Source organism: Lupinus angustifolius, chromosome LG08 (assembly GCF_001865875.1).
Source record: "Lupinus angustifolius cultivar Tanjil chromosome LG08, LupAngTanjil_v1.0, whole genome shotgun sequence".
Taxonomy (NCBI): domain Eukaryota; kingdom Viridiplantae; phylum Streptophyta; class Magnoliopsida; order Fabales; family Fabaceae; genus Lupinus; species Lupinus angustifolius.
This window is the reverse complement of record NC_032016.1, coordinates 22,532,571-22,593,444: the sequence shown is the minus strand read 5'-3', so window position 1 is coordinate 22,593,444 and position 60,874 is coordinate 22,532,571. Positions and strand designations below refer to the sequence as shown.

At 31.2% G+C, this 60,874-nt stretch overlaps 7 protein-coding genes, 1 long non-coding RNA gene and 1 other non-coding gene across 10 annotated transcripts; 3 read left to right on the top strand and 6 right to left on the bottom strand.

The window, feature by feature from the left end:
* LOC109353399 (mitogen-activated protein kinase kinase kinase A-like) lies at positions 1,450 to 2,778 on the top strand. The gene has a single exon (XM_019595653.1). The coding sequence runs from the start codon at positions 1,516 to 1,518 to the stop codon at positions 2,749 to 2,751; it is 1,236 nt and encodes a 411-aa protein (XP_019451198.1). The 5' UTR covers positions 1,450 to 1,515; the 3' UTR covers positions 2,752 to 2,778.
* LOC109353754 (dirigent protein 2-like) lies at positions 7,709 to 8,442 on the bottom strand. Its single transcript, XM_019596123.1, has one exon. The coding sequence runs from the start codon at positions 8,383 to 8,385 to the stop codon at positions 7,837 to 7,839; it is 549 nt and encodes a 182-aa protein (XP_019451668.1). The 5' UTR covers positions 8,386 to 8,442; the 3' UTR covers positions 7,709 to 7,836.
* Positions 10,741 to 13,589, bottom strand: LOC109355223 (B-cell receptor-associated protein 31-like). Its single transcript, XM_019598249.1, has 2 exons — positions 13,176 to 13,589; positions 10,741 to 11,339 (listed from the first exon to the last, which is right to left on the bottom strand). Exons 1-2 carry the CDS (start codon positions 13,456 to 13,458, stop codon positions 11,005 to 11,007), a joined length of 618 nt encoding a protein of 205 aa, XP_019453794.1. The 5' UTR covers positions 13,459 to 13,589; the 3' UTR covers positions 10,741 to 11,004.
* LOC109355224 lies at positions 21,499 to 24,219 on the bottom strand. The gene is made up of 2 exons (XR_002108638.1): positions 23,894 to 24,219; positions 21,499 to 22,014 (listed from the first exon to the last, which is right to left on the bottom strand). It is a non-coding gene; the product is annotated as an uncharacterized LOC109355224 (long non-coding RNA).
* On the top strand, positions 33,184 to 34,939 carry LOC109355222 (membrane metalloprotease ARASP, chloroplastic). Its single transcript, XM_019598248.1, has 2 exons — positions 33,184 to 34,707; positions 34,746 to 34,939. Exon 1 carries the CDS (start codon positions 33,291 to 33,293, stop codon positions 34,653 to 34,655), a length of 1,365 nt encoding a protein of 454 aa, XP_019453793.1. The 5' UTR covers positions 33,184 to 33,290; the 3' UTR covers positions 34,656 to 34,707; positions 34,746 to 34,939.
* TRNAN-GUU lies at positions 38,085 to 38,158 on the bottom strand. The gene has a single exon. It is a non-coding gene; the product is annotated as a tRNA-Asn (tRNA).
* Positions 39,423 to 40,459, top strand: LOC109354076. The gene is made up of 2 exons (XM_019596433.1): positions 39,423 to 39,477; positions 39,939 to 40,459. Exon 2 carries the CDS (start codon positions 39,952 to 39,954, stop codon positions 40,246 to 40,248), a length of 297 nt encoding a protein of 98 aa, XP_019451978.1. The 5' UTR covers positions 39,423 to 39,477; positions 39,939 to 39,951; the 3' UTR covers positions 40,249 to 40,459.
* Positions 41,662 to 44,094, bottom strand: LOC109353410 (autophagy-related protein 8C-like). 2 transcript variants are annotated; one of them, XM_019595672.1, is made up of 6 exons: positions 44,008 to 44,094; positions 43,813 to 43,859; positions 43,142 to 43,197; positions 43,009 to 43,061; positions 42,019 to 42,137; positions 41,662 to 41,928 (listed from the first exon to the last, which is right to left on the bottom strand). In XM_019595672.1, exons 2-6 carry the CDS (start codon positions 43,847 to 43,849, stop codon positions 41,831 to 41,833), a joined length of 363 nt encoding a protein of 120 aa, XP_019451217.1. In that variant the 5' UTR covers positions 43,850 to 43,859; positions 44,008 to 44,094; the 3' UTR covers positions 41,662 to 41,830. The 2 variants fall into 2 exon arrangements, with proteins under 2 accessions (XP_019451217.1, XP_019451216.1); XM_019595671.1 differs by lacking the exon at positions 44,008 to 44,094 and having other exon boundaries at positions 43,813 to 43,997.
* On the bottom strand, positions 53,601 to 57,564 carry LOC109355220 (probable beta-1,3-galactosyltransferase 2). Its single transcript, XM_019598244.1, has 11 exons — positions 57,244 to 57,564; positions 56,458 to 56,554; positions 56,025 to 56,098; positions 55,731 to 55,942; positions 55,554 to 55,617; positions 55,203 to 55,275; positions 54,965 to 55,085; positions 54,699 to 54,786; positions 54,475 to 54,600; positions 54,242 to 54,351; positions 53,601 to 54,150 (listed from the first exon to the last, which is right to left on the bottom strand). Exons 1-11 carry the CDS (start codon positions 57,351 to 57,353, stop codon positions 54,002 to 54,004), a joined length of 1,224 nt encoding a protein of 407 aa, XP_019453789.1. The 5' UTR covers positions 57,354 to 57,564; the 3' UTR covers positions 53,601 to 54,001.

Sequence of the window (60,874 nt, the reverse complement as noted above, 5' to 3'; positions counted from 1 at the left end):
TATATATATATCATAGTTGGAAACTCTTATTAAAAACTAATAATTGCATAACTTTAATGTATATTAATAGTCGATCTCTTCTATTAAGATTAATGTTTGTTAATACAAAGTGACAACAAATTTAGTCCCTATAAATACCGTTCATTTTAAAAGTTAAATATTCACGTGAGTAAAATATCTTCCCCTGGCGCAAGTTGCTAACCCAACATCTGAAAGCCAACAAATAAGTTATTAATAATATATTTAAAATTTAGTCTGGAATGAAAATACAAGAATTGAGAAAAACTCATATAGAAATATATACAAAATGTTATAATGTTATAGAGTGTTAAATCTACACATTGACAGTATAAAAATGTATATACAATTAACACATCTTTTACAGTTTATTTGGATTATTTTTTTCAAAAAGTCAATGAGGATTGAAAATGAATTGTGGATGATACAATAACAGTGGAAAAATATTTTATACTGTTAGTATATACATTTTTTCTCTATGTTATATTTGAAGACAATTATACTTATATATTTTTTTGTACTATCATTTATAAATGAATGTTGATTAGAGTTAACAAAATTAATATGTTATCATGATTTTCTTGGTTCATAAACTCTATCTCTGCACTCCAAATATGATGTGATTTTGGGTAAGTCTCCACACCCCTTTTCTGGTTTGTGAACCTTCATTAATTACTATTAATTAAGACCATTAAATTTTTTGGGTGGAAATTAGTGGAAGGATGACATATGGTACCGGTCATCACAATAGCATAAATAAATAACACAACGGGGCAAAATAATGTTTTTTTTTCTCATTTCAGTTTTTGACTCCTAACTAAACAGTAAACACCTGTATCAGCTGACTTATACTATTTCCCCACCCTATAAGACTAGTAATTTCATTTGTCAAGGTCTTATTATGTTCACACTACAATTACATAAAATTCAGCCTTCTACCATAATTTCTTGAAAAAATTATACAAAAGTTCAACCATTTTGGTGGTTCGACACTTCCAACCCACCAATTTATCTTCATCTAGCATTCTTTTTCTTAAACCACCTCACTCAAATTTTCAAAGTTTAGCTTACTATGATACAAAACAAAGAATCTACTCTTAAATTGCGATCTCATCTACCCCATCCAATTCCAACCTCAACCCCATACATTTATCTAGATCAAAATCCAAATTTATTTCACTTATCACACGCTTCAATAAATAAATAAAATATGTTCCACGTGTCGCCCACCAATTCATTACCGACGGAGATTTAAAGCCATTCATATTTGGACACGTTTGTAGACCAGAGTTGAAGGTATTGTCAACTCAAGAGAGAGAAGGGATAGAGAGATAGCACCAACCAAATAAGTAGCCAACCAATAAAATAAAAGAACCTTTTTCCAAAAAACTATGTCTTAAAGACTTGAAGTATTCACATTCAACTTCATATATAAAAGGCCACAATAATCAACTTAGTGTACAAATTTAACACCATAGTCTTAACTTTCTTCCAAACATGAAGTGGACTAGAGGTCACACCATAGGCCGTGGCTCAACGGCCACCGTCTCCACCGCCGCCACCTCTATCGACATCTTTGCTGTCAAGTCAACAAAACTATTTAGTTCGGAGCCTTTGCAGAGAGAACAAAAAATTCTATCTTCTCTATGCTCACCGTATATAGTTACTTTTAAAGGGTGTGATATTACAATGGAGAACAACATGCTTATGTACAATCTATTCATGGAGTACATGCCATTTGGCACGCTTATTAAGGCAACTCAACGGCACGGTGGCCGGCTCAATGAGCCATTGCTTGCTTGCTACACAAGGCAAGTTCTACAAGGGATAGAGTATTTGCATTCAAAAGGGTTGGTGCATTGTGACATCAAGGGTGCCAATATCTTGATTAGTGAAGATGGGGTGGCCAAAGTTGGTGACTTTGGATGCGCTAAAAGTGTCAATGATGATGCCAAAGCCATGTCAATCAGTGGTACGCCGATGTTTATGGCACCGGAGGTGGCGCGTGGCGAAGAACAAGGCTATCCTAGTGATATTTGGTCACTTGGGTGTACTATGATTGAAATGGCTATTGGTGATTCACCATGGCCTAATGTGGCAGACCCTTTTTCAGTGCTTTACCATATTGCATATTCCAATGAGGTGCCTGAGATTCCAAGTTTTCTATCTGAGGAAGCAAAGCATTTCATAGGGAAGTGTCTTAGAAGGAATCCACAAGAGAGGTGGACAGCTAGTCAACTCTTGAAACACCCATTTCTTGTTGAATTCAATTCCAATGCAAAGCAAATTGAGGAACATAATTCAAGTTCCCCAACAAGTGTTCTTGAGCAAGGCTTTTGGAATTGTGTGGAGGAACCAGGATGTGTTGGCAATTTGATTCACATGACATGTTTTGAGAATTCCCCTGCTGCTAGGGTCAGAAGTTTAGCTATGTGTTCAGGGGAGCCCTGTTTGGCATGGCATGATGATGAAAATTGGATAACAACCAGAGGGAATGAGACTATGGATGAAGTTCAAGCATTTGAAAATTGTGGGTCAGAGACAGCATCATCATCTAGTGATGTTTTGGCTCTTGATGAGTTGGTAAAAAGCAATGTCAGTGGTAGAATTAGTGGTCAATTTTGTAAGGGTCACAAATGTAGGGATGGTAGTAGTGTTGTTGTTAGTAATCTCAATTTTGAGAGAGGCGTTGATAAGATGCTACCACTCACTTCAACATTGGATATTTTATAATTCAATTACTTATTCAGAACATTATTTTTTCCCATTGTGTTAAAACGTCATCAACACATCAACCTTATAGAAAAGTTTCTTGTAAATGCAAGAAGAAGAATTAACCATTTATGAATTTTCACGACATTTTATACTCCCACCAACCATATTCTTTAGTTAAAAAGTTTTGACAGTTCATGTCTAGTTGCCTTATACAACCACAGACAAAACCCCAGTAATGTTTGTTGGGTATGTTTGGTGCCCTTTGGTGAATTGACTTTTTTCCTTCGGCTAAGAAAGAAAACAAAGAAAGCAGGTCCCAATGAGTCACCTCAATTTAAACCTTCAACCTCTTCTATTATTTGCATTAGTTGATTCCAATGGACATTAAGCATAGTGGACCAACTTTAGAGCAATATCTTTCGCTGTCCTCTCTTTGTGGCTTTGCTTTGTACTTCCCCACTTTTCAAGGACGCCCTTTATGGATAAATGGTAGGTATAATAGTAAAGCTAAAAGAGTTCCAAATTTATTTTATAACCATTCATATATATTGACAAACTATTCCACTAAATATGTTATTTTCTCCAAGTAAAATTCCAAAACCCACCAAGATGGTTATAAAGTTGTAAAATTATGGACTTATGAAATTCCATATTCTGAATCAAACCTGTATGGCATAATAGGCCCCATGTTTTAAAAGCAAAGCGAATATTCAGCAAATATTATGCTAGCTGGTTTTTTTGACAATTCATAGCATTAGACATTTGGTGAAATAGTTATTAGACATCTATTTTGTTTCCTCACACCTCTCACCTAGATAATAGAATCTAAATGTCATTGTGCATAAAACTAAATGAGTCATTGGTTAGTAAAAAGTATATTGTATACAAATATAAAATGATATATTTATAGTGTTATATGTAAAATTGATCCCAAGCTAAATAGTTTTCAAAGAACAGGACAAGTTGAAAGACATTGGAGTTTGGTCAACCTCCACTATGTTGGGTTATCTTATATGAAAATTCAGAGGCCAGAACAAAGTCAACCTAAAAACAAATTAAACTTAATCTTCTATGGCCGTAGATTAGTTGGTCCACTACAAACTTTCAAAGAAACTTTGGTTAACAAGACATGGCTTCTTCAAACATTCCAAATCCTAAATCCTTAGTTTATTGCCAAGTAGCACTCCCTCTATTGATGCCTATCCACAATATCCCCATAAAGCTTCTATAACATTATTTTGGTGCCTTCTAAGCTCATGCACACATCATCTCAAGTCTAGTTTTTTTTAATCTAAGTTTGATTATTTTATAAAGTCGGTTAAGTGTTATTTCTCACATATTCTAAGGTTTTCGATTATTTGACGTGTACCAGAAAGGTTATGAAATAGAAAATGGGAGAACAAGTGAACAACTAGATTCTGGAAGTATAATTGACCGTTGTTGCCATAAAAAGAACGTACTCAGTCAAATAATAATATTTTTTTGGTGCAGAGTCAAATATGTATTTGTTAAAAGCAAAACAGGTTTAACTTTTTAAAAAACAATCTAATCTTTAATGGTGTAAACTGTACCGTTTGAATTCTTGTGTAGGAAATCCATCACTCTATTGATTGAGAAAGTCCATGCCTATACCCGAAAATAACAACCGGTTTAAAAGAAAAAATGGCTTAAGAAAAAGTGTAAAAGTAACTTCCAAGTCATATCCGATTATTCGTATAAAATTGAATACTTTAAACTTCTTTTACATTATATTCTTTTCTTTCGATTTTTTATAAGAGTTTAATAAGTATACAATTTAAAAATATATAGATTAATATGAAATTAATATATTATTTATCAATCATTTGTAGAAGACTAAATGTTTCCATCTGTATATTACAATTATATGATTCTTTAAAAGACAAATTTATTATCTAATTATAAAGTTGTGTTTTGATTATTACTATAAGAAATATATTGCTTTGTTGGATGGGGTTATCTCTTCCTCTAATTTTCTGTTGTTTTCTCTCATTGATTTTCTTATATATTTGTTTTCTCTGTATGATTTTATTTCTATTTTAATAAAACTTTCACTTATAAAAAAACAACAATGAAACATAAGGTATTTTTGTTTACTCATTAAAAACCGTTTGCAATACAATTTTAATATAAATTTGGAATTAAAATTCTGAAAAAAATGTGTTCAAAAACCCATTTAAATTTTGTAAAGAGTTGTTTGCCTTTACCAAAAAATTAAAACAGGAAAACGTGTTTGAATATAAGAATAAAAATCAATATCTCCTCCTGCTAACTAAAATACACCTTTAACTGTATAGGAATTAAATTCCCCTATATTTATTTTTGTTGGGCTTGAAACAAAAAAAAAAACCCATCTCACTTGTAATTATACTTTAAGATGATAATTTCCTATAAGAATATTTTATCACGAAAGGCTACAAATATAGGGAATCAACATGCACTCGAGACCCATTCGGCCATTCTTAAGTAATTTTATTGGCTGAGATTTGAGGGTTATAGTTACCCGTGAATATGTCAAAATCTAAACGTTGAATTGCAAAAAATATAGGGAATAAGACTCAAACACTTTGCTGAAAATTTCCACATATACTAGTACTAGGATAGTTGGGAAAACAAAAATATTAGAAACCTATTTTGATCTCTCAAAATTTATATATATACAAATTGATTCAAAGAAATTTAAAAATTCTAAAATGTCCCAAAAAATATCAAATATTTTTCAAATTAGTTAATAACTGTTTTGATTCACACTCACAATGTTCCTATGTGAAATGTTTTTTTAGAGTATTGGTGCCCATCAAAAATTTTAAAGACCAAAGTATATATCCATTCAAACAAAAAAAACAAAACATGAAAGAGGCTACTTCTATACCTTTATTTGCGAATGATACAAGCATGACGTCTTGTTGTTACTGTCGATGACGTTGTTCATGTCTTTGTCTCTCTTTTTTGGGCTTTTGGTTCAACTATGGGCTTATCAAAACCATATAAAGAGGGGGAATTAGAATTAGACTTCCATTAAAGTGAACTGTCCATTTTGCATGATAATCAAAAAGTACCAGTAGCAGTAACATCTAGAGAGACAATAAACTAAATCAACTTGATATTTCTTTGAAAGTTGATTCATTATTTAGCTTAAGAAACTTGTTTTATGAACTAAATGAGTTAAATTTGAACTGAAAATTGAGCTCGTTAAATAAACGAGTCGAACTTAAGTTGGATACAGTTCAACTCGCTAGGTTCATGAGTTGGCTCGATATATATATTTATATAAACTATTTTTTATGTTTATTATGATTTATGCATTATTTTTATATTTATTGGTTTATATATATATATATAAAGAAAGTTATATTTATATGTATAAACAATATTTCTTTAAAAATAATTAATGATTTAAGTTAATAAGCCAATTCGAACTGAGCAAACAGTTTGCAAACTTTAATCGAGTTGAACCTGAGCTAAAAAACTCATATCAAGCTCGAATCAAGTTTCGAGCTGAACCAATCCTACCAAACTGAACTGAGTTGAACTCTGATTCAACTTAGTTCAGCTCATTTCCAACCCTAATAACATTTATTAGTTATTAGATATAACGTGGTTAAGGAATGGCTACAAATCTAATATCAGCTTATAGCTTAGTTAGGCAAGAAAGCAATTTAATATTTTTTTTGTAAACTGAGCATACCAAAGTTGGGCATAGAGCCAATATATGTACTTATGTAGCATGAGTCCTCCAAAATTGGAAATGTATATGTGACGGTCAATTACAACAAACCTAGAAAAGTTGGGTACTCAACCCAGTTAAGATATAAATACTTCAAAAAACAAAGGGAAATATAATTTTTAATGACACATTTATCCTTTTAATTACAATAAAATTACATTTTGTTATTAAAAACAAATGGATAAACCAACAAAACATTGATCTAGTGGTGTAAGACTCCACTGAATCTCCAAGGTCGATGATTCAATTTCTAGGAGGACACTTGTTGGAAGGGACAACTACAAACCCCCAAAGAGATTAACTTTTTACCTAAAAATATAAAAAAATACCCTTAGTAGTACCAAACAAATGAAGAGGATCATTGTTCAAAAACTTCATCATTTTAGATTGGGAATTGAGAAATCAAAATCATCAACTATTATATATTTTTAATTTAAAGGTATGCACCAATATTATAAGTATAAGATAGTTTATCCATATTCTTTTACTTGTATAATATGTTATTGAAAATAATTTTACAACCATCTTTATATGCTAAATGTTTATCAAATTTGTAAATGTTAATAACTTTCAAATTAAGATTGATTTTATGTTTTATATTCTAAAATGCTAGTAACTTATTTCTTCCGAAAATAATATTTATGTCAATATTTTGACAAATATAAGAGTTGGAAAAAAATTCGACGCTATGCGTGCCATCAGCATCGAGCGAGCATGCAACAAACACTCATGCTATTTAGCTTTAGGCCACCAAATAGGTTAGGTCGCCCCATTAAAATTTGTATATTGTCAGTACGTCATTCATCATTAATTTATATTTATTTGTATTAAAGTATAAAAAACACCAACATTATCAATGCATATATATTAAATCTTTTGAATTTTGTGGGTCATAAAATAAGATAGCAATATGAACTCCTTATCTCACACTTCATGTACTACTTACTTTTTCAATATATTTTATCATTCATAGCACCAATGAGCTTCCAAAGTGCCATAACAACATTGGCAATAAGCAACATCACAAACTTAGCCTTAACATGATCTCTGATATAGTCTATATGCGTTTAAAAAAGTAGCCTATTTTAATCAATTAATCGACTTTTTAACTCACACTAGTCCCACTCTATTACTCTCCAGTCTCCATCCATTACAAATATTCAATCAGCTTTTCACTTCATAATCTTGTAATTGAGCTTTGTCTAAAACACTTCTAGAATGAAGAGAGCATAGTAATGTAATATATGTTCATTAGTTCATGATTTGTATATATTGAACTTCATATAGCTGCTTAATTAACATTATCCATAAACAACCATGACTTAGATTATTATTTAACCATTAAGGTAAGGACATTATTACAGAATGACATTAAGAGTCAAGCGAATAACAGAGCGAGAAGTTGAAGCATCATAGAAAGATGTCTCCAATGAAGCAAAACCCCTTGCAAAGCGAAATTTGCCAGTGCCAGAAACAATAGAAAGTTCTCTATAATTCTCACGTTGACGGCTAATACCTTGAATCTCAATGGTGCTGCCACTGTATTCCAAATTGTTGAATACAACTGAGAGAATAACATTCACATTAGACCCATCTAATGCAGAAGCTGTAAGAATACCTTGTGCCCTTCCAACTTGGGTAGAGGATACACTAGGACTTAAGTGGACAGGGTCATCAACTACAAATATTGTACCAAATGTGATGTAGGACCATACTTTTCCTTTTAATCCAATCACTGTTGCAACTGTTGCATTAGGCCCTGTTGTCACATCATGTAGATAGAACACCAAAGTTGTTTCACTTTGATTAGGCCTAGGCAATGGATCATTACCATTTGATTCAGATACCAAGATGGTTATGATCAAGAGAAATGTTGTGAAGGACGTGAATTTGGTTGATGGTGCCATTTTTTGTGTTATATTAGAGAGAGATCAGAAAGACAAGAAATATTAGATGAATTTGGTTTGTTAAAGTATATGGTTGCAATTTATAGTAGTTATTGGGGCAGGAATTACGGTTTAAAGCAATTAGTTTAATAATTTCTTAAACGTTATTGACCATTTTTGGGTTACAAGATTTTGTGTGATGTATCATGTGAGTACTAATAACGTAACAGAAGTTAAAATTTTACGAAGTTCTACTTAAAATATATTATATATATAAAAAAAAAGAGGTAAAGGTAAGAGAAAATTGTGAGTCTAAAAGGGAGTTACTAAAATGGGCGCAAAAAAAACATTGAAAAAAAGTTGGCATTTTCTTCTTGCTTTGTGCTGCCGCCATTTACTACTTAGCTGTTTATGAATTTGTAATGATGAATACTTTGTTTTATTCAACAATCCGAGGAAAATCTTGTTTGGTTAAGGTTGTAGACGTGAGATGGACTAGATCATACTTTATACTCAACATCTACCACATGAAATGTGCTAGAGCCTTGAGCTTTCATGTAGCGTTACATATAATTAGGGATATGTGTTAGAGTGGGTACACGTTATAAGTCGTTTAGGAAAGAAAATTAAAATAGGCTAAATTCAATTAACTAGTAAGTACCACCTTAAAAAAAAAAAATATTTCTTAAATTAAGAACGAGGGGAGTAAATGTTAAAGGGAAAGAATTTAATTAACAATTATATTAGAATATATAAAAAAAATGTGGTTATCTAAAATATATTGAGCCCAAGCTCAAACATGAGTCAGCTGGCCGGAAGTGGAGGTGGTGCACCTGCGTGAAAACTTTGTTTCTATGAGTCCTCACTCACTACAAAACATTTTTGTACTTCTTTTCACATAATTTGTTTTATAATAACCATTCATGGTTACTTTTGTTTTTAATGATATATATCTACTCTTCTCATGAGAAATAATATCTCACTTGATATTTGATTATCAGTTAACCTAATTATACTTTTATCGAAATAATTGTTCCTTGAACTTAAAATATGTCTAAATCACACATTACGCCAATTATTATTTTTACTAATTAAAAAACTGTGCATGTAATTTACTGGTACTGTTAAAATATTTGTAAAGTATAAATATAGAATATATAAAAACATATGAAAATCCCATTATTTTCCCATTTTCATGGCCAACTCACCACCTCCAATCAGCTGAGGCCAGTGGTGGAGGATGGAAGGGACAGGTGGAGGCAGCTGTCCCCCTGAATTTTTTATTATAACAAATTATTTATCTTTTATTCTCTTACGGAAATATATATGTTATTTCACAAAATGTGTCGCTTCATGTGTCAGTTACTTTAGCCATAAAAATATTTAATTATTAAACTTTTAAATTATAAAATGTGACACATAGAGTGACATACTTTTTGGAGCATATGTATTCCCTTTACCTACACCTAAATGATGTCTTTATGGAGATACAAGTTGAAACTCACATATTTCTTTAATTTGTAGCTTCATAAATAAATATAATACAACTTGTGAGGTCCTTCTAAAATTATATATAATAGATCAAATTCTCTTACACGTTGATATTGTTTATAATAATATGACTTTGTTTGAGTTCATAATAATTTTCTGTTTTATGAAAGAGATTATGTATGTATTGATAATATATACCCTAATAATACTTATAAGTAATTTAATATTGATAATATATATATATATATATTTTTTGTCCAAAAATTCTATTCTATGAGTTTTAATGAAAATGAATATTAATTTGAGATGTCAATGTCAACTTTTTATTCTTGGTGTTAGCCATTAATATTTAAAAATATTTTCTATCATAAGTTATATATTATATTATCAAAATTATTCGTATTATTTTATTTATTATGATTCAACCACTACATAAATATCACTTTGGGTATGACCAACTAAACAAAATTACATAATAAGATATAAGATGAATTTCTTACTGACAACATAGTAATTTATATTGAAAAAATAGTTGAAAATTTTATTGATCCATGATATATGTTTATTTATATTTTTGTTGAAGATTCGCCATTGGCTGACGCCATAACTAGGAACAACGCCACCTGAAGTGGTTGTCACTTGCCACCATCTCAAAATCTTAGAAGTTAATCGCCAAATTTTTTCACACCGGCTCAACGGGTCTTTTTTTTCTCCTTATGTATGTTGGTGAAGAAAAATAATAATTAGAAAGGGATGAATCCTTTTGCTTGTCTAGGCATAGGTAAATCTGTTATGTATGAAAACTGAGTGTAATGTCTCAAAATTAACCTAAGGTAATAATCATCCATTTCAGTATAAAATCTACTTGCCATTATCAATGACAGATTAAAATCCAACCAAATTACCTATTCAATAATAATAACTGTAAGCTGCTTTAAGTATAGGAATTTATACTCAATCCACAGAATCTCTCAGCTCTTAATAGAATAACTGTGCCTCATTCTCTAAATAAACATGTGAGCACTCCAACGGAAGCAGCAAGAACAAAGGAAAAAATTATACTAGATTTTGCTATAGAAGCTTTTGTAAATGTTTTAGACTTCAAATATTCTTTCTATTATTAAGATGCAGAGAGCTCTGCTCAATGGCTTACAATTGGCTCTGAAGATTCTGATTATCGGCAAGAAGACGATCATATTCCATAAGCAACCCTTCTGACTGCTTTCTAAGAGCCTCTACTTCAGTTTCCAAGGCCATAGCCTTACTTCCTTTCGTCTCGCATGCAGATTCCAGTTCCTTAACTTTGGCCTTCAATGTGGCAATTTCTTCAGTCAATGCTTTATGCTCTTCTGAATTGCCATTTTTACCATCCTCAAAACTTCGGCTTTGTTTCTTAACAGCTTCCATGGTCTTCCTCAGTAAACGAAGCTCTCTTATGTAATGGTGCAATCTATCTATCATCAGAGCGAGGAACAGCACAAATCCTGCACATAGTTATATGAGAAGAATCCAACTGTGCATAAGGACGAATAAAAATGAAAAACGCCAACATAGACTAACAATCTTGACATATCTAATGCCTAAATTACCCACCACCCCACGAGAGAAGAGAAACAGAAAAACAGACCTGCATATATCTGGGAATTTCGCAAATAGAAACCTTAAAGAAGAAAAATATACAAAAATAGCGACAAAAAAAAATATGCAATGTAAAAAAAGAATACACAAACCAGAAATAAATAAGTATATTACAGAATTCTACCCTCTAAAGCAACCAGTGGGATTTCACCATAAACTAACCTGTAAAAGCAACAACTATAAGAACAAACTTCAAATCAATTAGCAAGGTCAGTGCGAGGTTACTAGCATATTAGATCTTACTGAAAAGAGTATGTTGCAAATAATTTTAAAAGTGGGGGTGCAAATAAAAATAACCGATCAAGTATTACTGGCAAGGAAACAAAAAATGCAAATAGAACTCATGGATATCATGAGGTGATCTTGCGAGAGATGCCAACACCATATCTTCCACCAAAACATTTGGTACTCACTCTTATCATTGCAAACAAAAGTGCTTGTATCACAGCTCCAGAGTATCATAGTTGTCAGCAAATCATCAACCAGATATATACTTTAAAAGCATTATTGAATAATGAAAAGGCTAAAAATACTCTTTTGGTCCTTTATCTTACTTTTATGATTCAATTTGGCCCTCTAACAAAAAGGTGTCAATTTGGTCCTCTATCTTTTTATTTTTTTAATGTTTATCAATTCTACAATTCCATCATAACAGGGTTAAATTTTCATCGGAATATACGAAATGGTTGTTGGAGATTCCTTCCTAGTCACCAAAATATTGGTTTTCCATTGGAACTTAGAGACATTTTGTGATTAGGATGATAAAGATGGAGAAATTATGAAAATCATAAAGATGGAGATAAGAGGGAAAAGAAGCGACAGAAAGAGAGGTTGCACAAAATATTCAATTTTTGGTGTAAAACCTAGTTTTTGGTGTACGGAAGGGAATCTCCGACGAGAATCTGGTATATTCCATTGTGTGATCATTTAACCCACAAAGGTTTACAATGGAAGAGGCCTATTACCAAGGAGACAAATATTTTTCAACTCAACAACTCTTAAAATTTCAAAACAATCAATTATGTGTTCGAACTGATTGCCCTAGACCATTTCAGTGGCACCAGCTGCATTTCATATGTCCAAAACCCCAGGATCAAATCCAACTCATAAGACATTCTCAACCATTCCCACCCAAAACAAAAACTTAATTTTACAAAGCTCTCAAACAAGATGCCCAATACTGAATCAGTCGACGTTATTGGTTAAACCAGATACCAAGTGAGTAAAGCCTGCTTGAAGCATTCATCATGTGATGTAAACCAGGCCATATTAGAGACCAAAAAGCATAGAAAATAAAGCTTCTATATATCAGTGAAAACCATAATTGGCAAGCTATGAAGAAGAAAATAAAAACACTTTTGTCAACTCATACATATAACAGGTTTCACTTTCATTATGTATCACATCAATGCAGACGCAGTGAAACTCTGAAAGTTGGCACAACGCTCACAATTACTTGATCCACAAATCAATCAATAACTAAGATTATCATTGTTTCCTAATACCTAGTCCTTCCAAAAAAACTTCCTTTCCCTACAATTAACAAAAACAATAAAAAATCAAATAATTCAATGACTGAATCAATCTAAACAGAAACCCTAGAAAAGGAAAAAAGGTAATTCAAAATAAAAGCAACAATTTTGAACGACGAATGATGATGAAGGAGGAAAAATAAAAGATACCCATAAGAGAAGCTTCAAGGATGTGATTGGATATAAGAACTTGATCGGTGGGGTTAAGTGTTCCGGCCTCAACGGTGCGTTGCTGGATCTTGGCGATGCTGTAGAGGCTGGATGAAAGGACCACCACCAAGGTGGCACCCACGGTGGTTACAACGATGGGGCCTCGACCTCGCTTCAACCGATCCAATGAAATGATAACTAGCTTCCTGAGTGGGGTTTTGAAAAGAAGGGTCAGAATTAGAAGCATTTCGCCGAAAATTGCAGAGTAGAGTAGCTGCAACATCTTCGAAATCCTCAATCTATAATGTCTCCGAAAGGTGAGTAGAGAAGAGAAGAAGAGTGTCGGTTTTACTGTATGTGTTGCTTCGGTAAAGGCGTGCTTCTTTGCTTTAGTGACAAGTGTTTCGATTCTCTATTTCTATTTTCCGAACCTCATTGTTTTATCTTAGTATTTTGTTGATTCAGAAAGAAGAAGAAAAACCAGTTATTTAGTTATTTAATTACATTGTAAAAAAAGAATTTAGGAGGTTTGGAGTTTTCAAATCTTCCCGGGCCTAACTAAAAAATAAAATATAATATAAGAAAAGTTTTTCTCATCACTTATTAAGAAAGTTATATGTTGGGTCAAACTCAAAATTTAACGTAATGAAAAACTAATTCTTAACATTCATGTTATAAAAAGCAGATCTAATGTATTTGAATTCAATAATCATGGTGTCTTAACGATTTTCCTATCATAGTCATTCTAATATTCATGCATCGATTTAGCTAAAGCATTATAATCATTTATTTATATTGTTTTTTTAAGGATAATGATAATTAAAATTAATAGTACATGATGGACTAACAAAGTATTTGTTTTGTTTTTGCCATCTGTAATATTTAATATATGTAGTTTTCATATGAATAATAAAATCATATGACATAAATCAATAGAAAATTGTACTCGACGCTAGTTACATTTCCCATCGTGATATGTACCCGCTCTAATTAAAAGTAAAATACATTATTCTCCCCATTATACATTATGAGTCACATTTACATTGTATCTTTCAGCACTAAGATCCATAAATTTGAGTCAAATAGAGTGTAATGTCTATAAAATGATAGTATAAAAATTTATATAAAGTAAGTGTGTTATTTACCATTTATTTGTATTAACTTTTTTAATAGTCAATGATTATTGAAAATGAATAATAGATGATATAGTAACAGTGTAAAAAACTCATACACAGTATATTTTTTCTCTTTAAAATATGCTTAAAATAATTCTGATATGCGAACAATATTGATACATAGATTATTAATTAGTAACTGATAAAAAAATATTTCCTTATATTATGAGATAATTTATCTTTTTGAAAGTCTTTCTTTTTCTTTTATAATATATTTTAAAATAAAAAATTCTCGAATGAAGGAAAATAAGATACGTGTCGGACACTAAGGGGATCTAAGGAGATAAATATGCTATTCTCTTAGTAATTACTAATAAAATATGAACTCAAATACAAAAAATAATAGTTAAATTAAACAAAAAAAATGAGAGAACTGGGATGGGGCAGAATTAATAAACTCGGCCCTTTGATTTCTAACACAATCAACTTGATTGAAAGGGCCTTAGGTGGTGCTAACTTCAACCCTTCAACCATCTTTACCTTCTACGGATGGGTATTAACTGTCCCTAATGATATCTTATTTCATGTCCCAAACCAATCATATATTAACAAATGGATAAAGTAAAAAATTTAAAAGCAAAATATAATAAAATACAGCACTCTGATTGGTTTGGGATGTGAAGTGAGACACCGTTTGTGACAGGTGATCTCCATCCTACATTCTACACTACACTGCAATCTAACACCTCATTCAACTCGAATGGAGATCCTTTGTTCTTAGTTGTATCCTCACTAATTACAATATGTCATTTAATTAAATAAAGAATCATAAAAGCATAATTATGTTAGTTAGTGTGATTTGATTAGATAAAGACAGAAAGAGACATGGTTTCTTGGGACAGGTGATCTCTCTTCCATTCAACCCTAACATCAATGGTTATTCGAGCTCTTGATGCCAAAGCTCTTCTACTAGTCATGTCAGCTCCATACAAACAAATGCTGAAGTGTCTTTTTTTGAAGAATGAATTGCACACAGGAGTTATAACTGAAGGGGTGTTGAATTTTACTCATAACTTAGTTATCCTCATTGTTCTTCTAAAGGGTACTAAGAACCCACTGTTGAAGGGGTATTTCCTTGTTGTGGCAACTTTGGCTTTGGTTATTCAAGGTTCTGGTTGCACAAGACCTTCAACAGCCCTAGATTTAAAAGAAAGGAAGATCAGAACTATAGGGAAGGAATTGTTTCAAGAAGGATCCCACAATCTATCAGGTTTCATTCTAAAGTAATTGCAAAGGATGGGAATCAATTATCCTAGAAATAAGTTATTCTTAAAGATAATACAATTCCAAATTCAACAACAACAATAAGGGATAAAATACTACATTACAATGTACCATATGAAGTATTAACTTCTCTAATGACCAGTTGGTAGGAGAACTAGTAAGGTGAGAAGATGTTCATAACTTACAACAAATTTTGAATAGAGAAGGTGTATTCTCCGTGAAGACCATCCAATATGGGAGGAAAATTGTTCCTTCTTAAATCGGAAGGAAATGAGGATGTTCGTCAGTTCTTTAGTCATGAAGATAAGTGGTGGAAATCGATTTTCAAGGAAATCAACAAATGGAATACCTCGATTCGTTCCTTGGAAAGGCTGGTCAAGATTAAATGTCTGGGGGTTCCGGTTCATGCTTGGTCGGAGGATTTCTTTAGAACTGTTATGAAGAATATGGGTGAACTCATTAGGATTGACGATGATACTAAAAACGTGGAAAGATTGGATTTTGCTAGATGTCTCCTGGCTACTTCTTTTATGAACCACATCGACTTCACCCAAAGAATTCTTATTGAAGATTTGGAATGGGAGATAAGAATGCTTGAAGATGCTTCCCCTAACACGAGTCAGTCTCGACATAAGGTAAGGATGACCATAGAAGACATCATGTCTTCAACTTCTGCTGATTCGGAAGATGGGGAATGGTGGCCGGATTGTGTAAACGGTGGTTTGGAGACATCTTCGTCAGTTGGTGATGATGATGACGTGGCCTTAGGTCTAGGTCCTCCGTACAAGGGACAAAATGTCTCTTTTGGGGGAAGTAAAAAAGAGTCTATGGGGGTAGGATGAAAACCACCAGCCGTCAACTCTTGTGCGGTGGGTTCAGTGGAAGAAGAAGAAACTATCACGAAAAAGGCAACTTGGCTCTCTGGTGATGGGAAAGTGCCTGACTTTTTGAAATTACAGGAGATTGAAAGTGGTAAAAGTGGAGAAAAAGAGGCGATCGTGTGGTAGAGAGAAAGGTGTAGGAAGGGAAAAGGCTCTTTTCACATTGACCTAATAAACATTGGGCCTAAAATGCCTTCTAGGTCCACTAAGGGGTTAAATAAAAATTCTTTTAATTCTTTGAAGCCCCTTTGCCCAACTCGGTTTTGTAGTAAAGATGATGAGCATGTGACCATTTGTGACAATGCTACTTCCCACTTAGTGCATCACGTGGATAAAAGTGATTTAGGCCCTCAATCAAGTTTTTTTTATGGAAAAAATATTGGAGAGAAATCTGGATTGGGCCTCCCTATTATTTATCCTATTGTTAGTGATCTTATTTCCATAACTTATATTGAATTAAATGAAGCTGGAGTATGACAAGTTGTTGCACCATTGTCCACGTTGGCCTTAAATGACAAAGGAAGGAATAAAAAAATAAATGTTCAAAGGCTCTTTTAAATATGCATAATCATTTTTTTGCATCTATAAGGCCAAGAGGTGGTAGGAAGTCTAAGAGGAAGCTTTCAAAAAGGAAGGAAAAAACGTGTGTGGTCTTAGTGTGTCCATTGAGACAAAAACTTCCTCAAAAATTTTGCATTCTCCTCTTGGAGATATTGATATTGTTCCAAATTCTCTATCGGGTGAAGATGAAGAGCTCAAAAGTGGTGGCAAAAATGCTTTGAAAATGTGGGAATTAAGCAAACGCTTGGGAGTTTCGTTTGAATGGGAGGACAAGGTGATTATCAAGAGAATTGAGGACTTGGAGGAAAAGGAAAGGATTGGTTTTATTAATTCTAACTAGGGGGATCGTGAAGGTAATCAATGCATTGTCTCTCTTTAAATGTGAGGGGGTTGGGGAGTAGTTTAAAGAAAAGAGGTGTTAAGTAGTTAATTAGAAAAATGATGTGGATTTTATTGGTATTAAATAAACAAAGTTTGAAGATTGCAATTTGAATCTTCTAGTGATTGTGACTGGGATTTCATCCCATCAGTTGGGAGATCTGGCGGTATTCTAAGCATTTGGGACGAAAATAAGTTTCAAAAAATTGATTCTTATTCTAGTTCTGGTTTTTTGGCTACTTTGTGAACTTGGCTGGATAGTCAGGTAATTTGTTGTTTGGTTAATGTTTATTCACCTTGTCTTTTGAATCAAAAAATTCATCTCTGGGAGGATCTCTTGCATTTGAAACTTAGTTTGGGATATATAATTTGATGTTGCTTTGATGATTTCAATTATATTAGAGGTGAGTCTGAAAGGAGGGGAATTGTTGGTGGAAGATGTAATAGGGATATCCGTTTGTTTAATAAGTGGATTAGGGGGATGGAGTTGGTGGATATGTCTCTAATTGGGATAAATTTTACTTGGTACCAATCGGGTAGTGGAGTTATGAGCATGCTTAATAGATTTCTCATATCGACGAGGTGGTTTGTGAAGTGGCCAGACACAACTCAATGGACTATGAATAGAGAATTTTATGATCATTGCCTGATCGTCCTTAGGCAAAGAAAGGTGGAGAAATGATTGATTCCTTTCCGGTTCAACAATTGTTGGCTTAGGCATCCTAGCTTTGCAAATGTGGTCTCTAATTCTTGGAGTGAAGTCACTTGCTGTGGGTGGAAAGCTTTTATTGTGAAGGAGAAATTAAAAGTTTTGAAGGAAAGAATTAAGGTATGGAATAAGGAATCTTTTGGGTGCTTAGATTCCAAGTTGGGGCAATATTTTATTGCTATTCAGGAGCTGGATATAATTGGAGAAAATTCAATTTTGTCTTCTGATCAACTTTCTTCACTTAAAAAGCTAACAGCTGATTGGTGGGAAACTACAAATATGAAGGATAACTTGTTGAGGCAAAAATCTAGATGTAAATGGCTGAAGGAGGGGGACGTCAACACTAGTTACATCCATGCTTATATCAATAATAGGAGGCGAAGGAACCAAATTAGAGGTATTTGGATTAATGATGTGTGGTATGAGAATGATTTGGCCATGAGAAGGGAGATTACAAATTACTTCAAAAAAAAAATCTATGGGATCCATGGTGAAGTCGAAATTGGATGGTGTTCAATTTCCGACTCTGAATGATAATCAACGATCTTCTTTAGATGTTGCTTTCTCGGATGAGGAAATTAGATTGGCAGTTTGGAGTTGTTCTGGTGATAAGAGTCCGAGGTTAGATGGTTTTAATTTCATATTCTTCCAAGAATTTTGGGAAGTTGTTAAAACGGACATTATTCTCTTTATCCAAGAATTCCATGTTAATGGTAAACTCCCAAAATGTTTGAATTCTTCTTTCATTGCTTTGATTCCAAAAATAAAATGTCCAAACAAAATCTAGGACTATATGCCGATTTCTCTAGTTGGGTCTTTGTACAAAATCATTGCAAAGATTTTGGCAGCTAGACTTACATGTGTTATGAGCTCTTTAATTTTTCCTTCTCAGTCGACTTTTATTCACGGTAGATATATTCTGGATGCTCCTATGATTATTAATGAAGTTATCCATTCTGCTAATAAGGATATGGATGGTGGTTTTTTGTTCAAAGTTGATTTTGAGAAAGCTTATGACTCAGTGGATTGGACTTTTATAGACTTCATGGTTAACTGCTTTTGTTTTTCGGTAAAGTGGAGGTTAATGGTAGTCCAACGGGCTATTTCTCGACCTCTATATCTGTTTTGGTTAATTGTAGTCCATCGAGCTATTTTTCTGTCTCCAGAGGTCTTCAACAGGGAGACCCAATGGCACCATTCTTGTTTCTTATGGTGGAAGAGGGTTTTGTAGGGTTGGTTAGACATGCTAGGTCTATTGGTGCTTTGGAGGGTTACAAGATTGGTAGAGATGGTGTAGAAGTTTGTGATCTTGAATTTGTTGATGATACTATTATTGTGTGCAAACCTTCTCATAAAAATCTTCTTTGCTTGAAGACAATTCTTAGACGCTTTGAGTTAGCTTCAGGTTTGAAGGTTAATTCCAATAAGAGCTCTCTTTATGGTATAAATGTGTCAGAAACCATTATGTCAGGTGCATCGAACTTCTTATTTTGTAAGATTGGCTCATTTCCCTTCACTTATTTGGGTGTTCTTGTTGGGGCAAATCCGAGGAGGATTGCTACTTGGCAACGCATGACTGAGATTATTTCAAAGCAGCTAGTCCCTTGGAAATGCAAACATGTCTCATTTGGAGGTGGTAAATGTATTGCTTAGGTGGCTTGGGATGTGGTTTGTAAATCTAAGGAGTTAGGTGGTCTAGGGGTTAAGGATCTTCTCCATTTCAATCATGCTTTGTTGGGGAAATGGAGATGGTGTAGGCTTCAAGATAATGATGTTTTTTGGGTGAAGGTTATTAACTCAAAATATGGTTTTGATTGGTCTATGCCAAGGATTGCTTTTGCTTCGAGGTGGTGGAAGGACTTACCAAAAGTGGGCTCTCTAACGGGGTCACAGGTGGGTGGTTTGATGAAAATGTTTGGAAGGAAATCGCTATCGGTCTTCATACTCTTTTCTGACATGATATTTGAGTGGGTAATCAGAATCTTAAGATGGTCTACGCTAGATTATTTTGTCTTGCTTCAAACCAACATGCTTGGGTGGGGGATAACGACTATGGGAGGATAATGTTTGGTGCTGGGAAATTCCTTGGAGGAGAAGTCTATTTGGAAGAGAGGAATCCATGGCTCAAAATCTGTATGACTTGATTCATCATCATTCTTGTAAAAAAGATGTCCTTGATAGTTGGATATGGGGACTAGATAGCTCGGGTGACTATGTGGTTAAAACTACATATCTAGCTCAATTGAATCATCAACAATCACTTACAAGTAAAGAGCTTAAGAATTGTTGGATTAATTGTGTTCCTTCAAATATTTCTTGTTTTGTTTGGAAACTCATAAGAAGAAGGCTCCCAACAAATGATGAATTATTTAATAGGAATGTTATTGTGAGAGTGGATGACATGGTTTGCAAGTTATGTAATAATCATGTTGAATCTATTGATCACTTATTCATATCATTTGAATTTGCTTGAAGTGTTTGTAAGGGCTTTTATTCTTGGTTACAAATAAATGTTGTAACTACCTCTTCAATTTTGGAGTCCTTTAAGCATTATGAATCCTTGAGAAGTGGTAAATGTGCAAAATTGTTGTCGTGGTTTGATCTGTGTGGCTGATGAGAAATGAAGTGATTTTCTTGAAGAAGACGTTGAGTTATGTGGACCTTATTGATCTAATTCAAACTAGATCATGGATTTGGTTCACTTCTTTTGTATCTCAAAATTCTTTATCTTTTGCAAGTTGGTGAATGGATCCCAAAACTTGTATAGTATTTTGTACTACAAAGTTGACGTCTTGATCTCATTTATATTGGGTGGGCACCCTTTATACTCGTTTTAATACAAATTTAAATTATCGGAAAAAAAGAACCTGGCTAATGCATTTGGATGGGCCTATATGAACAACAAGTATAATACTTGGGAGCAATTTTATGTCTATTGGGTATGTCCTTCTTAGGAGCAACCTTAGCTGCTTTGGTCTACTAGTCTCTATTTGTTTCTTCAGCCAAGTAGAAGAAAGCTTGAGAGAGCACAATTTTATTAGTCAAGTTACTATATGTTACTTAATGTCACAGATTATTGCCTTTCTTACACCTTCTTCTGCCCCCTTTTCCCTTGTTAACCTTTTAGGAGTGTGTATGATGCATGATAAATGTGTGGTTAGTAAGAGTGAGATAAATGGATAAAATGGATGGGGGAATGAAATTAATATTTTTTTTGGACTTGATTTTCTTTAAGATGAACCTAAGTGCTTGAAGCATCTGTATTTAGTAAGAGAAGCAAGTGAAGATTATCTTATTTTATAAGAAACTAATGAAGATTAAATCACAAGGGAAAATGGGAAAGGAAAAATATCACGTTGAAGTGAAAACATGCTTATTACTCAGGAAATTCAAAGTTCAGCAAACTCTCTCATTATTCCCTAATAATCTCATAACCACAAACCTTAATTCATTACAATGTAGTGATATACTGCAATAATTCAAAGAGCAATGGGGAGGTAAAATCCACCAGTGCTATTGCATAGATAGAATACAAAATCTGAGATTTGATGTATTCAGTAAATGATAAATAAAAAAGTGACAAGTTTTGAAGTTGTTAAGGGGAACTTTCTTCAGCAGGTACAGGAACATAAGATCTCAAAACTAAGCACATTTGTAGAAGCTGCACTGGAGTACAGAGAAAACAGTGATGGTTTGAGATCCTAGTCCAGTACAAGTGGGTGCAATAGTGTGATCATGATACATGACCATGGTCACTGATGAGCTTCAATGAAAGCTCATCAATAAAATTTCCTTTCTCACTGTAACATATATCCAATGGTAGTTATGCATGAGGAAGCTCCTAAAATCTGCATGGTTAGCTCCTTATCCACCAAATTAACAGCTTGTTTAGTATAAGATACTGCTGCATCCTGTTTATATAGCACAAAAATGCCAAATCAAATTAGGTCCACACAACTAATTTATATCACTAATAAAGTAACAAGTTATATAAGTAATAGCAGCACCAAAATAGATGCAGTGGCAAAGGATATTATTATACAACATTCACTCTCAGATAAATTAAGCACCGGTAGATAACTGCACTACATGAAGCTCCATATTTATGGACACGGACAATAGGCATCACAATCTGCAGCTTAAAGCCCACCATGGTTTCTAATTAGAGAAACTTCAAATTTGCACCCTTAATTTTTTTAATATCATATGTCATTGTGTCCTCACTAATTGGAGTCTTCAGTACTAAAGAATATTAGTTTCTCAAAGTTACATGCTTAGGGCTAAATCATTTTGATTAGTCTCACGTGCAAAAAGGTGAGAAAACATATTGATGTCTTAAAAGTATTAAATACTAATCCAACCTAATTCTAGTTTAAGGAGCAAAACACCCCTTTGAATATAAAGTATAAAGATTTCATTTTAAAATAGGTCTCAATTTCTAAACTGGTTATCATCCTATCTCATAATTTATATTACTCTATCTACTAACTTAGGATTGATCAAGAAAATCAAATTTCCTAATTGTTTTTTGACACATGCAGTAACAAAAAATTGTGACACAGGTGATGTTATTATCAATTGACAATTAAGTACACCTTTAGCTATTAAGTTATATTATATGAATGGGCCAATAATCAGTAGCAAATGTGTCATAGTCAATAAAGGTACCAGCATCAGAAGATGCCCTGATAATATTATATACAGCTGGCATCATGTAATTAGAGAGAATCACTTTCCAATTTCCCATAGAGTGATGTTGAGGGTTTGTTTTCTTCTGCTATATATTCCATATTCTAACTACTAATATTCGCTGCAGGTCTAGAGCATGTTATTCTATTTGCTAATTTGATTGTTAATCAATTGGTCTTTAAGAATTCAAATCTTCAAAACAACATTAGTCAATGACCTTTAGGTATGTAGTTGGAAATGGGGTTACGATCCTCTCCATTAATAAAAAGAAAAGTACATCAAAAGTGACGGAAAAAAGTAATAACATTTCTCTCATTGAAACTAAGTACAAATCAACAATTTCTCTCTCCATTAATATAGATAAGCCTCATTCTTCGAATTCATCTCTAGATTTGTTTACTTTATGTCTGTAGCAAATAAATTCACTGAATTTTTAAAAGATACTTTATTTTATATATAAATCATCTTTGATCTGAACACTGCAAAGACCTCGACCAAAATTGATTTGAATCGTGATTATCATATGAATTTATTAAAATAAAAATGAAACTTTTTACCAATTTTATAAGATGGAAAGAGATCGGTGCAAGCCAAACTAATATAACCCATAACCTAACTTTTGGATTTGGCATATGAAGAAGAATATTCATGTGTTGATCATATGAAAAAAAAAAGTATAAAAACACCAAAAGAAATAGCTATTTGATTCCATAATCTCTAATGGGCTTGTACCAAAATCTTATTCGAGAATTAAACTTTGATCCTATATATAAATCCAGAAAAACAGGTAATTAATGTTATCGTTAAAGACACTAATTTGATGCGGCTTCTGATTGATACAATGGATAACAAAACCTTACCAGAAAATTGTAACAAGTAATAACTAACAACAGATCGATTAATTAGGAGCTGATCTTCATAAAGTCTTTATATTATTCAAAGGTGGAGCCTTAAGATATTCTTTAATTATTCATTATAGTTCCAACATTGCACTATGACATATCCAAGTACTGATATATAAAGAAACATTGCAAGATACATGTAAGGATGAAGCATATAAGATAGCAATATATAAAGAAATGAATGAATAAGCGTACGTACCATTGATCTCAGATTTTGAAGTGGATGAAAGAGGAGCAGCCAGGTTTATTACTACATCCATAAAGGGTTTGGTCACAATAGTCTCTGGCTGCTCCTCTTCGAAGTGAAGTAGGGATTAAAGCTTAAATAATCATAGTCAGAAATATAAAAGGAAAAAAGAAAAAGAAGAACCTACAATGTTCGTTGAACCTGGACGCAAAAGACTGAGGTATAAGTACGTAGGAACATTGTGGTTCTAGGTACATATCATGGTTCTAGGAGCATTTGTAAAAAAAGATTTTGCATATGCAGACCACACAGCATCTGCTTAACGTTTTCTTTTTATGGAAAATAATAAAATAAATATAAAGTAATAAAGTATGGAACATCATCATCGCTAACAATGCATTATTTCCTTAATATATGCAAAAAAACTGTATAAATAAATACCTCACATATATATTTTATTTTCCTTAAATGAGTTTTAGGGTTTCAGTGTTGTGGATGAATAAAATTTCATCTAGGAGATAGTTTTATCATATTATGGATGTTCCCTTGTAAAACAAAATTAGCTCTCATGTATTATCTTTTATGTAAGTGAAACAGAAATCTTCTATACACATTATATTTATGTCAATATCTTTGCCATTAATAAAGAGTAGTCACATTATTCTGTTCTCTGATTAATTGCCACTAGTATCAAACAGTTTAAGCAGGCTTATGGACAAAACTGGTGAACCTAACCAATGTATTTGTACGTTGTTAATAATTTTTAATGAATTTCTAGATATTTTAATTATTCTTGTAAGGTTCAACAACCAATATCTAGTATATGTGGGAGCCTCTCGAGTCTCGTGAACCCATTCTTCTATATACATATATATAGTTACAGGAATTAAGAGAATAAATTTCATTAATAAACTAATTACATGTACCTGTACTTGGAATCAGTGTTGTTAAAACTATTTCATACCGGACAGTTTAATCGGTAAATCAGTCACAATATTGTTACAGACAATAATTATATCAATTATGTAATCATACTAGTTAAAACTGGTTATACTGACAATTTTTTATTTAAAATTAATTTTTTAATGAAAATAAAAAAATTAGTTTTTCATTGATTTGTCAACATTAATATCAATATTATATATATATATATATATATATAATTTTATCGGCGTACAATTTAATTAATGAACCACCGGTTGAACCACTATAACCAATTTAATACCGAATACTGAATTAATAGTAGAGTTTCGAGAATAAATTCCATTGATAAAGTAAATTCTTATAAAACATTTTTAACTAAGGTAACGACTGGCCTAGGAAAGACATGAAAATGCAGAATCTAAAATCAATTACAAGCTACTTGCATAGCTTATGGCACTCTGGGTCTATTCAAGCTTTTATGATCACTTTTAGAACTTGAACTGTGTTGCCCCAGGTAACCTACTTTAATATTACCCCAATCTCCACTAATATATAAAGGCAAAACATTATGTAATTTTCACTATGGTGTAATTTTTATTTCCTATTTTGCCCTTCACATTATTTAATTTTTACAAAAAACCATATAATCCTAATTAACCACCACCAACACATTAATTAACCAAATCTCTCACCTTAAACTAAATATTATCAAATTATAATATAAAGTACACCGAAGACAATAAATATATTCTAATTATAAAATATGAAATGTATAAAAATTAAATATGTAGTATCATATAATACTGACTGGCAGGTACGAAGTGTCTGTACATACTAATTATTATAATTGACAAAAAAAATTAAGTGACTCAGGTATTATGCTTATAAATTACATAAATTACTCATAAATGTTTGGATCAAGAAACTGACATTAAGATCTTTTGGAACTTTTGAAGGCCCAGTTGTCAAATGGTAGATCAAAACAGAGCATAAGTACTATTAGCCCAGATCAATAAGCCGATGGCAGCCCAAACATTAATGCTCTACGCCTTTACTTTGATCCATCCATCTAAACTTTTATGAAATAAAAATACATAAATTACGAACCAATTAATGGAATCCTAAGTTGAAAAGTATCTGCTTGGACGGTATGGAATTAACCATTAATTATTTAACAATTTGGCAATCACAAAATTTGTCAACCGTGACGAAAGATTGTTACTTACCTTTCCTAAACTTGTTTTTTGGTGGAACGAACCTAATTGTTCCATGTGGATACAGTATATAGGCATGTCTCTTCACATATCCTCAACTATAAACAGATAACTTGAGGAATTAGGTGAGTCGGTGCCACCCAGAATATCTGTAAGCTATGTCTAATTGTAAAATGAAAACATTTTTTTATAAAGCATATTTCTTCTAAATTAAGTGACAAACTAAAAATATGCTTCTTTTAAATATATATATATAAGGTCATACTATATGTAACAACTTAAATCAAATTCACTTTAAAACATAAGTATAATATCTATGAATTATCAGTGTAAATAATTATAAATAATTAATATATTTTTTTCATCTATCATTCATTTATATTGTCTTTTTAAATATATCAGTATATAAATTTGTTACATTATTAATGCATATATTTTTACTCTTAAAACTTTCACTCATATAGAGGATTTAGCCGTCTCTGCATTTATATTTTGTACCTGAAAAGATAACTCCCATTTATGTTTCGTCATGATAAATATTTTGGCTTCATAATTATTTTTAATAAAATTTTCATATTCATAACAATGTTTTTTCTAATAACAGTAATTAATTTACACCGATTTCTTTAAAATACAATTAGTATTTAAAATTACAATGCCAAATTATAAAAACATAACTTGATGAACAATTATATAATAATTCCAAGTTGGTATAATGTGATGTTTATTTTTATGAGCGGTCTCAAATTAAGACTTGAGTAAGTAAGATACCCTAGAACCAAGTTCTAGTGTTAGGAAGGATTGGGTCTACTCTAGCTACAACATCAAACGGTATATGCGGTGTAAAAATCATAATTTCACAGACCTCAATTTATATTCTCAACTGTTAAAAGCATTGTCCTATTTTCAGTGGCCCAGAGTGGTTGGTGAACTCCATAAAACTTTAATTAATATCTGCATGGTACATTTTTATTCTTAAATAAGCAAGAGAATTTATATTCTTTTTATCCTTATTTATAAGTCACTTTTAAACATTTCACCTTTTTCGGTACTATTTAATATATTTTCCCACCATTTTTAGGGTAAAAAACTAATTTATTTGGAGTTCGTAGTTATCTCTCTCAACAAAGATCATTATCATAAATTGAAATCTTGACTTTTTAGTCATCTTGAGAATTTAGCAAAGTCTTACACTAATAGACCAATACCTTATTGATTCACACATTTTTGGGTAAAGAACTAATTCATTTGGAGTTCGTGACTGTCATTCTCAACAAATATCACTATCATAAACCGAACTTTTGACCTTTTAGTCATCTTGAACATTTAGCAAAGCCTTACACTAATATACTAATACCTTATTGATTCACATGTTTAATAAAAATAATTATTACTTTTAAAATTATCAAAATTAATGGCATTCCAAATTCATCATTTCATTAATTTCTCCCCACTTAATCACCATTATTTAATATTTTACCTATGAAGTATAATGTAAGTTGGACATTGAAATAATTTTAATTTGGAATAGCTTCTTTTCAAGTTAAATTATTATTATAAATGCTTATGAATTATTTTGTTTTTATATGGATGAGCTCATTATAAAAATACCTTAAAAAACATTTATAAGATATCAAAAAATTAATATGTATTTTTGGACAAATGATATCCTCCGCAAGACAAAATCTTTTGAGGTGTAGAGATTACTGAAAAAAATTGTATCTTTAGAGATCAAATATTTAATATTATATTTTAAAAAACTCAAATATCTTATCAACTATGTAGGGCTTTTTGATTATCAGGCATTTATTTTAATATAAGTACATGTAAAGTTTCTATCTCATGTCAAATGATGTTCCTTTCAGGCCATATATATATATTTAATGATTAAACTTTTTAAGAAGCTTTTCCGGTTAAAAATTAATTAAACTATTTACTAAAAAAATATCACCTAATACCTCCATTCATCTTTGAAAACTTTTATACATGTTTATCCAGTGGAAAAACTAGCTAGCTAAAATAAAATTTAAATGATTAAATTAAAAACTCATCAATAAAATTAGCTTATCAACTTTAGTGTTTTTTTATCAAATATTTTGTTAAAAAAGGAAGAAGAAATTTTAGTGTTGATATATGTAAAATGTCATGTTTATGTATGTCTGTATAAACTCATTAGATAATAATAATGATATATATATATAGTCGATCATGTGAACACAATGTGCTATAGTGAGAAATGAGAACACTTAGTATGAATCATGATTGAATGGTTAAAATTAAAGATATATGCACATGACTATCATGTAACTAATAACTATCTTTTAATCATAATCATTCATAATTGTTTGTAAGACTTAGATCTATTGTTCTCACAATTTTTATATGAGAACTGTTCTTACTTGAGTAGCTTTACTTATATACATTATCATAGTATTTTATTAGTATTTTCCAAATAAAAAGTGGAAAGTTAGGTATATACAAATTGTATTCAGTATTAGTTTTTTAAGAAAACTAGTTAGGGGAGGTAAAAAATTGTCATATTTTGGAAATTAACAACAACAAAAACCGGCAAAGTCATGCAATTACCTGTTTCGTATAATATACAATAACTTACAACTACTTTCTTGTCAAATAAGAGTTTATTTTCCAATAAAAAATTCTCAATAAACATTGCTACTAGACTTTCTTATCAGAAAAAAAAGATTAGTTGATTAACTTGCACTTTTTGATGTCTTGCCAAATCAACATCTATATCTAACTTGAAAAAACATGACACACGTTTTCAAATCTATCCCTTCCTTCTATTTTCGTCTAAGTAGGTAAGATTAGAGATTAGGCGTAGAAAATAATAGTGAAAACAACAAAGCTCTTATTTATAGAGAAACAGTTGCCGATTTTTTATATCTAAAATTATGGAGTAACGTAACATTAATCATTTGTATGGTAGATAGAAAATTAATAATTCAGTATGTGTATGTTTAGTGCAAAATCTTAATACAATTAATTTTTTAAGATTCACCAAACTCAAAACTTAAAACCGCATATTAAAAAAGTAGTAGAAGAAAGAAAATATTAAATGCAAATTGAGTAATATATAGGGGTCCCTATGTGGTGGCTTCGTGGAAAATGGAAAATGGGTTAGTCAAACAGTGTATCGTACATAAGCACAAACCAGTACTCAGTTTTAATCATTTATCCACTTTTCTTCTCTTCTCCCACACTCAGAAATTCATGTTTTCTCTTCCAAATATATAAAGCAGATCTTGTATATATCATGGAAAATTTACCAAGCTCATTATAGATGAAGAGAAATGCATAAATGATGGTTATCGAAAGGAGCATATATATAATTAACCTCTACAAGGGTGAGAGGTGGTGATAGAGAAGTGCTATATGAAGGCACAAATCAAGGTATTGGCACGCCTCAATTTGAAGACATGGCTAACATGAAAACCAGCCTTGTAGTTTAATTGAGCCGCGTCAATATCTTATTTTACACTTCTTAATTTCCATCTCCACCCCCTCAAATCTCAAATACCCGGTAAGTATATATAATTACTTGTTCATTTGTTTCATATTATATTCCATATTTTTGTATATCCCCATGATGAATTGATATTCATTTAGGTATTTGTACAGATTGAAAACAGAATAAGTTTTTTTATCTCTCTAGATATAGATGATGAAATATATATCTATGTAAGATCATATTCAAATCATATGCTATGCAATCATGTATGACATATATATATAAGTATAGTGGGTACTATAATCAGTTATACCAATACTTATCTCATTCAAGTAGAGGTGAAATATATATCTATATAAGGTCATAAATCTAGTCAAAGACCTATGAACTTTCTTGGAGAAACTGGAATTAGGGCGAGAGGTGAGTGAATTAATTAAGCAGAAAGCATAATGTAATTAATGGAGAAATTATTATAAGAAAAATGAAATATAATATATGTGCCAATGTTGTAAAATTAATGTCTCTATTCTGGTTTCACTTGCTATATACCAAAACTTTTCTTCTTGACCAAAATGTATAGGATTATAGGTATTTATTGTTCTTTTATCTCTTTATAAACCTTCTTTTAATAAATATATCTCTTTAAAAACCTGAAACCACAACATCTACCGACATGGGTATTCAAACTTATGCTTCCTCTTTCAGAGAGTTATTGATATATTATTAGATAATATTGGTAGAGCTAGTTCAACAAAAAATATATGATTAAAAAATGCATATACAGCAGTGCATATTAATGTCACAAGGAGTAGGTAAAATTGCCGTATCAGGTCGGCCATTAGAGTTTGCACTAAACCATCATTCATTATTCTACTTAATTATCTGTTATGAGAGAAAATGATGGTCCACCCTTAATTAAGCTATATCATTTAAATAGTTTATACATATTACATAGCATTCTGTATATAAAGATATTAAGCAAACGCATATTATTATATATTATATCTTACATATAATAAAGCGTTTGAGATTAATTGAGGTCATGTTACAATCATCTTCACTCTAATTCCATAATTAACTAGTATATAATCTTAAATGCTTAATCCCCCTACAAACCTATTTATATGCAGTTTTACTAAGTAGTCATAAATATATGAACATGGAACTATAATTGAGGGTGTACAACTACTGAGAGAAACGCATGATATACAAACATGAGAGGAATAATGAGAATGATGATAAGAGGTGTTGGTCATATGGAGGGGACACTAACAGAATTAAATGAGAGGAATCTTTCATGGCTGAGCTATTCAGAAAACTAGTTAAAATCTTGAAGGTGTAAACTCAAGTGGGACCTTATACCCTTTGCTTTATATGATGTGTTTACATTAATTTCTATTCCAACAAATATGTCCTCATATACATAGCTAGCGGCAGAGCATGCAGGCCTTGTGAATTCTGATGATTCTTCAACTGTCATGTCCTTTAAAGCATCTTGTAATGTTTTTTTGCCAACGTTAAAATGGTAGTGTGAATGGTTCTCATCATTTGAAAGAGTGAAATGGTTTTGACCACTATTTAATTCGAACATCATTTACTTTATACATTTCATGAATACTTAATTGGAGTACAACCTGTTTTTTTCTTTCTTTTTCCACATGTATCCTCGCACTAGAGGTAATCCTGTCCGAGCCGGAAACATTCATAGGTATGTGAAGCTAACTCTCCTAACAAGTATTTTTTTCATCCACAAGAGTCGAATCCAAGGACTACAACCTGCTTGACACTGAATTAACAAATTCAATTTCATACTTAGTGAGTGGTTGAATTATACTAATTATAATATTCATAATTACCATAAATAGAAAAGATAACAATGCTTATGAGCAGTTCTTATGTGTACAACTAGTTTTTAATAAAAGTTTCTGATACATACATCCAAATATACTATTGCCATAGAAACCACCTTCAAAATCTGTAATAATATGTAAATATGGATTGTATACAATTGTCCCACATTGCATCTATTAAACGTATAAGTTGTCCTATTCCATGTCCCAAATTAATTAAATATTTCTGTATGAATAAATAACTTTTTTTAAGACATAAACTAATATTTTTATATTACATTTACTTATTAAAATTCGATTAATCTTAAATATAGAATGAGACACTCGTGGGACAAGTGTTCTTTGTCCCATATATATACTTGCTACGTGTGTTGGAAGAAAACCCTTTGTTGAGTTTCTCAAACTGATCATTGTTCATTTCTGCTGTAGAATTGGCCTTTTCTGAAGGATTATAGTACAACTGCTCGTGAACTTTCGTGGTACGACAAGTTGATTATTTGATTATAATCCCTATCTCCTCTGACCTTTTGTGAAATCCTAATATAATAAAATATCAGGTGCCCCACTAAGCAGATACGTCTTGGACTTTTGGGCATAAAAATCAGTGCTATCTTTATTTTGCTTTCCCATTTAAAGGTCATACATTGAAACTTAACTTCCTTTTTCTTGTTATGGAAAAAATTATTGTATCCCCTTTAATTAATTTTATGGTTTCGTCCTAAATAATATTGCAAAACTATGTCTCCTCTAATGTTAATCATCACTCCTTTTTTTGTAACATTAGTTTTATTTGAATATCAGTAAATATCAAAATATCATATGATTTAGGTAGAATAAAGAAATATGTACAAAGGAGAATTGTTATAGCAAATATTGATAAATTTTGTTTTACAAATAACATAGTTATTTTAGCTGGATAAACAAATTGTATCATGTGTGAGGCATAAATTATGTAAGCACTACATCACGTTCTCTGATTATCATATTAAGTTTTAAAAAAAGTTATAGTGTTGTTAACAAAATTGCGAAGGACAATACTATAGAAGCCACTCAATAAGAATATCCCAATGAGCCAACATAAAGAAATAAACTGAAAGTGATAATTAAATGAAACAAAATCATCCTTGAAAGCTAATTTCCAGAGGAATCACATGAAACCATATATATATATAAGTAAAATTAAACTTTTTTATATGCATATCAAAGAGAAGTTATATAATTATCTAAGTTTGAATCTTTTATGTCCAACAGCTCTATCACCTGAACTACCTTTTGAAAACAATGTAAAATTAAGATTCTTTGTTATCCATACATTATAAACTCATATTTCCACAGACTTGAGAAACTCAAAATGGGCCAGTTTTATACAATTTTGTTTTATGGGTCTGTAGCGGATACATCTGGCCCATTGGTCTGAACCGGTTGAAAAGCATAAAATGTTTGGTTTATAAATGCGGATGGATAATTTTGATCAGAGAATTAAGACAGTGTCAAGTGAAAACAACTTGTGGAAGATAAGAGGAAGACATGTCTCTCACTTGTCCACCACACTAGGAGCTGAATACAGACTACGACGCTTGTTAGATATTTATTACATCTCAGACTTCCTAATTCATATTTAGCTTACATTAAGTATCTATTACATATATTTACGAGTATGATTAAATATATTTATGGGGTCCGCATATATATTTTGAGTGTAATATTTATGCATTATATAAATATAAAGATTTATAAACAATTAATATATTATCCATTATTTATTTATATTATTTTTTTCAAAAAATAAAAAATAAATAATGATATAACAATGTATAAAAGTATACATTTTTTCTCAAAATAAAAAGGGAAAACAGAAAACATAACTAGATATCCAAATCCCACATTCTATGTAGTCCACCCTTCTTAAATCAGCACCAAGCTTTATTACCACTTCAAATTATCCGAAAGACATGGTCACATATCTCTCTCCCTCTCCACCTTCACATTCCAGTTCCATCTTCAAATTGGCAAATCCAAAGTCACCCATTTCAGCATCTTCTTTGAAGCTCAAAACCCACTTCTCAAAACCACTTTTTTCTCCTTCATTTGCTTCCCCAAACTTGAACTGCACCACCAAGAAGCAGTTCTTACATGGCAACAACAATAGTAGATTCAAAAATGCAAAAAGATTTGATTTTAGGACATGGGCTATTGCTGGATTTGATTATGGGAGCTTTGAGGGTCCTCAGTCCGTGATTGAAGCTGTTGCAGTTTTAACAGCAATCATTGTTGTTCATGAGAGTGGTCACTTCTTCGCTGCTTATCTCCAAGGAATCCATGTGAGTAAATTTTCAATTGGGTTTGGTCCAATTTTAGTTAAGCTCAATGCAAACAATGTAGAATATTCTATTAGAGCTTTTCCTCTTGGTGGCTTTGTTGGGTTTCCTGATAATGATCCAGAGAGTGATATTCCTATTGATGATAAAAATTTGCTTAAGAACAGACCAATATTGGATAGAGTCATTGTGGTTTCAGCTGGTGTTATTGCTAATATCATTTTTGCAATTGTAATTGTCTTTGTTCAAGTCATTGCTGTTGGTTTACCTGTGCCAGAGGTTTTTCCTGGTGTGGTTGTTCCTGAAGTTAAACCCTTCTCAGCTGCTTCTAGAGATGGTTTGCTTCCTGGTGATGTGATCCTTGAGGTCAATGGAAATGAGTTTCCTAAACCAGGTCCTAGTGCTGTTTCTGAAGTTGTTGATGTCATCAAGAAAAACCCCAAGAGATATGTTTTGCTTAAGGTTAAGAGGGGGGAGCAGAATTTTGAAATCGGGGTTACTCCGGATGAGAATTATGATAGAACTGGTAAGATTGGAGTTCAGCTAACACCAAATGTTAAGATAGCTAAGGTTAGGCCAAAGAATCTGATGGAAGCTATAAACTTTACTGGAAAAGAATTTTGGGGTCTTTCATCAAATGTTTTAGATGGCCTAAAGCAGACATTTTTTAACTTCTCCCAGACAGCTAGTAAGGTTTCGGGTCCTGTAGCGATTATTGCTGTTGGTGCGGAAGTTGCACGGTCAAACATTGATGGTCTCTACCAATTTGCCGCCTTACTCAATATTAACCTTGCGGTTATAAACCTTCTTCCTCTACCTGCATTGGATGGGGGTACGTTGGCACTGATCCTCGTTGAGGCTGCCAGGGGTGGGAGAAAGCTGCCTCTTGAAACGGAGCAACGAATCATGTCATCGGGAATTATGCTTGTTGTACTTCTGGGGTTATTCCTTATTGTTCGTGACACCTTAAACCTTGATTTTATCAAAGAGATATTGTAATTACTTGTGAATTCTGGTTGATAGTGGGCTTCAAGAAATATTTCATGATCTTCATCAGCATATGCTGTTGGATCAGTTTCATAGCCAGTGAATCAATGATGAATCTTTAGAGGAGACAGAGATCATTGTAAATGATTGAGGTAAGTTTCTTCCTCCAGGGATCTTATGTGAGGGGCATATCTATGTTACTAATTCATCCATATCATCAGGGTTGTATTTGTGATCCTAGAATATAAACTTACAAGATACACATACTAGTTTTGTTTATGAATTTACTAATATCTTTCTCTCTCTGCACTTTTTTGGAATTTCTATGTTATCAAGTATGAATTCCCTACCTCTAGACATATCATTTGACTTGGTCATGCTTCAATAAACCATATAAGTACAGAGCAGGATCCTTTCTTAATTTCTCGACATCGAGTCTTTTTGACTTTTATGCTTTCTTATCTCCCTACTCCGGCTGCTATTATTTTTTAGCGTGATGCTGATGAAAAAAGAGTCTAATATTTGTCCAAAGTTTAATGTTTGACATAATTGCAGTGACATCCTTATTACAATACATGTCTTGCTAGTTTTATGAACTTCGATTCGAATGCAATGTAGTGTGAGTAAATGACCTTTGGAACAAACATCAAGCTAAGTTTCCTCCATCTGTGAATGCTTACTGGTTAGCTAGCCAATTAGGTGACATTCTTAAGAAAAATGAATGTGAGGAAACGTAGAAGATGGAAGATAAACTAGAGAGTGGAAAATATGCTATGAGGAATGAGTGCAAAACTGAAAAGGGGAAATGATCCTAGGAGATTATATCACCCAGGTTGTTAAAGAATTCTTCAAAAATAAGTCACTTTTTGAAACAAATAAATGCCTTTGATTGCACTGATACCAAGGCTGAATAACCAAGAGATGCATGCATGTGAGTTTAGACCAATTTCATGTTGTAATGCTATCTATAAGTGTGGTTCAAAGTCCACAGTGGGTAGGAATTAAGTAAAATGAGTTTTTTTATAAGATTAACTTTAACTTGTCTTACACTAAATTATTTGCCTTACAGTTTCATCTTTTTAACTTCTTTTGGAGCTTCCTTCATTTTGTTTTCTTTATCTTTTTTTCTTCATTATCAATGTGTGCATTTTTTCATTTAGATTTGGTAAACTCTTGTTATATTTTCCTTTTTATTAAATTAAATTTACCTACTGAAATTCAATAAATACTCCATTGAAGAAAGATGCCTCGAAGTATATTAAAGTATATTCAATACCTATTCAGGTAAATACAATATTTATTAAACGTTTATCTCGCGGGAACATTATATTAAAAACATGAGAATCATAACTAAAAAAATTAGTCACTCGTATATCTTGAGGGAACTTCTGGAGAAACAAAATATTTTGGCGGTCCTATGACTCCTATCTCTAATATTTGACAAAACTTATATGCCTAATCGCGTAAAAGTAATTATTTGTAATGTCATTTACTAATTTGTATAGCTGATATTAATTGAAATAAAAATTGTTAATAGGGAAGTTAGGGTAATTTTTATCGATGAAAAAACGGTTAATAGTGTAGCCCAATTTATAGAGGAGACCAAAAACATACGCGAAATAATTGGGATAATGTAAAAAATTCTAAAACGGTGTAGTTATCGGTTATCATGTTTATAATTGTTTGATTCAAAATGATAGATTAACAGGTACTTGGTTTTTGATTTGTTAGGCTGCTTTTGATGATCTGCTTTTGTTTGGTTTCAATGTTGATACATAAAATAAAGCCCATAAATTATATGGATACATATGAATGCATGATTCATCCATATCATCAGGGTTGTATTTGTGATCCTAGAATATAAACTTACAAGATACACATACTAGTTTTGTTTATGAATTTACTAATATCTTTCTCTCTCTGCACTTTTTTGGAATTTCTATGTTATCAAGTATGAATTCCCTACCTCTAGACATATCATTTGACTTGGTCATGCTTCAATAAACCATATAAGTACAGAGCAGGATCCTTTCTTAATTTCTCGACATCGAGTCTTTTTGACTTTTATGCTTTCTTATCTCCCTACTCCGGCTGCTATTATTTTTTAGCGTGATGCTGATGAAAAAAGAGTCTAATATTTGTCCAAAGTTTAATGTTTGACATAATTGCAGTGACATCCTTATTACAATACATGTCTTGCTAGTTTTATGAACTTCGATTCGAATGCAATGTAGTGTGAGTAAATGACCTTTGGAACAAACATCAAGCTAAGTTTCCTCCATCTGTGAATGCTTACTGGTTAGCTAGCCAATTAGGTGACATTCTTAAGAAAAATGAATGTGAGGAAACGTAGAAGATGGAAGATAAACTAGAGAGTGGAAAATATGCTATGAGGAATGAGTGCAAAACTGAAAAGGGGAAATGATCCTAGGAGATTATATCACCCAGGTTGTTAAAGAATTCTTCAAAAATAAGTCACTTTTTGAAACAAATAAATGCCTTTGATTGCACTGATACCAAGGCTGAATAACCAAGAGATGCATGCATGTGAGTTTAGACCAATTTCATGTTGTAATGCTATCTATAAGTGTGGTTCAAAGTCCACAGTGGGTAGGAATTAAGTAAAATGAGTTTTTTTATAAGATTAACTTTAACTTGTCTTACACTAAATTATTTGCCTTACAGTTTCATCTTTTTAACTTCTTTTGGAGCTTCCTTCATTTTGTTTTCTTTATCTTTTTTTCTTCATTATCAATGTGTGCATTTTTTCATTTAGATTTGGTAAACTCTTGTTATATTTTCCTTTTTATTAAATTAAATTTACCTACTGAAATTCAATAAATACTCCATTGAAGAAAGATGCCTCGAAGTATATTAAAGTATATTCAATACCTATTCAGGTAAATACAATATTTATTAAACGTTTATCTCGCGGGAACATTATATTAAAAACATGAGAATCATAACTAAAAAAATTAGTCACTCGTATATCTTGAGGGAACTTCTGGAGAAACAAAATATTTTGGCGGTCCTATGACTCCTATCTCTAATATTTGACAAAACTTATATGCCTAATCGCGTAAAAGTAATTATTTGTAATGTCATTTACTAATTTGTATAGCTGATATTAATTGAAATAAAAATTGTTAATAGGGAAGTTAGGGTAATTTTTATCGATGAAAAAACGGTTAATAGTGTAGCCCAATTTATAGAGGAGACCAAAAACATACGCGAAATAATTGGGATAATGTAAAAAATTCTAAAACGGTGTAGTTATCGGTTATCATGTTTATAATTGTTTGATTCAAAATGATAGATTAACAGGTACTTGGTTTTTGATTTGTTAGGCTGCTTTTGATGATCTGCTTTTGTTTGGTTTCAATGTTGATACATAAAATAAAGCCCATAAATTATATGGATACATATGAATGCATGAAAAATCGCTAGAAGGAGGGCTTGAACCTCCGACCTTGTGGTTAACAGCCACACGCTCTAACCAACTGAGCTATTCCAGCTTATGAATTATTCTTATTATGTAAAACCATAGCACTTCACAAAATTTCTACATTGCATCAACCCTACAACAAACTGACAGACATCAAATCTACATGAAAGCTTCTTTCCCATGTCATGATTTAGGTCATATAACAAAATCTGTTGTTTAATAGATTTATCTATTCCATTATATTATACAATTTTAATGTAACAGAAATGGTGATATGTAAAATTTAATATCAAAATAAATACAATATTTGATTAATTTGTTGGTGTTAGACAAATTTATTTAAAAAAAGTTGTGGGAAAACAAGCTTCTAAATAAACTTTTAAAGATATCCTTCTTATTTTAAAATAATAATTTGTATAACTAATGATAATGATTCTCCCCTAATTTTATGATCAAAAGTTGAAATTAAAATCATTAAAATACGCAACAAAATTGAATACAGATTATATTTAGATATTTTCATATTCAATCGAGCCAATATCTATTTTTATCCTTAATTTTTTTTATGGGTGCTATTTTGATCCTAAACTGTAAAAATTTAGACTAGTACCAAATATTATGAATGTGACTCAATATATTTCATTTTAGGGTTATGAAAACGCTAAAAAGGCTAATTTGTCTTACTTTTAATAATTTTGGGATACTTGAGTTTTCAACTTTCTATAGACCAAATTTATAGATGCAAAAATTTCAAAGGAATTAATGATGACTAATACCAAATCTTCTTTCTTATTCTTATCCTTTAATTTTTATTTTTAGATAAAGCCAAAAATACTTAGTAGTTATTAAAGTTTAGTTTCCGCTTCCTTTAATAGTTTATTATTTTTACATTTTTTTGATATATAATACAAAGACAACCAACGAGTTTAGATTTTGAATAATAGCTATATAAAATTATAAATGTGGATCGCTAGCAATGAATATCCAAATAAGATATGTTTATGATACATTAGAAGAGAAAAATATATGCATATTTCATACTCTTAAATGCAAGTAATATATATGAATAATAAATGATATATATTTGGGTAAACACTAATACATCAATATTGTACCCATATAACTCAACATTAAACCAAAAAAACCAACCAATCTGCCAATAGGCACATATGCTGTCAACATGTAAATATAATAAGAAAAACGTTTAAAAAGGTATTATTGGAAAAAATAATATATTTTGTTGAAAAAAAAAAGAATATGAATAAAAATGAAAAAAAAAAAAGGAAATATAAAATGATAAGAAAGTGGGCTTAATCGTGATGATAACAAAAGAAAGAACGCAGGAAACGTGATAAACCCTTACAAAGTAAATCATTTTCTTCATCTAAGGTACTCTTTTCTTCTATCTCTCTCTCTATATATAACAACAAAAAATATTCACCTCTTATAAAAATGCATAATACATATATTATTCATCCACAATTATGTTTAATTCATTCCATTTAACTCTATTCTTATCTTGTTCTATAATTCTATCTTTTAATTTAATTTACCAGTTGCGAGGTAAATAATTTGAATTTTGTTAATGAAAGAATTGATTATGGGATATGGTAAATAAAACAATTCCAATCAACTTCTCAAATCTCATGGGATTCAAAAATGCCAATTTTTTTTAATTATGATTTTCTTCTTTGAATGGTGATATTGATTAACCGTCACAATCTACGCCAAAAAGTGTGGACTTTTTTGTGTTCTGATTGCGTGCTATTTGTCACGCAATTAAATTAATTAAAGTTAGATATTATATAGTGTTTTTGAATTTTGATATCTGAATAGTTGTTAAATATTAGAGAAGTGAAATTCATGGGGAGTAACAAGGCAACAAGTTGGTCTGATCAATGGGGAAGTGATGACAATTATGGTAATGGTTATGGATATGATGAAAGTGACAAGTTGAAGAGTGGGAGTAGTAACAAAATGTCAAGTGCAAAATCTGCAGCATCAGTTGGAATGGACAAGGCCAAATCTGTTGCTTTGGTTGGTGCTGATAAAGCTAAATCTGCTGCTGCTGTGGGTGCCCAGAAAGTTAAGAGTGGTACCTCTGCTGGTCTCAAATGGGTCAAGAATCAATACCAGAAAAGGTCTTCTTCCTTCAAGTGAAAATTTTAAATACCAGATTTCATCATTATTACTTTCTTGGACAGTTTTATTTCTTAGTATCCATAAACAATTGCATAAGTGGTCTGTTTATTTTGTAGTTCTTATGTTTTGATTTCTGATTTGGAGTAGAACAATTGAGAATATTGGAATGTTGATAACTCTTCATTTTTCTGGTAATGGAACAAATATTATAGTTTTACATCATTTGTGGGGAAATTATTGATTATTTATTGTGACAATCACCCTCACCAGTTGTTAGATCAATAATCCTAAACTAGATGGCAATCAGTAAATATGAAGTTGCACCGTGATACTACAATTATAGAACAATAGCATAGGACACAAGCATGAAAGTGTCAAAGCAGAGAAGTTGCACCATTTTCACCAGATCAGTGACAGATGCTCTACAACACTTGGGTCCCAGTTCATTTAGATATTCTAGCCTAAATTCGAGTTTGACTTTGCTTATTTCTTGATGGGATTTTTAATGAGTCAAACTTGAAGAGTTATGAATATCTCTGTACATTGTTGCTTATGAAAAATAGCGAAAACATTATTTACAAAACATGATATCTGAACTATAAATCAATTTTATTATTAAAGATATCAATATTATTATTTTTCCTGCCAATGCATATTGCTTTGTTAGGAGGATCATTACTCTTGTTAAGTAATTAACTCGATTACCATCTAAAAAAACTGAGACTTTATGAAATCTTTGATGGAGTCACAATATATCTCCAACGATTAATACTCTCCATAAACAATGACCAAACTTTAGATTCATTTTCTATTAGGATTGGAAATCGGGTAATTTACATAGCCATATAATTGAATCCTTAGGTTTCCTAATTAGTATAAAGGTCTTCAAATCATTCCTATTTGACTCATGATTGCGTGCAAATTGTGGGGTGTTAAAGGACAAATAAATATTGGAACATAGCCTTAGTGAGATGCAGTGGAGTGCTGCATCGAAAGGCCTAATTGATGAAAATTCAGTAGCCTAAATCATCACTAGCTTACGCTTTGACCAAAGTGACATGGGGCATGTGGAATCTCGTGCAAATCAGGACCAATCCCTCATTCTCAACGTCTGTGTTTCAAGATGATGAGAGCAAGGACCCACACTATATAGAGAAGGAACCTCACCCCATTTCACTGGTGAGAGTTCTGATAAAACAATTCGATAATAAAATGTATAAACCAAACATGTTTACAATATAGATAAAAATAGTTGTTTTATTATTTAAAAACAGTATAAACCAAACATGTTTGACAAGAAATTCAAAGTATAGTGCCAAACATATTTTCAACGTTTTGATTTTGTGAAAACACTTCTCAACTTTGTAAAACAAACACGTTTTTTTTAAAACTAATAATAAAATGGGTATAATATTTTTTTGAAAATAAAAATGAAGGGAGAAAATTTTGGATAGCAAAAGACCCTTGCGCTTTGTAGAATGATTGGAACAGAAACAGTTCAAATTTCAAACCAGAGAATTTACAATTAAGCCAAAGTCTGCACTTTGAGTTCAAGAAGTTCTATTCACATGATTGCTTCTCAAGGCTCTCATTAACTATTTCAGATCATCATCCCAAATGTGTTCTCCCCACTGTAGGTCATGTACAGGAATCCATCTTCATCCTTATTTTCCTCATAGATTGCCGACATCATAGCCGCTGCATCAACAGAAAATTACAGCTCAGATCACAAGATTAACTATAAAATAACAAACATTACCATATATATTACTCCGCTTGCAAAATTACCAGTTGGTGGTAAAATGTTCTTGACGAAAATGAAGATGGCCTTTTCAGCACTCAGTTTGATTCTCTTCCGTACCACATACACAAACTGGCCAACAGTCAGATCAGCAGGAACCAGATACCTACATTCAACCAGAAAGGGAACAATGATACCAAAAATAAAAGGGACATAAGAAGGTGAAAGCAGAGGATCAGTATCCACAAAATAAAATAGAACATTCAGATGGTTGTTGACTTATAAACAGACTACGTATTTAATGCACCTAAAATTACAGGTGACATAGGGAAATGGAAATATAGAAGATAGCAAACATGCTCTTCTCTATACTAGAGATCAGTGTCCAATCCAATTCACTTATTCCCCCAATGTTTTAAGGGATTTCACCCAACAATTTTTTCTTTCGTTTTGGAGGGTGATATGAGGGTACGTAACAATCATCCAACCTCCTAACTGCCATTTTTGTGTCATGAGATTCAACATTCTTAACCTTCAATTGTTAACGCCGAACTGAAACCTAAACCAAAACTCTCTTGTTCCTGTTTGTCCAGAGCATCTACTGATATAATCATAATTCAGCATAGCACTATAGCAATGAATCGTCGATCCTTATTTTCTTTGATGCAGATCATAATACTGTTTTTGACATTCTTTACTGTTTTCCCATCTTATGCTACCATACCATTATTAAGTGTATAGAACAAAACATGACTGGGCTCTGGACCATATCAAAAACTAACTCATAAGGTTTGCTAGTTCGGAATCATTTTAATTTGATGCCACATGCACAGAAGGGAAATACTCAAACTCTGAAAGGTTCTAGGATCCAGCCAAACCACAGAGAAAATATAACCATAATATCTCAACTCCAAGTAAAAGTAAAGTACAGTTAAGTGTCTATTTTTTAAATTTCAATGTAAAAAAAAGCACATTAAAAATTTTAACCATGTAATCAAGAAACAAGTAATAATACTTCAAAAGTAAAAGAAACTAACTTTTTCTTATCAATTTCAGGAACATCAGTCTTCTCTGCCCTTTCAACAATTACCTACAACAAAATAGCAATCAAATTAATAAGCAAAAAATGAGATTGTAATGATATGGACACGCAGAGGAAGCAGGTCTTACTGGAATTCTATCCGGATACTTCTCGCGTATGCGAGCTGCTTCAGCCTGCCTCCTTTCTGGCATTGTAATATTTGTATGAAAAGAAAACATATGTTAGACTTAGACCTAGTGGATTAATAACAAAAACAAATTTATGTGCAATCATGTATGAAGTAAATACAAAGAGATTTCTTTTACAACGGCAACAGAAAATTCAGACCACCCTAGAAGGAGGAAGAAGAGAGGGTATCTAACTTCATAGTTAAAACAACAAAACCAATTCAGAGGAATTAAACTAACACACAGCGCATCATATGAAATAAAAAAGGCAAATAAAATGCATTTAATTTGTATAACATGTGTCATTGTTTATACTCAACTAAATGACAAGAGAAAAAACATAAAATTAACACAAAACAACTGCACATGATTGAGTAAAGTTTTCGATTAAAAAAAGTTTTTTTTCAAGGAATGATACATAATTGGGCTAAAAAAATACAACACAACCCAGACAAAAAATTACAAAACCCGTCTATGAAAATTCAAATGTTTTAGGTTCGTAGACGAAAATCCTAAGCATAGAGATTTATTCCCGAATGAAACCAAACTATCAAACTCAGCCCAAAAAATAAAAAAATGGAGAAAATAAATACAAAGAAAAGAAGAAAAATAAAGAATAGAGAGAATCTCACCGAGTGGTTGTTCCATCTTGAAGGAGTTCTTAGCCATAGCAATAATTCTGCAGCAGAAAAAAATAGGGGGAAAACTAATTACGAAATTAGGGTTTGCTACCACGGAAGCGATCGATGAAATTTGCAAAGAATGATGAAAAATAGCGAGGGTTTGTTAAAATAGTGAATAAGAGATGGAAGAAACGAGGAATTTGCCCTGTCAAGCGAAATTACAGGTAAGAACTTTCCCATGCTTGACGACACCGTTTCGGTTAGTTTTTTTGCTAAGCAAATTATGTTTTTCTTTTTATCTAAAAAACACATCAATTTTAATTATTTACAAATACAGATTTTGTTTCAAATCATATTGATGGTTTTCTTTTTCAAATTTTAAAATGAAATAGGTATAAGTGCACCGACCTCAAATAAATACATTTTTTTTAACATTTATTTGTAGCTTAATGATTATGAAGACAAACTCCTTTTTTGACTTATTCTTGGATAATTTTGACAAATAAAAATTTGTAGCTTTTAGATAATAAGAGTTTAATTTTTAAAAAGTAGTGATAAAATTAGAGGGATAGAGTATAGAATATGATGTTGGGATACAAAATATGTAATACTAATCTATGCTTATATTTATATAATCATAAAAGATAAAATACAATAATTTTAACTCCAAGAGATGTTCTAAAATATTCTAAAAAATATCTCAAATAAAATAAAAGTATTATATCATATTAATATTCTTTACTCATTTGTTAATATGTGATTCTTATTTTTAAGAATATTAATTGCACAAGAACATTTTTATATTTATTCTCATAAGAAAATATGAATCCCAAAAGTATGAAAGATGAGAGGAAAACTATTTATTATTATAAAATATAAAATTATGTAAATTGTGTGACCTAGAATTATAATTATTATTGTGAAAAAACTATATATTATCTTTAATTTATAAGAATATGGATAAATGAACTAATGTGTGAGACTTGAATAAGAACAATATTGATGCACATAAAAGCCCTTTACTTTTGAGAGTGTGTAGGTTATGACAATTTCCTATTCGACCATTCCAGATCTTTATGTAAAACATGTTAATATTTATGTGTTGGTAGCCTAAAGATTTATACATACTTATTACATCATTCATTGTTTATTACAACAACTCATATTGATCAGTTTGACAATAAGTCGTGTAGTTGACTGGTCTGAGCTGCTCTTTCAACCAGTTACACACCAAAATTGGTATAAACCGAATTGACTCGGCCAGTTTTAATATAAAAAGACGATTTGGCTTATTAGACCAGTTCGACCCGATCAACTCAATCAGTTTAAAAAATGTCAAAATGACATGGTTTTGCGAGAAATAATTTAATTCTTTCCTATTATTTATAATTATATTTTTCAATATTATAATTATTGTCGTTATCTATTAGCCTATGTGGAACAAACTTGATGTTGTTTAGTTAGTTTAAAATATATTTGTGTAATTAAAACTTAAAATTTATGTTTATGATAATACTTTGATCTTATTTGTGGAATTTTGTATTTTTTATTCATATACTTGTGTAATGTTAAATTTTTATACTTGGAATAAAAAATTAAATAATAATATGTTATAACTTATTATATTTTTAATATAATTCGACTTAATTAATTTATTGACTTACTACCTTGACCGAACTAATAATTGATATGAGATTAATAATATTTGATAGCAATCAAATCATGAATAGCAAAAGCAGAAGCTGGGTGGATAGGTGAGGAATGAGATTTGAGAGGGCTTTGTTGACAAAGGAAACCGCAAGTGAACAAGGTTGGGGAAGATAAGCAATATTTGAGTTTATGTGAAGAGATGAGTTAGCCAAATGGCCATAAAGGAATAGTATAGGGATATTGAAAAGATGCATATTGCATGGTCACGTTACTGTGGTGGCAGAGAGGTATGGATGTCCTAGAACTTATAAGGGACTATGGGTGCTTTACCATCACTGATATAAATATGGGAAATTTTATTCCACTTCTCATTCATGTGATGTATGCAACTATATGCATGCTCATCAAGAGGTCGCACCACTATTTAATGCTGTACTAGTGCAGTCACTCTCACATGTAAGCCTCTGTTTGAAATAAATGAAAATAAGAGAGAAGAAAAGAGATGAAATATTAAAAAAACACTACTATAGTCACTTTTCAAACCAAAAAAGAGAGAGAAGAGGATATGGGGAAAGAAAATTAAGATTGTATGACGCCAAAGATATGGTTTCAAATTCTAAAAATATCATTTTCTTTTGTGAGTTAGTTTAATAGTTGGATTTTGGAGTTGTAATAAAGGAAAAGAGAAGACACGAGAGTTATGAAATATATTTGAGATAACTCACAACCTTTTTATTTTCCTTCAAAATTCAACTCTTAAACTAACTATAAAAAGGTATGATCATAATAAATGTGAGATTATCCTACATTCAGCAACCTTTTGTAAAATATCAAAAAAAATTATCATTTTTAATTTGAAAATAAAACAGGACAAATCGGTAATTTTACAACTTTACCCACCCTTCTCTCCTCATAAGTACCTAAATTTCATTATATATTCTCATCCCATGTATATTATTTTTTCTTTCCTTTTATTTTTTCCATACCAAGGACTAGACAAATATCTTATTTTCCATTATTATTTTTTCCTTTTAACTTTCTTTTCTTTGATTTTATTTTCTCTCACTATCTCTCCGAAACCAAACATGATAGTAGCACTAGCTACCTACACAAATATGTTATATATGTATCAAGGCCAAAAGTAATGTCAATTACACACGATTATGCTAATTCTATTTTCTATTTATATTGCATTTTTTATAAAGTTATATTTTAATTATGTTACATAAAATAATGTTAAAGGATATTACTCAAAAGTTATGTGTAACAAGCATCCCTCTAAAAAGTAGGTACCTAATGTGACATATAAACAACTAATATTTAATTGATTAAATGGTTGATTACATCAAGTTCATTAATGTAAAAAATTTAATAGGTGTTAATTGACACATATATATTAGTACAATAAATTTAATAATTTCAATGGCTTGTTTGGTTGAGAATAATAATAATGAAAACAAAATACCATACTCGATCTTAACTATCGATGTAAACAAGAAAATAAAAATAAATGCATATTTGTAAAAACCAAAAATATTGTTATGTTTTTTTATTCAATTATGTATGATGTACTCGGCATGACTTAAATGTATTTTTTAGCTTCTATGTTTTTTTTTTTTTTTTGTAAAAATTAAATAAAAATTCTATGACAAATAACATGTCAAGTTTAAATTAACACATTACAAAATTACAAAACTGCTGAAGAGCTATTTAAACAAAACCTAATCTAACTCAACTCAATCATGACCTCCCTTTAATGCTATTACTAAAATTAATCAATCATGCTACAAGGTTTTCCAAGATTCCTTAGGAAAAAACTAGCATTCTATAAGCATCATTGCCTTTATTACTATTCTCAAAAGGCCTAACGTGATAATGATTAGTGAAAACAATGCGTTGCTCTTTGTCCTCTAACAACACAAGTGCAACTATTGTGTATGAGTGTATCCCAATTCCCTTGATTTACACTTCTACATATCTCATATATATATATATATATGAAACATTTTTAATTGTCATATGCTAAATATATAGATTTTAAATTCCACTATAACTATAAGATATTAGTTATTGGGCATCTTTACTAACAATATAATCTTATAGTAAGAGTATGTTGCATCATATGGTTAGGTTAAGGTCCATTATATTTCCCATTTTAAACCTTGCAAGACATAACTAGAGGAACCCTAAACAATTGCTTATGTAGTTTTGGTACAACTAGTTCATATGCCCAAATTTTAAATTGCTCATATACTCTCCCATACATGTGGGACCACCACCCCATAGCATGTTGCCGCCAGAAGCAGAACCCCGTATTTCTTCTAGAGAATCTCCTAATTGTTCCAGAGCAACTAGAAAGAAATTCTTTAACCAGAAAGCATTCAGTTCAGATGTAGGATACCTATCTAGCAGTTTTCGCAACTCAATCGTGTATGATGGAATCATCAAAGATTTGACCTTTTCGAACTCTGTCTGTAACTCACTATAGGCTCGGGAAACAAAGAAAAGATGTGTACGAACGAGATATCCAGCAACAAGAAGAAGGAAAAGGATTGAATAGAGGAACTCCCTAACATTTAGCGATGAACGAATTTAAGACCTAAATTTGTTTGATCATTTAAAAAATATTTATTTAAAAATAATTTAAAATTTTTACTAGTAATTTTTTACTGCCACATGTCACAATTTCTTTCGATATTGGAGAATCGAGTATCAATTTTAACTATTATATTATGTTTATTTCTTGCAAAGAATTGGAGGCATGTAACCTTGTGAGAAAACCATATAGATGCATCAATTGTATATGTATTGAAATCACTGAACCTACGAAGTGCCTCATGAGAGATTGTGTGTGATGGGTATGAGTACCCCATAAAAGCAAAGGTTCTTTTTCACTGTTTGATACATAAATGCTGATTGAACAGAACCAACATCCCTCTCCCTCTACCCCATAATCAATAAATACACCACATTAATAGCTACAGATTTGTCTCCTCTGAGCTTTTTCACGATTCCTGTACCCCTTTAAATTAATATTCCAACTTCCTTTGTTGCTTGGTGGTTGAGAATTTAATGCAACTTCTTCAATGCTACACCACCACTAGCCATATTTCGTGCTCTCTCATGTTGGGCACTACCTTCTTTAAATCTTAGTGTTATCTCTCTCTCACTCTCATTCTCATTTCTTATATCTTTCTCTTGTTTTGCACATTACTTCACTCAATATGTCGACCCCATTTCATGTTTCTTCTCCATTCACAGTTCACTGTCAGTACCTTCTTGCTTCTCCTTAAGTCATTTAAATCAAGGGTTATATATATGAATGCTACATAATTAATCTACCTTCTGAATTAAAATCATGAAGGGCACCTTTTGAATTTTGTTATAAATTAACAGTTTGATGTTTTTGATACTTTATTGGTTATTATTTATGTCTATGGTTGGTTGTCTTTGCAGTAGTTAGCTAATGCAGCCTATGTCTAACATGATGGCAATGAGGAGTAAAACGGATCGGTTTAACGGGATATTGGTGCGGTTCAATAAGAAAGTAATGCTCAACAATATTTGGAGCCTCGCTTTTTTATTGAGCCGTGCCAATATCACGTATACCACTACTCCTAACACCCATGGAGACTCTTATCAAAGGCTGAAAGGTGGTTCTTGTGTTTGCATTCTTGGCCTGGTTTTTAATTCCAAGATGTTCAGGTTGTCCTCTTCATCCTTTTCAATTTTTTTCTGTTTTTCCTTAGGATTTAGCCTCTCTTTTTTGAACAAAGTTTGTTCCAAACTTTTTCTGTCTTGCTATATCTAGTCAATCAAATTGCACTAATAAAAATGTTAGTTTCTATTTTAATTAAATAACATTTTTTAAGTAGGCTGGTATATAAATGGGGGCAAAATCTGGGATAAATGATGCCCTTCAACTTTTTTCTCCTAGAAATGAAAGTACCCTTTTCTTTTCTTTCTTTCTTTTTTTCATAACTTCCCCATGTCTTTTTTTAGATAATAAAGTATATACTTTTATAAGTAGATAAGAAATAAGTTATATTCTCCAACCATTAAAATTATGACATGTGTTTTGTTTAATTATTTTCTATAAAAATATTTATAAAACTAAACAAAACATTACATGTGTCATACTTTTACTGACTGGAGGAGATAAGAAATACTTTATTCTCTCTTACTTATGGCATGTATTTGAGGGAGTCTAGATTTTCCATTCAGCTGTACTTTCAGAATTTGTAAATGAGGAAACAATATATACATTGAAGCATATGGAATTAATATTGGGTATTTTAACCACCACATGGCAACATATATGTGGATTATTCCTTTGAAATTTACAATTAAGAGTGTATTTGGTTTAATTTAAAGTACATTGTGTTCTTAAAGTTGGATATGTTACTATTTATTTTAAAGATAAACTCCTTTTAGAGTAGCCTTATCATGTTATTTAAGTCACAATAGTTCTATATCATGCATACTATGGACACCTCTTAGCTCACACTGGTTATTATTTATCAAAGTTTGATGAACATGGAAGCCTTATGCAGTATTTCGAAGTATTATTGCTTGTGGTTGTCTCTCAGCTTCTATCTCTTGAGTTGGATGAATTTATCGTTGTTTCTTTTACACACAGAGATATTTGCTTTTATTTATCAGACATTTATGTCTCTATGTACAAATACACATGTATGCATAAATATGAACACTCACTTCCTTCAAAGACAAAACAAGCTTGAGTACTGTTACTCGATCTGGTATAATGTTTTTAGTAGATCGCAAATACCAATTTTACTTTTTTAAATCTTATTAATTTTTTTTACTAAGTTATAAATAGGAGGAGTACAAAGAAAAAGACTTCAAAAACAGTTCCACATATTGTTAATTGTTTAATTAACAAGGTGAAAACAAATTATTTTATACTATTTACTATCAATGAAAAAGAGCCACAGCCCACAGGTCGTTTATCATAAACTTTTTTCGACATGTTTACAAAACAAAAATAGTTAATTGGTTCACATATTTAGTTGGCAACAATATTCACATATCTTTTCAATTTGAGTGAAAAAGCAAGTTTGTCCCTATGAAAAAAGTCTCCTAAATTTGTACTTGGAAAAAACATGACCTTAAACCCTTACAACCTACAAGCATAAAAAGAAATAATGTAATATGTATGTAGTGCATAAAGCCCAAACTGTTTGCTAAAAACCAAAATCAAAACATATTTTCAATACTAAAAAACATATTTTCAACAATCCTGTTTCTCATTTTTTGGAATGAACTTTTTCCAACTAGTCTTGACGAGTTTTACAAAATTTCAGAATCCGTTTTTAAGAATTGAAATGAAGGTACAAATTTCTAAACCGAATGGTCTATCTCAATTTAATTTGTTTACCGAAAGCTAGTTATAACAGTGTACTCTTATATGAACACAATTACTTTTACTTCACATAATTTCCTGAATTTAACCCCATTTGGTAGTTGCTGACTCACTGGATCTTCCTCAGAGTTGTACAGTGAAAAACTGAAGTAGCTTAAAAGATCTATTATTACGTGTCATGATTATTGTTTTTATATTTAAAAAAGATTCCCTGCTTAAACAATGCTTTAAGTACAAACTGTGGTACAGTCTTCTATATTTGATATTGGTCTCAGTAATGAATTTGTACCCAGCACAATTAATGAAAAGCAATACTACCTATTTCCTTTTTTGTGACAGCTTTGTGCCCATTCTGTTAGACTTATTTCATTATGTTTTTGGAAAATAATAGTACCATTTCCTTACACCTCTAAGTTTTATTTGATAAATACTTCATCCACGAACATCCTCTTATGTTTTTTTGCTAACGTGAGATCATGTTATATATGAGAAGGAAAAAATGGACAAAAATATTACTACCTAATTCTATTTTTAAGAATCATTTGATAATTTCATTCACAAGAGGTAAACATTATTAAATTTGTCAATAATTATAAATAGTTTTCTGAAATTACCATTCATTAATGAAACCAAATCATTTTATTTTATTCAAATTGTTTGAATAAAGAAGAATATTTTCATAATAAATTATTATATATATATATATATATATATATATATATATATATAACTTTAAAAGAGGTCATATAAATAAGACCAAAACAAAAACTTCAAAATGTATTCATAAAAAGGACGACCAAGTATTTTAATTATTAAATTGTGATAATTTTAGTTGATAATTTCGTTTTTTGAATGAGGTTTTTTGAGATGCAGGTAAAAATAAAAAATTAAAAATAAGTAAGACATATAAAGAATTTAATTTTGTTATAAGATAATATACCGGCTAATAGGGGGGTGTTCGTGGTCCATTTGGATCGATTTTTAGACAAAAAATAATCTGATCCAAACACGTAATTAACATGCAGTTTGGATCGGTCTGGTCTGTTTATATTAATATGTCTGATCCGATCTGATCCAAATATAATATGCGGTTTCGGTTCGGTTTGGATCAGTTTTTTTTATAAAATATTAAAATTGCACTTATATTCAAAACTCATAAAAATGACTAAATATTAAGCATAAAACAACAATAAAAATAGTGTTCAACAACATTGAAACAACATTAAAATATGTGCAACAATAATATAAGTAAACAGCATCCTAAAATAGTAATAAACAATAAGACAATAGTAATAAAAGTAAAAAATAGTAACAACAACAAGATATCAATAATAACAAGACAACAAAATAACAAGATATAATAACAATAATATGAACATCAGTAACGTAATTTTAACAGTTAGTTCCATCGATGATTAATAACAATAATAAATTCACAAAAATAAATTTGATAATAAAGCACCTAATCAGAATAACACTTGAATCCTCTTTATTTAGTTGTGGGATTGATTTAACTTCTAAAAAAATGTATCAAATATAATCAATATGATTTAAAACATAACAACATATATATAAGTTTGTTTATAGAATATAACAAATAAAATATAAGTACAATTTTAGAGTTGAGACTTAAGATTAAGTTTAGAATACACTTAAAAGTAGTACACACTTAAACTTTACATACTATTTCAGTCCGGTCTGGATCCGTCAGGATCCAATAGGTGAAACCAAAATCCGGACCGGATCAATCGGTCTTTAAAATATAAGTCCAACACGATCCAAATGCATTTGGCTTTTGCAATTTCGGTCTATTTTAAATCGGTTTTTGGTTTTATTATTGGACCGGTCTGGATTTGAATACCCCTACCGACTAAGATTTACAAAGAAATAATTATAGCTGGACCTAGTATTGTTTATATTAATTATATGAATCCCATTAATTTTGATGGTCTTCTTACACTATAAAAAGAATTTGAGGGATGCAAGCCAATCAAATCATTTAATTGTGAATTTTTTTATAAAAAACATAAATTAATATTTTATATTATTTTAAAAAATACTATTGATTTTAATATTATAAAAACAGAAATTAAAATTTTAATATTATTTTATAAAATTTGATTGACTAGAGACACAAAAGAAAAAAATTATGGGACATGTGATCCTTGTCCAGGCCCAACAACTTTCTCCAGGTGGGTCCATCAACATATTCTAAGAGGAAAAAGCTTAATTAGTGAACTAGTCACTTACGCGCTTTGAAATTTTCTCACAATTTGACCAATGTCAACGAACTTTTCTTATCGAACCCACGTGGGCCACGTCCCAAATAGCACCCATGAATAATTAGATATGGAATTTTCAAGTTTCAACTACTCCTCATGAATAACCACCCATGAAGCTGGGTCAGTTGACTAGCATAACAAGCATTTACTACCTTTTTCATTCCAGAGAGATCTATACAATAGGAAAACCAGACTTTCTTTCATATATAAATCCAAAAAAGTTAGGCATTCTCGAATGCAAATTCAAAAGGTTGAGCTATAAATGCATAATTTAAAATATTTTTTCACTCATAATTTTAAACAGTTCTTTTATTTTTAGATGAGTTTTTTAAATTCATTAAGTTGGTGTTATAGAATTTATTACTTAGAGTTTATTGGATATTTAATACAATTAAAGAAAGTATAGTCAGCTTACAAAGTTGGAGTTCATATATGTGACATATTTTTTTCTGGTAAAATAACTAGTGCCAAAGAATGTAGAATAAAAAGTGACCAGAGAGAGTGATTTCAATCAAATTACAAAGGCAGAACCTTAGATCTAAGGGCAGCAACAGCCACCCAAACATATATATTTATTAGGAGCCTGATAGCCATGAAACTATATTAACAAAGTGGCCCTTCAAGCATCAAAAAATGAATATAGACTATCTCTTGCTTCCTTTTCTGGCTTTGCTACCATGTCGAATCTCTTCTTAAAATGCAGAAGATCCATGGGGCAAGCACTCACTTTGTTACTCCAGCATTCTCTTGTAAAATGACAATTCTCTATACTTCACAAAATATGGAAAAAGAAAAAGAGAATCTTTGCAATTGCAGGCTATGATACATTATCATGGTAAAGTAATAATCTTCCCAAGCTAGGAAGAACTCCAAAAGACCCCTCCTAGAAAGTTGCACTCCACAAAGCATTTTCACCTTCTCCGCACCTCCTATGAACCTCTTTCATTCTTTCGGCTGACCTGCAAATCCCACTGCAGCTCCAATCGAATGAAGCAACACAAATGTTGCCTGCTTGGGCCTTCCATTCACAATCTGCAAGAGTAATCAAGCCGAGAATTTGAAAATGTTACACAAGCAAATAATTATGTGGTCACATAAATCATATATATAAGAAAATTTTCACCTGGAGGAGTGCCACAACATAGTCTTCTATCATCTATGTGTTCCACATCAAGTCCAATGAACCAAGACCCTAGAGATACATCCTCATTGGCATACTTGTGAAGAAGATCCCTGAGACAAATATATACATACACACATGGAAAGAGCACAATATTAGCACTCTTCAGTATATTAATTTGATTTCATTTATAATTGAATTCTTTTTTCCCATAAGTGAAATCAAGCAGCACTTACTGGTTCAGTGCAATGTATGAGGCGAGATCGTTTGAAATGGCATACAACTGTCCCGTGGCATGACGGAAGTACCTGTTTCCTGACTCACCAAACTTCCAATGTTCAGGCTCATGGTACCTTACCCCTCTGTACAACAAAGTAGGCATGTAAGAAGCTAAAAGTGAAAGAATATTTATTAACTCTTCCATTCAATTTAAGCAAGATGAAAGAAACGCATGTCTCACTTTTGAGATAGGACTGGTCCAGATTTCATGCAACCCATGTATATCCTTGGTTTTGATCGGTGTCTAGCTAGAGTTTCTCCAAGTGTCGCTGAAACGGATTGAATACAACAGTGAGACCGAAAATTTTCATATAAACTCGTGTGTGCCATTTCGTAGGTGAACATTTTCAACATCCTGAAGGCTTTTAGTTAACGATAAAATGCCAAATCCTCATGATTTGGTATACAAAGTTAGAGATTGTCCAGAATTTTTAAAACTTTAACTACCTATATTTACATGAATATCATCATCAACTTTGACATAGAAGTCTGCATCCCATAAGTTCACAGCAGTGGCAAAGTATGTCTTTGTTTTTGCCGACAATTCAAGGTATCCTTCTACATGATTCTACATATACAAATTATTTATGATATAGTCAAGCAATTATAAAATAAGCAAATAAAATAGAAGGGACATGAGAGATGGGAGAAACAATGAATGAAAAGGATCATAGATGTTAAATACCAGCCTCAAGAAATCTCCATGCTTTCTGTCCTCTGCTTCAATGGCTCTGTCTAAAATACCCCCTGACGTAGCACTAGATAAGGGACAAGGAAAAATATGTCAGGTTTATAATTCATTCAATATATTATTAGTTATGACTTATGAGCTATGACTAACAATGAACCTTCTCAATGATAATATTTTACAGAAACTATCAAACTAGAATTCTGCTGACTAACAGTACAGTGTCAAGACATGGTTATCTAACTAAAGTAATTTTTGACTAAGCATTTTCAAGTGAGATTAAAACAAAAGCATGACAATGTCGCCAACTATGTATTAAAATCGGCAAAAAAGAGATGAGTTAGCTACCTGTGTCCAATTACAAAACGCATGATAATGCCTTTCTCTTCCTCTAGCTTCTTTCTCTTCTCACCTATTTTCCATTTTATCAAATGAACCAGCATCTCAAATGATAACCAAAGTGTAGATAGAATGACATAAAAAACCATAAAAGTATCTATGAGAAAATGGTATCAAATTATGAACCTTGTGGCATCCAGGTTTCACGAAGTGAGTCTCTTCTTTTTCGGCTGCTAAATGCAGTATTAATACCTACGACCATTAGGTACTTTCTCTTGCCGGAAGATTCAGTTAACCTTATATCTTCTGGAACAGGAGCACCACTTCGTATTGAGTCTTGAGCTGCCCTTGCAGTGGATAACTCCATCTCTAAATTTGCAATAGTCTTATCCAAGGTTCTAAATGCAATACATTCTCATAAGTTTGGCATGCAAAATAACAAAAATAATTAGACTTAGAAATGAATAGCATATAACTTACTCCAAGGAATTGTGACTCTTAAAAGCTTCCCTATAGATGTCTTTGGTTTCGCGCTTCATTTCCATCTCTTGCAGCTGAAAAATAAATAGAGACCAACATACATAAATTAATGACTTTCAGGTGGAGAAAAGTTTCTTTTGGAGACGAGATTCTACACCTCCAATACATCAACAACAACAACCAAACCTTTTATCTCCCTATACACGTGTGTATATTATTGGCTAACCAAATCAAAGTCTATTACTAATTAGTTGGAAACATATTATTATTTCGATTTGTTAATCAATAATTTACACATCCTAAAATTTAGCTGTGAGGGATGACAAAACTGTTTCATATGATAAAATTAGAAAAGGTTCACATCTTGAAGATATACTTTCTTTCATATAATTACTGAAACTAATAAAATAAAGAAAATAAAACTAATGCTTACAACTCTCGAATTACAACCCTCTGATAGTAAATTCAATTTTTCAGCTTCTGAAGTTGTTGGCCGTGCTAGTCCTTTAGGCTCAGGAATACTCCACATCCTGTTATGAACATTAAAGTTTCTATGAGGAAAAAATTATCACAATAACTATCTTACCAATTATCATGGTAATATTTTCCATACTTAATCTTATATAATAAAGTATGCATTTAAAAAAAATTAACACACCACCAAATAAATTGGACTATCCTGAATTAAAATCAAACAAGGTAAGAATATAAACAACAGTCTTTTGAGGTTTTATAGACTCCAAATCCTACTTTGCCCTTTAATTACAACTACAGGAAGATAAAATTTGAGTGGCAGTTAACCATAAACAGTAAAATTTCACTTTTTACTTAAAAAAAACAGCATTTAAATTTGTAGATAGATTCATAAAAACCAGTAGTGAGAACTGACTGGTCCAGGAATTAAATATTTTGGCAGATATTGAGCACATGCAGAAAAATGTTTAGGCCAGAAGCCAGAGTTGACTTGTGATTTGTAAATAAGAGTCAAGTAGAGGGTAATGATGGAAACTCAAACAGAAAATTGACATGGTTTAGAAATCATTCACCACAAATTACCACATGTATTCAGATCTAATCCACTTCTTCCATGAACTTGTTTTAATGAATCATAAGTGAAAAATCCAAGAAGAAATTATCATTTATCTATAAAAATGTGAAAATAAAAAGGGAACATGTCATGAAATGTTGAGATAGTGAAATCAATAAAGAAATAATGGACCTTGTGGTGAAGAACATCCCAGCACAGAAGCTTCCTAAGCAGAGCAAAAGTGCCCATCTTTGAGATATAACGCTTCTAGAAGAAACCTCTACTCTACTCTTCAAACTCATTGTTTTTTATTATTCTCTTTTGGTTTCTCTTATATCAATCAAACTTGAGACTTCAATAGGCAAAACTGGGTTTCATGAACTTAGAAGGAAGATATGGTGAAGAGAGAGAGAAAGAGATACTCTGTTTAAAATTAACACTTGTGGTTTATTTGTTGCTTTCTTTTAGTTATGTAATGGTGTTGTGAGTTTGTGTGTCTTTGCTCTTTATGTGTGTCTTTGCATATAATACATATCACTTGTCTTTATTTGTGTCCTCAATGATATTCATACTAATTATAATGTATTATTCAATTAAAATATAAAAAAGGATAGAAAGAGACAGAGTTTCTTGGAATAATAAATTTCTATATTTGGATGTATGGGATTGGAAGTTGAACTATAAGGGAAGAGACTACCTAACTGACATTTTTTCTATTACCAAACAGTCCCTATCGGGCCACATTACCTTTTCTTTAATCATCAGAAATTCAAAACTATGTAATAGTGTCTTGCCATAACATGAATGGCCTCAATTATTAAGGATTAACTATATGCATAACATGTGCAATATGAAGAAGAGTCAAACTTAATTTTAATTTGGCATTAAGCATACTTGGTTAATTTTAAGTGGAAAAAATACATGCATGAATAATATAAGGTTTTATATGTTATCATGGTATCATTCATCATTCATATTTAATTATTATTAACTTTTCAAATAGTAACCAAAATAAATTATAATAATGTTTATATATAAATTTTTATACTGACAATATATAGATATTACAATCTAATTTTAAAGAATCTTTTATAAAAAAATTTATCCAAGCATATTTGTAGCTCACTATGTGACAAACTATGCCCAAATTTATTAAATTTGTGCTGTTTATAATGATTAAACTTTGATCCTATATAATAAATGTGGATACAACAAGGTCTTATCTCAATAAACTAACTAAGAATCATCTTATATGATTAAGTAGTGTGCTAACATGATACTCCCATTGTTATGAAAAAAGGATAGTACTAAAATGACATTTGGATGTATCCTAATAAAATATTCTTCAATGACATGTATTTGTATACATCAAAGAAAAATGTACTTGATACAATATTTTCAAGAGGAGGAAGGAAAATGAAAAATTTCATCTCCCATATTTGGTTCTCCTCCAAAAGTGAAGGATTGTGGAGGGTTAGAGTTCTTTTGAAAGGGAAAGGGAAAGGGAAAGGGAAAGGGAAGTACTATGAAATACCCAAAAAAAAAATGTAATATATATTGATACTTATATTATTTTTATTTTAAATGAGATTATATTTTTTATATTAAAAGTAAAAGAAAAAATAACTTTTTTTCGGTATTAGAGAGAAGTTTCACATGATTGGGAAGGCAACAAAAGATGATCAAATGACAATATTTGTCTTAACATGCCCTAGTTATTTCTTCTTCTATCTGTATTATATTTCTGAACCAAATAAGAAAATAATATTGTCGTTCAGTTTTATGTTTCTCTATTCGTTCTATTTTCCATCTTCAATTATATATTTTTTCTCAAAATTATTTTACTAAAAACAATTACTATAATTGTAACCAAGCATAAGATATTTTTTTATTTACATACGCTAACATAAATATAAAAACATTACAAAAAAAACATTTCCCGAAAAAATAAAATAACTTTACAGTCCGTTAATATATTTGCCCCCATTTTTTCAGTTTCAATCTTTTTATTTCTGCTAAAAAAAATATAACAAAAGTTCTCCAAAAATAATAATTCTAATAATGAAACTATATCCAAGAAATATATTGGTAATTACTAGGGATGGTAAAATGAGTTTGGCCCGACGGGCCAGCTTGTTCAGATATGTGTTTTTAGTGGGTCGAGATGGGGGTTTTAGTCCAAAAGTCCGTATTCAACCTGTTTTGGAAGCCCATTTTTTAGACGGGTCGTGGAGGGTCGGGCCGGGCTGGCCCAGCAGACCAACGTTAAGATTAAAGTTCAATTGTCTATCATGTTGCTCATTGCAATTAAGATTAAACTTTTACAATTTTAACTTATGTTTGAATCCTTACTTACGCATATAATTCTTCTTTCTCTTTGTAAAATGAACATTTAATATCTCATTATGTACTTATCTATTATCTTCACTCTTATCCAATTATTGTACTTGTTATCAGATAAAGGTGGAGTTTCACTGACAATTAGGGGCGATTGAATCAAATTTAAACATTTAATTAATTGAAATTGGAAACTCAAACAGAACTACTGATTTTGATTCATTTTGGAAAATTAATTGAATTCGACTGAGTTTCAATTTATATTTTTAATGTAGTCGAATTCAAATTAAATTGAGTAATATATATACTTTATTGTGATTAATTTATAATATAATAGTTTTGATTCTTATACACTTTTTAAAATTTATGAGTTATAAGCTCTATTGTGAACTAGGAGTCTAAAAGTTTAAGACTATGGTGGTTTATTGTTTAGAATTTACAAGTTTTGTACTAATGCAATATGTTATTATGAGATTGTGTCTTTTGTTTGTGATTTTTTGTTATAATTTTTTTTTATAAATTGTTTGAATTATTTAATTTTGTCTAAAAGCTTTAATATATGTTTAAAAAAAAACAAAACGGGCCAACCCGCCGGCCTGTCAGCCTTACCAAATATGGGTCAGATTGGCATTTTGAACCATTTTAACAATAATGGTTGTGTCAGGCCAACCCATATTCGAACGGGCCAAAGGCAGGTCAGGCCGGGTCGGGTCGGACTGACCCGTATGACCACCCCTAATGATTACATGTTGATCCTATTATAAGGAAATATGTACTTTTTTTAAATATGTGTATGATCTTGAGACATGCGGAGTGACTCAAAAGCATGAAATCACTTTAACATTGAGTTAGGATATTAGGCAAGTGATCATTTTTGCACTTATACATAGGACTAAAAATATTATATTATTATATATTAAAGATAAAAATGTCAAATCATATAATATTTTTTTTCTTGTTTTGAGTGTATTTACCTCTCCATTAATGAAGAGGAGTCCAACTCTTTAACAAGACACACATGGTAGGGCACTACCTGTTTCCATAATTCAAATTAGATTCTTATTACAGTTTTTATATTTATCATATATAGAAATTTTATGTCGTTCGTGTTACCCATTCCACAAAGTAATATAAAAAATTATTTTCTATTCTTATTATTTTTATTTATATATCATTTTTTAATTAAATTAATATAAATGAGATACTAAAAGTGGAACAGATGATCTCGGCAACAATGTGATACACAGATAGGAATTGAGCACATGAAAGTTTCACATGTCAGCTGCACATGCATGTAGCACACAAAACATCCCAGCATATCATGGCTCGCAAAACAGAGTAGTGACAAGAAAAATCCAACATTTGTGCGGAATTGTGGGTGTCTACCCTTGCATCATGTGAAGTGAGCTTTTTTTTATAATAATAAATAAAGTAATGGTTAACATTAGTGGCTTAGTGCTGATGATTAATTTTAGGAAGATTATAT

What these genes read in the sequence shown, in the direction of transcription:
- LOC109353399 (XM_019595653.1), top strand. Translation starts at nt 1,516, where the DNA reads ATGAAGTGGACTAGAGGTCACACCATAGGCCGTGGCTCAACGGCCACC.
- LOC109353754 (XM_019596123.1), bottom strand. Translation starts at nt 8,385, where the DNA reads ATGGCACCATCAACCAAATTCACGTCCTTCACAACATTTCTCTTGATC.
- LOC109355223 (XM_019598249.1), bottom strand. Translation starts at nt 13,458, where the DNA reads ATGTTGCAGCTACTCTACTCTGCAATTTTCGGCGAAATGCTTCTAATT. An exon ending in CCTTGAAGCTTCTCTTATGG is followed by an intron (nt 11,340 to 13,175) that starts GTATCTTTTATT and finishes AACTATGTGCAG; the next exon opens with GATTTGTGCTGTTCCTCGCT.
- LOC109355222 (XM_019598248.1), top strand. Translation starts at nt 33,291, where the DNA reads ATGGTCACATATCTCTCTCCCTCTCCACCTTCACATTCCAGTTCCATC.
- LOC109354076 (XM_019596433.1), top strand. Translation starts at nt 39,952, where the DNA reads ATGGGGAGTAACAAGGCAACAAGTTGGTCTGATCAATGGGGAAGTGAT.
- LOC109353410 (XM_019595672.1), bottom strand. Translation starts at nt 43,849, where the DNA reads ATGGCTAAGAACTCCTTCAAGATGGAACAACCACTCG. An exon ending in CAAGATGGAACAACCACTCG is followed by an intron (nt 43,198 to 43,812) that starts GTGAGATTCTCT and finishes TTACAATGCCAG; the next exon opens with AAAGGAGGCAGGCTGAAGCA. An exon ending in CCTGAAATTGATAAGAAAAA is followed by an intron (nt 42,138 to 43,008) that starts GTTAGTTTCTTT and finishes GGTTGAATGTAG; the next exon opens with GTATCTGGTTCCTGCTGATC.
- LOC109355220 (XM_019598244.1), bottom strand. Translation starts at nt 57,353, where the DNA reads ATGAGTTTGAAGAGTAGAGTAGAGGTTTCTTCTAGAAGCGTTATATCT. An exon ending in GGGATGTTCTTCACCACAAG is followed by an intron (nt 56,555 to 57,243) that starts GTCCATTATTTC and finishes TGTTCATAACAG; the next exon opens with GATGTGGAGTATTCCTGAGC. An exon ending in AGGGTTGTAATTCGAGAGTT is followed by an intron (nt 56,099 to 56,457) that starts GTAAGCATTAGT and finishes TTTATTTTTCAG; the next exon opens with CTGCAAGAGATGGAAATGAA.